The sequence below is a fragment of the Nothobranchius furzeri genome, chromosome 9 (assembly GCF_043380555.1).
Source record: "Nothobranchius furzeri strain GRZ-AD chromosome 9, NfurGRZ-RIMD1, whole genome shotgun sequence".
Lineage (NCBI taxonomy): Eukaryota > Metazoa > Chordata > Actinopteri > Cyprinodontiformes > Nothobranchiidae > Nothobranchius > Nothobranchius furzeri.
This window is the reverse complement of record NC_091749.1, coordinates 1,157,683-1,221,793: the sequence shown is the minus strand read 5'-3', so window position 1 is coordinate 1,221,793 and position 64,111 is coordinate 1,157,683. Positions and strand designations below refer to the sequence as shown.

General features: G+C 44.5%; 2 protein-coding genes and 1 pseudogene across 4 annotated transcripts in view; all 3 read left to right on the top strand.

Moving 5' to 3' along the window:
• Nucleotides 1-6,952: 6,952 nt before the first annotated feature.
• On the top strand, nucleotides 6,953-7,071 carry LOC129157345 (5S ribosomal RNA; annotated as a pseudogene).
• Nucleotides 7,072-8,651: 1,580 nt separating this feature from the next.
• On the top strand, nucleotides 8,652-48,474 carry ubap1lb (ubiquitin associated protein 1-like b). 2 transcript variants are annotated; one of them, XM_070554588.1, is made up of 6 exons: nucleotides 8,652-9,041; nucleotides 31,557-31,693; nucleotides 33,528-34,052; nucleotides 34,313-34,519; nucleotides 46,448-46,549; nucleotides 46,648-48,474. In XM_070554588.1, exons 2-6 carry the CDS (start codon nucleotides 31,598-31,600, stop codon nucleotides 46,780-46,782), a joined length of 1,065 nt encoding a protein of 354 aa, XP_070410689.1. In that variant the 5' UTR covers nucleotides 8,652-9,041; nucleotides 31,557-31,597; the 3' UTR covers nucleotides 46,783-48,474. The 2 variants fall into 2 exon arrangements, with proteins under 2 accessions (XP_070410689.1, XP_070410688.1); XM_070554587.1 differs by having other exon boundaries at nucleotides 46,445-46,549.
• Nucleotides 48,475-56,489: 8,015 nt separating this feature from the next.
• efl1 (elongation factor like GTPase 1) overlaps nucleotides 56,490-64,111 on the top strand; it is a 98,982-nt gene continuing 91,360 nt past the window's right edge. Inside the window, exons 1-4 of one of the 2 annotated variants that reach the window (XM_070554584.1) lie at nucleotides 56,490-56,621; nucleotides 56,786-56,883; nucleotides 60,253-60,320; nucleotides 60,838-60,922. In XM_070554584.1, coding sequence (XP_070410685.1) covers nucleotides 56,566-56,621; nucleotides 56,786-56,883; nucleotides 60,253-60,320; nucleotides 60,838-60,922 — 307 coding nt within the window. In that variant the 5' untranslated portion in view covers nucleotides 56,490-56,565. Of the gene's footprint in view, nucleotides 56,884-60,252; nucleotides 60,321-60,837; nucleotides 60,923-64,111 lie in introns of both variants that reach the window. The other variant, XM_070554585.1, reaches the window with a different exon arrangement.

Sequence of the window (64,111 nt, the reverse complement as noted above, 5' to 3'; positions counted from 1 at the left end):
CCAGTCTGCTGATGAGCACAGCTGAACTGAATACATCTGGTGATCCACGCCTGGGATAAGAAGGCTGTGCCGTCAGCAGTCTGGCGCTTCTGCTGTTCTCCAGGTCTCACGGTCCGTTTTTGTGTGTTTGAGGACCTTGGTGATCTTTGTGGTTTAGGTTTTTGGTTTTAACGTTGTAGTTTATAGACTTGGGGTGTTGTAGTATGTCGGTTTTTATTATCAGCTTTGTGATTTTTAAAAACACCTTCTAGCTTGGTAAAACCTTTTAACAGTGGTGTGCCAATGAAGCCTCATGAAGCCTTCTCTTCTGTGATACATGATTCAAGGCTTTGAACACATTGGCTGTGGCGCCATCTAGCGGTACTTGGTAACATTACAACGCATTCAAATGCCCACAAATCCCCACTGTGGGATCACGTCCATTATTCTAATTGGCCATGTTGCATTAATCAGCCTCCAACGTCGCTGACCGGCGGAGGGGAGTGTGGTGTGTTGATGTTCGTGAGGAGAAGCGCTGACAGAGAAATTCCAAGTCCTGGACATCCCGTCTAGTTTTGGATCTAGAAGTAGTGGAAGGTGCTGCTGGAGCGAAGGGGGGTCCCGTGAATGAACTTGATACCAGACACTTTCTGTGAAGAATAATAATAATTTGGGAATAAGCAGTAAATATAGTTTATGGTTATTAAAACTTTCAAGCCCAAAACGAGACTTGACAGAAGTGATCCTGATATTGTGGATGAGCTCTGTCACTAAGATCTTTTCACATCACAACTTCCGACTGAAACAACCCACGAATCACCGTGAGGTCTGGCAGCTTTTAAATGAGTTTTGTGCTTAGACGCGCGGTTTCTGCGTATAGAGCTCCGGGAGTTGACGTCACTTCTCCCGGCATGCAACAGTTCAAATCGAAACGGCGCCATATTGGCAGGCAGAAGCCGGCAGCTGGACTATTTGTTATTGTCAGAAAACTCAATCAGACAGGAAATATGGTAGATTCCTGTTGTGCCCCAGGATGCAGAACAGACGCGGACGACATAAGGAATGAGCCATCTACAGGATTCCCCAAGATCCGGAGCGCCGCAAACGTTGGATCATTGTAATAAAACACGCTAGTGACCGGGCTAAAATGAAGCTGTGGGATCCCGAGAGTAAAGGTTTTCGCTTATGCAGCGACCGCTTCATATCAGGTACTTAAACCAACGTTTCCTCAACTGTGTATGGTATTTATTTTAAATGCTTTTATTACGATTCTTAGTGGCCTTCCTAAACTTATTTTGGCGTGGCTTTTTCTGTCTTATTACTCATAGCAGCAAGTAAACATCACGTAAAACGTTGCCTCGTGAGTTCTGCGTGCTGCCGTTTCCGTGTTTTATGATCACAGCAATTAACCGGCTAAGCTGTATTTCATTTTTAAGCAATGGTTGATCAATTGTCAGATCACACATAAGAAGCACTTTGGATTGCTATTATCTGTCTCACCAAGACAGATCTCAGACAGATCCTGAGACGCTCCTGCCTGACATATTTATTTTATTCACGGAAACAAATCAGACTAGTGATTTCTCTTGGTGTTCAGTTTATACATTCAAACAGCACAGCACTCTATTTAAACTACTTACATGTAAATCTGTTATTTGTCCATCCATCCATCCATTTTCATCCGCTTATCCGGAGTTGGGTTGCGGGGGCAGTAGCGTTGAGAGGCCCAGACTTCCCTCTCTCCAGCCACTTGGGCCAGCTCCTCTGGGGGAATCCCAAGGGGTTCCCCGGCCAGGTCCGGTAAGAAGTCCGCTCCGACAGCTTCTGGCGTTTTTAAAAAGTATCCCAGGGGCACGGTAAGTAGGGCTGGGCGATATGACGATTTTAGACCGTTTTACGATCTACACATCTGACGGTCTGTCATTTTTGAGAGACCTTTTTATCACGATTCACAGCTCTGCTGTTGAATTTCTGCCTCTGAATGAAAAGGGAACTTACCCCAGGAGAATGACACGCCTTTGTTTGACCCTTAACCAATCAGAGTGAGTCATAGTAATATATTAGTGCCCCGCTTGTTTTCACCTGTGTGTGAACAAACATGGCTTTGGCCGCGGCTGAGAGCGACAACGAGGTTTTCGTTCCGAAGAGGAACGCCTCGTCTGTTATATGGAGCTGGTTTGGTTTTTCACCAGATGACAAAGAGCAGCGAAACGTCATTTACAAAGTTTACAAGGAGAGCATCAAGGCAAGTGATGGCAACACCACAAACTTGTTTAATCACTTGAAAAGAAGGCATCCCAAACAATACAACGAGAGCCAGCTGGCAGCTAAAGCTAAAAAGCCTGCGGCTGCAGCGGCTAGTGCTTCTTCCAGGCAGCAAACGCTAACAGAAACACACAAAACTCACTCCCTACAACAGAGACAGCAGACGATGGAACAGCGTGACAGATGCAGTGACGTACCACTTGGTTAAAGATTTGTGTCCCGTGCGAACAGTAGGAGCGGGATTTAAGAACATGATAAAAACATTGGATCCGCGCTACGAGTTTTCCAGCCGCAAGTATTTTTTGAACTCCGCCATTCCACGCATGTACGCTGAATGCAAAGTGAGAGTTGCAGAAAATATTCAGAATGCGCAGTTTTTTGCTACCACAAGCGATCTCTGGTCCAGCCGCACATCAGAGCCGTATTTGAGCTTAACTATCCACTACATGAGCAACTGGGAGCTACATAGTATTTTGAACAAGTTAATGTTTGCACAATACGTTTGCAATTGACATGTTTGCACTTTAAATATGTTTACGATTTTAATTTATGTTAAGTTACTTGAAAAACGAGAAAAACTGATTTTTGTAATTGTTTCTCTCAGGGCTTTTATCATCTCTGGTGTGAGTTTAAAATATAAGTGTGTTAGCACTGTGCTGATTATCCCTAATATGAATAAATGTTTATTTATTCAGTGTTTCTCTTCTTTAATACGCAATTGAAGTTATGCTATTCATGGATAAAAAATCGTGATAAAATCGAAATCGTGATAAAATATTGGAAAAATCGTGATATTCTATTTTTGCCATATCGCCCAGCCCTAACGGTAAGGGTCGGAGATGTTTAGTCTATCTAATTTCTGACTATATAAAATGATTTCTTCTGTTTTAAAGTGTGAAGTAAACTCCGACGAACTAAAATCCAAGCCGATCCCTTTCATTTTGTTTACATTTGTTGCCTGCCAACATGGCGTCTACTCTCCGACAGTCCAGAGCTCTATATTTGTATATTGGTGTGTAAGTGTAAATAAGGGCTTGTGTAATGTCCAGAAATGGTCAATTTCCACCTACTTATTGACCTAGATGCCACTGGTCATCTGCAGACTTAATTCTGTGTCCTAAAGTGGATTTTACACTCATCTTCCTGAAGCCAGAAAGATCCTGCATTCCATCAGCTGGAGTTCAGAGCCTCTCGGCAGCTCTGAACACATGATAACGTATTGTCAACATCGTGTTCCTTCCTCGAGGCCTCAAGCTACAGGAGTCCTCATGCCTCTGAATAAAGTGAACACTCTCAGCTCGCATGAGTTGCTTAATCAAAGAATGAACTCTTAAATATAATGTGAACATTTAAAACTTATAAGTCATAATCATTAAATAATATGGTTGATGAACAAATATTAAATGAACACTAAATGAAATTTTTTGATTAATCTGTGAAATGAAGTATTACATTGATTTATATACATGGTAATCAGTAATGTTTGATATGACGAGGCAATCGTCACCTGCACCAGACACGAGGACTAATTCAAGTTAAGTTAAACTCATGACACATAGATATTTCTTTACCCCAGATCAGAGCACCCGTATCTCAAGAAGGCGTGTTTTCTGAGGTTGTCTTGGTAACATACCATAACATGGCACGTTCTGATTGGACAAGAATTCATAATATGAGAATATTAAAGCAGAATCAGTGATTGAGCAGTCGGAGTCGCATTCCAGCTTCTCATCATCCAGCAGTTCTGGAGAGCGCTTCGGAACGGCCGTCCGGAGCGACGCCTCTTTAACCCTGAGCAATCTTTGCCAGCTGCTAAAACCCTGCTAAAAGCTGCCTACTGCTGACGCAGCAAACGGTTCCTGCGGAACAAAGCTGATACTGTTCCAACTCATTAAGAGTCCTCCTAGACGCAAACGGTGCCATCCATCTGCTGCGACCCGGGACATCTCTGGACTGGAGAGTCGGTGCTACAGTATTCTACAACCTCGGTGCCAGAGGTCATCCGACCTCTCTGACCTTCGGATCCATGAAGAGGGTCTCCAAGAACGGGTGAGGTAGACACACAGATGGCGTCTGATGCCTTTTGATAATAATCAACTTCATAGCTTAACGCAGACCAAATTCTTCCCTTTTGCACCCAGAACTCAGCTCTTCTAGATACAAAAGTTCTGATAACGTCACATTCACACATAGTCACCATACATCACATTTCATCCACCCAGATCCATCCATCACAGTAATATTAGTGAACTTGTCGTGTTTTAATTGTTTGAAAAATAACTTCTTACTTTTATAAACCTGACTCTTTCCTGAATCAAGACGAAGTGTTCTACAATCCCTGAATAAACAAAGAATCCTAGAATATTCTGATTAAACATCATGTGCCACCAGAGCGGCCGCTTTAAAAAGAACAGGTTTACCACGTGTAAAATAGAGACCATCTTGAGACAAAGTTGCATTTTTAATCTTAATCCAGTAGCAAAAGGTGTCCTTGGACGCAGACTTAGCTACCTCAACAGCTAATCTGTTCCCCCAGGAAACCGAGTCTGGTAAAACCAGAGTTGTGCTAGAATGAATATATCCTATTTTTAATGTACACAGGCTGTTTCAGTTAAAGGGGTAAAGAGTTTTAAAATGGCAGCAAGGCACTTCCTTTACAGCTCAATCTTATTGAGCAAAAGCTGTTCATGAGGCTATTTACAACAGGCTATATATATATACCAGAGAACATAAAAATTATAATTTTATAATAATTTTCTTATAATTCTGTAGCTCGGGGTCAAATCCAGCAGAAAAGTGAAATGGGTAAAGGGGCTGGGTCATTTCTGCATTACGGGGAATGTACTGTCTGCACTAAGTAGAAAGTCTATAAACTGCATCATCTGCTCCTTAGTCAGGGGTGTTGGGGTATTCAACATAGTTTCCTAAGGAAGCCATTTATGTCCACTGTGAGCAACCATCTTTGAACAGAGGCGGTGGTCTACGACACCAACTGTCTGCCATCTATAATCCAGTTTTGAGATCCCTTCCCAGATGCCTCAACGCCCACGCATATCCTGGGCCACCTGACCTCAGGAATTCACATGATAGGGTGGGGCCAGGTTTCACAATGAGCTCACTCGAAACTCTGGCTGAATAGGACCCACACCCACCCTCACACCTGGGCTCATGTGTTTATGTAGAAGATCATCAGGGGGTCTTTTGTTCCCTCTTCGGGGGGAAACTCCCACTGGGTTTAAATCTGGGACTCTCCACCATTTGACCTTAGCACTGAAGAAGCCTCTCGGATGAGCGGTGAAACGTCTTCAAGCAACTCAAAGAAGTCCAGACGCTTTTCTTTCAAAGCTCATTAGACTACATCTCACGTACATATCCGATAAATTCAAAATGCATTGGCGATGCGCGGGGTCAACACACCTTGTAATAAATCTCAATGCATTTCAATGCAGACAGCGTTAAAAAGAATCTGTCCAACCCATCCCATCGGCAGCTGCAAAGGGAGTACGTGCCTATGCCAAACTGCGGTTGGCCACTTTAACGCAGCGCTGGTTTATTTAATCTTTTAGTCACCAGTTGTCTGCAGTTCCGATCACCTTTCAGCCTTCCCCAGTAGCGCTGGACCTCCTGTATAGCCTATTTCAACGCTTTATACAGGTCGGGTTCCAACAGCCGGGTCTAGGCGCGACTCAGTGGCTACGTCCCTTCTTTTTCACCTCTTTTCACCAGGACAGTCCAGAGCCCCCTGCTGAAACACGGAACATCTCCTGTGTCCGGAAGGCAGATACAAACGTAAAACACACTGTCAAGTCAACCAGCTTTATAAATGCAAAAAAGAGGTACTCACACACTCATCCAATCCAACGCACTCATCCAATCCCAATCCCCCCCTGCGCGGCGGAGTCACCCCGAAGTCCGACGGGCGCAAGACAGCAGCAGAGAGGACGCCCCGGGAGCCATCCAGCCGGCCGGGAAGCAATTCCAGCCCCCCTGGACCGAAGCAGGAAGCGGCTCCCGGAGAACACCCCCCAGCAGCCGAAGTGCACGACGGGTGTCACGGCACCAAAATGTTAGGTAATTTTATTTTCCCATCCAGGGTTACCTTAGGGAAAGTTCTACACGCAGGGGTTATATTAATAAGCCAATCGATTAACCCATACCAAGCTTTACCAATAAACAATTTAGACTTTGCAAAGTGGAGAGAGATAAAATATACACACGAGTCGGTAGTCCATTCGCTCTCTCAGACAGAACCCTCAGAAAGCATTTATAAAGGACACACAAAATGGTGAAACGCACACACATTTACACACTAAAACATTGACGCGCACACTTTGACATTCCTTTGGACTCTCAGCGAGCAGGGAGACAACAGGCGCGGGCACAGGGCGTTCTTACTGATAAGCCAGGACTGGAAAGAGGCAAGGTCAAACGCCTCTCTGTTGCTGGAGTAAAATAAACCGGATGAAGCTTTCGTTTAAAAAATAATAAAATAATGTATCCATAATTCATCCAACAGTCACCTTGCTGGCATTTTAGAGACAAGAAATGGGGTGGGAGCTGATTGTCAGAGTGTAAAGAAGAGCTACAACCGTGAAGACAACTGTTTCACTTAGCCTTTTACCTCCATATGCAAGAGTCTAGTCTTTGCAGTGGGTGACACAATCATACTTTGACAAATATACAAGGGATTTTTCAAGGATTTTCCTTCGCTTACGGCCATACCACCCTGAACAAACCCGATCTCGTCTGATCTCTGAAGCAATCCAGGGTTGGGCCTGGTCAGTACCTGTCTGGGAGACCGCCTGGGAATACCAGGTACTGTAAGCTTTTTCACTGCTTTGTTATAAAATGCAGTGTTTTCACTTCAGCACATCTTTGAACAGCTTTGTTATTGAATCAATGTAAAGTCAGGCGCTTCACTCGAACTGCCCACACTTGTTTGTAATAAACCTCCATTGATTTGTCCCTAGCAATAATGTCACCGTGCTGGTGAAATTCACAGTATAAGATAACGTTCTAATAATGCCATTATACCTCTAAAAAAGGTTCTTCTTCAATATCTTGTTTTTCTTTGCACAATAGTTTCAAAAACATGGCCAACCTACAACAATAATAAACGCTTGAGAAGTGCACTGGTCTCTGAGACTGTTCATTACTGCATCATTGTCCACAGACATGAGAATTTCTTTCTCAGTGCACATGAGCATGAAGGCCTCAAGTTTCTTCTGGGTCAAAGCGCTCCTTAGTCTGTTTTTTATGAACTTCATGATCGAAACACTTCGTTCACAGGACACCTGTGTGATGGACGGTGTTAATAACAACTTGTAGGCCAGTCCAATCACATGGTAGGCATCAGTTGGCAGATTAAACTGAGACAGGATGAGATGAACACAAATGACAGTTTTTACAGGAGGAACAAAGTTTGCTCTCTAGTTCAGCATCCTGCTGTATGAGGTGCCATTTGTAAAGTCAAACAGTCATAATCTAACAGCAATATTTTTGGTTATTTAGCATATCATAAGAGAAAAAATTGAGAGTTCACTTTTTCGAAGTAATATTTTCACCATGTTATTCATACATTTATAAATGTTAAAGTTTCCAAATAAATATTTAGTTAGCAAGATAAATATTTAATTTATAGTTAAATATTTATGTTGCAAACTAAATATTTAGGTCTGATCTAAATACTTAGTTTGTAAAATAAATATTTAATTCACTAACTAAATATTTAATTTACTAATTAAATATTTAATTTGGAACTAAATATTTAAATTTATATTTAATATTTTTGGGTCAGACTTAAATATTTATTTCCCAAATACTGATTTTGCAAACTAAATGTTTACCTCCTAGCTGGGATCTAAATATTTATTTTGGAAAATAAATATTTAATTTACAAATTTACAAAATAAATGTTTAATTAGTAAATTAAATGGGGCAGATGCTGGGAGAACAGCCAGTCTGGTGCGTGTCTAAACACAGAACAGCAGATAATCACGTCTCCAAGCTGCAGCAGATGAAAAGTGTCAGAAAAAATCCCACTGATGGCCTTAAAGGCGATGGAGAACAGCACACTGGATGAAACTGTGTTTTTGTTGCAGGTCGCTGACAACAACATGCCCAAAGATCCAGACTTACACCGCTGCAATATTAAGTTGATGTTTATGGTCAAGTGCTTTATTTAGATGATGCAACGTTGAGTCCAGTGCTTGAAAGGCCTCTCTCTAAAAACGACCAGAGACCGTCTCAAACAGAAACAGTCCTGAGGAACCTTTGTGGAAACACATTTGAGCACAGTGTGTGTTAGATCTGCAGGAGCGCTGATCCCCCACTCATTCCCTCCTAATGTTATTAGGAACGATGAGCTTAAGGTGCACCTGTGGTCCGTGCTGCTGGAAGTCCTGGACCATCTGTCTGATCTGTGTTTTAGTCTGATGGACAGATGGGGACAGACTCTGATGTCACTCACGCTCTGACACACGGGCTCTAGCAGAACCAGAATCTGAGGACTCATCCCTTTCAGTGGAAACAAGAGAGCCTCGTCTGCAGGCTCTCAGCATCGTGTTGATCAAGTCTGGGCTTCTTCAGCATCGTGTCACTCTCGGAGGCAGAGCTGTGAGGTAGACCACGCTGCTGATCCAAGTCTCAGCAGCTGACCTGCGCTGGAGGAGCAGAAGTCATCGAACTGGAAACGTTTGCTTCCTCACTTCCTGAAGGTAGAACGCTTTTCCTCTGAGCTGGAGTTTCTGTTTCCTCCTCAGGAGTCTCCGGGACACACGAACCTGAGAAACATTCACGTAAGTAATTCAACTAAAGAAATGAACTAATAAATGAGACGTGTTTCCGCCTTTCTTTGATTATAATAATAACACTAATGATGAGGGACAGGCTTTTAACCACTGCTCAAAGGCACTTTTCAGATTACGGCTTACAGCTGATGAAAAAGCCCACATTCAACATCTCAAGGGTCAAGGTTCCTGAGACTTTACATGGTCTCTCAGTCTGAGCTGGGTGACTGCCATAGGTGCACCAGATTCTCATTTTTCCTGTTCACCTGTATGAGACGTTTAACTAATTCATGTCTCCGAAACGCCACATAAATTCTTGAGCCTTCTAACGTTTTCCTCAAACACTAAACAGCTGTGTCTTTAAACGCGTGACAGCCAACATGAAAGTGGTGTGATCAGTGCAAACACCAGCCGTGACGGGACGATAACGGCTGCAGCATTAGCCATAACCTTAGCTATCCTGCGTTAGCTGAAACGGCTGTAGTCTAGCAACACATTCAGGATTCAGAGGTTTGTCTCTTCTGAGTAAATTTAAAAATACTAGCATGTATTAAAATGTGCAGGATTATGTCAGCGCCAGTATGACCTCATCTGGTGCTAAAAGGGCCACACCTGGGTTTGTCCTGGCCGTCGGCCCGTTTCCGAACCCACACGTGTGGGTGCTGGTCCCAAACTTGCATATTAGATCCATCCATTACACACAGATTGGTGTATTTCAAATGTTTCCTTCTTTAATGTTGATGATCACTGACGACTAATGAAAATCTCAGGATATTAGAGTACCGCGAAGAGGCGGCCTGGTGCCACAACCTCATCAGCTAATGGACTAAAACGCCTGCAAAAGAAAGCAGAGACCATCTTTTATAGTTTTAGTTCGCAAGAGCAAAAATGTAATAAAAGTAATAAAAATAGAGAAAAAACAAAGATGTGATTAAAGAATGTGAGGAAAGGGAGAGAGAAATGAAACCAGCAGTGGACAAAGGCGGCCTGAACGGGTGAGTTTCCAAAAGCCAGGCTCAGGTAGGCCTGGACGAGTACAAAAGCCAGGCTCAGGTAGGCCTGGACGAGTACAAAAGACAGCAAATCATAAAAAATGATCATATTGGTCAATATCGATAAATATTGAACACTGTTTTTAAAAAATGTAGAAAATAAATGTCAAGTGCATCTCTGGGCATTTTCAAGCTATTGCTTTCAATAACCACCGGACAACAACTCAACGTCCATCTTTTATTTAAACGTGTTTCTAATTCTGAACGAGTTCAGGAAAAGACTCAGCTTTGTTCATTTTTCTAGCAGAAGCTGAGATTTCAGTTCAATTCATGATTTTCTCAAATCGAGGTTCAGCGGCAGCACGTTATTCCCAACATTTAGCTGTATTAAACTGTGACAGGAAATGACTTGTACCCTCCTGGTTTTACTCATTTAATCACTTCCTGTTGTGCTGTTTATTTCTGTCCCCTTTTTTCAGACTTGTCCCCACCTCCCCTAAAGAAGGGCGGACACTGTGCGACTTTTTCACTCGCAGCGTTCTCACGAGCCAGGCGCTCACGCTGTACGTCTGGTATCAACACGTCGGCCCTAAAAATATGCTAAAAATAGCAGTTTTTACTCAACACGTCAGACTTTTTTGTCTCGTTTTGCCTGTTGTCCTTCGGGAGTGCTGCAGGAGGACACACAGGGATTTATGGGGGTTGGATGAGGAAAACAAAATAAAAAAAGTAAATCTGTGTTTTGTGATCAGTTTAATTTGACATGAACACGACAAACACGCTTTCTTGACAATCGTTGTGAGTAAAAACGTGTAGAAACAAAAACGAACAGCGTGTGTTATTAGGGAAATAGCGGGGAGCGGTGTTGATGCAGGATTGCGCATGCGCCGTGAGCGGTTCTGATACTTTTTGGGTCGCAGCTGCTCGCAGCGCCGCTTCAACAGTGCGATACCCTCACGAGGGACGAGCAAAATATTAAACACGCCAGAAGTCCGTGCGACCTCACGATTGCTGATCGGTAGCTGGTCACGTGGTGTTAATCGCCTCTCGTAACCCCCTGTACACTACACGACCGCTCGGCGCAAAACTCGCCCCGATCTCATGGATTCTCGCACGAGTGGAAAATCGGCTCAAAAAAGCCGCACAGTGTACGCCCGGCTTTACAGGCGTCTTCACATTAACGCCCGGCAACCATACGTCCTCCTTTACCGAACATGTCCACACGCCCTCTCAGAGACCGAAAGTTCTGGGTTGTCATGTGACAAAAGGTCATGTGAGTGCAAGGTTACCATTTAACATGAAGACTATGTGTGAGGATGCAAATAATACACTTGTCATGATTAAACATGACTGATTATCATAAATAATTATTAAATCAATTTCCCTCTGGGATTAATAAAGTATTTTTGAATTGAATTGAATTGAATTAACCATAGAATAATAATTCATTTCAGTAATTAAATACATTTATATTGAACCTTTGGTGATTTAACAGTAAAAGAGTTTATTATAAATGATCCTTCTGGAATGTGATAAAATCCTTGTCTTGCTGTGGAGGCAAAGGAAGTCAAGATATGGTGAGGCAGTCAGATGAAAGATGGTTTACAGCAGACTTTGCGTCTCCTGTGATGGATAATCTGTAGATAGAAGTACAGCCAGGACAGCTTGACCCAGCTGAGGAAGTGGGACCTTTGGGTCACAAATATGGCCATTCATGTCGCTACACTTGCCTGCGCTCTAGTTTTAGTGCACATCCGGTGCCATTTTTGGGGTAAGTGCCAAAGAAGCTGTAGACAATGTAGTATTTGGTATTTGAGCAGGTGACAGGCCAGCATCCTCTAATGGTGTGTTACGGTGGTTCAGAAGAGCCAGGTATGGATCACCAGCATTGTTTTGAAACATTTTCAGCATCTTCTTGATGGTTTGCACTAGGGATGGATACGGATAAAGCATTTTTCACAAATACAAGCATGAGACGAGTAAAACTCGTAAATATCTGTAATCGTGCTGAAGGAAAATCCTCATTGGGTAACTGACTGTCTTCACGCTCTGTGATTGGCCAGTCACATCGAGCGCCCGCCCCTCCCTACACACAAAACTCTCTAGCCAGCCGGGAGCTCAGTCAGTCCGGCCCATCCACACACACACAGACAGTAACGGATCTCGCTGTGCTTGCTTCACGGTTGCTCACGTTTCGTCAGTACTCCCTAGGTTTTCTTCAGCTCACCTCTTTTTCGGCTGAATATTTAAAGTTTCTTTTTTCGTAACATACATGGTGCATTTGACAAGACAGAGCTCTCTCTCTCTCACACACACACCATTGTTTTGTTTAACTTTGTGTGGGGAAAATGCCAAAAATGTTAAGAAAAAAATCAGTTTAATCAAATTAAAATAAAAAACACATAAAGCTGTGTCTGGTTCTAGCATTTCATATTTCCTAGTTCCTACTGCATGAGTTCAGATGTATTAATTCATGCACTTAAATATTAATGTTCTGATTTGATTGAAAAACTTGTTCTGTAATAGTTCCTTTACTATTGTGTTCAAAAATATTTAATCTCAATTCTGAGGCTGCTCCGTAAATAGTTTTCAAATAAACTATACACATATCAACTTCTGATCAGTCCATATCTGAGTTCTCGAGACGTCGTCGTCGTCGTCTTCCTCCGCTTATCCGGGTCCGGGTCGCGGGGGCAGCATCCCAATTAGGGAGCTCCAGGCCGTCCTCTCCCCGGCCTTGTCCACCAGCTCCTCCGGCAGGACCCCAAGGCGTTCCCGGACCAGATTGGAGATGTAACCTCTCCAACGTGTCCTGGGTCGACCCGGGGGCCTTCTGCCGGCAGGACATGCCCGAAACACCTCCCCGGGGAGGCGTCCAGGAGGCATCCTGACCAGATGCCCAAACCACCTCAACTGGCTCCTTTCGATCCGGAGGAGCAGCGGTTCTACTCCGAGTCCCTCCCAAATGTCCGAGCTCCTCACCCTATCTCTAAGGCTGAGCCCGGCCACCCTACGGAGGAAACTCATTTCGGCCGCTTGTATCCGCGATCTCGTTCTTTCGGTCATTACCCAAAGCTCATGACCATAGGTGAGGATTGGGACGTAGATCGACCGGTAAATCGAGAGCCTGGCTTTCTGGCTCAGCTCCCTCTTCCCCACGACAGATCGGCTCAGCGTCCGCATCACTGCAGACGCCGAACCAATCCGCCTGTCGATCTCCCGATCCCTCCTACCCTCACTCGTGAACAAGACCCCGAGATACTTAAACTCCTCCACTTGAGGTAGGACCTCTCCCCCGACCCGGAGGTGGCAAGCCACCCTTTTCCGGTCGAGAACCATGGTCTCAGATTTGGAGGTGCTGATCCTCATCCCAGCCGCTTCACATTCGGCCGCAAACCTACCCAGCAAGAGCTGAAGGTCAGAGCTGGATGAAGCTAGGAGAACCACATCATCCGCAAAAAGCAGAGACGAGATTCTCCTGCCACCAAACTCGACACACTCCACACCACGGCTGCGTCTAGAAATTCTGTCCATAAAAGTGATGAACAGAACCGGTGACAAAGGGCAGCCCTGGCGGAGTCCAACCCTCACTGGGAACAGGTCCGACTTACTACCGGCTATGCGGACCAAACTCACGCTCCTCTGGTAAAGGGACTGAATGGCCCTTAACAGAAAGCCACCCACCCCATACTCCTGGAGCGTCCCCCACAGGGTGCCCCTGAGGACACGGTCATAAGCCTTCTCCAAATCCACAAAGCACATGTGGATTGGTTGGGCAAACTCCCATGCCCCCTCCATCACCCTTACAAGGGTATAGAGCTGGTCCACAGTTCCACGGCCAGGACGAAAACCACATTGCTCCTCCTCTATCTGAGATTCAACTATCGATCGGACCCTCCTCTCCAGTACCTTGGAGTAGACCTTTCCAGGGAGGCTGAGGAGTGTGATCCCCCTATAGTTGGAACACACCCTCAGGTCACCCTTCTTAAAGATGGGGACCACCACCCCGGTCTGCCACTCCCTAGGAACTGCCCCCGATGACCACGCAATGTTGTAGAGACGTGTCAACCATGACAGCCCTACAACATCCATAGCCTTGAGATACCCAGGACGAACCTCATCCGCCCCCGGGGCTCCGCCGCTGTGTAGTTGTTTGACTACCTCAGCAACTTCTGCCCCCGAGATCGGACAGTCCATCCCCAGGCCTCCCAGCTCTGGTTCCTCCTCGGAATGCGCATTGGTGGGATTGAGGAGCTCCTCAAAGTATTCCTTCCACCGTCCGACTATAGCCTCAGTTGACGTCAGCAGCTCCCCATCCCCACTGTAAACAGTGTGAGCGAGTTGCTGCCTTCCTCTCCTGAGGCGCCGGACAGTTTGCCAGAACCTCTTTGGAGCCGATCGATAGTCTTTCTCCATGGCCTCACCAAACTCCTCCCACGCCCGAGATTTTGCCTCGGCAACTGCCACTGCTGCACCCCGCTTGGCTATCCGGTACCTGTCTGCTGCCTCCGGAGACCCACAGACCAGCCACGCCCTGTAGGCCTCCTTCTTCAGCCTGACGGCTCCCCGAACCTCTGGTGTCCACCAGCGGGTACGGGGGTTGCCACCACGACTGGCACCGGCCACCTTACGACCACAGCTAGCAACAGCCGCCTCGACAATCGCAGAGTGGAACAAGGCCCACTCGGACTCAATGTCCCCCACTGCTTTCGGGACGTGGTCAAAGCTCTGCCGGAGGTGGGAGTTGAAGACCGTCTTGACAGGTTCTTCTGCCAGGCGTTCCCAGCAGACCCTCACTATGCGTTTGGGTCTGCCAGGTCTACGCGGCATGTTCCCTTGCCATCTGATCCAACTCACCACCAGGTGGTGATCAGTTGACAGCTCCGCCCCTCTCTTCACTCGGGTGTCCAAAACATACGGCCGCAGGTCAGATGATATGACTACAAAATCTATCATCGACCTGTGACCTAGGCTGCCCTGGTACCAAGTGTACCGGTGGGCATCCTTATGTTCGAACATGGTGTTCGTTATGGCCAAACTGCGGCTTGCACAGAAGTCCAATAACAAAACACCGCTCGAGTTCTGATCAGGTGGGCCGTTCCTCCCAATCACACCCCTCCAGGTCAAGCTGTCATTGCCCACGTGAGCATTGAAGTCCCCCAGCAGGACAATGGAGTCCCCTGATGGAGCACTATCTAGCACTCGTCCCAGGGACTCCAAAAAGGGTGGGTACTCTGAACTGATATTTGGCCCATAAGCACAAACAACAGTCAGGACCCGTTCCCCGACCCGAAGGTGCAAGGAAGCTACCCTTTTGTCCCCCGGGGTAAACCCCAACACACAGGCAGAGAGTCTCGGGGCTAACAAAAAGCCAACCCCAGCCCTCCGCCTCTCACCCGGAGCAACTCCAGCAAAGTAGAGTGTCCAACCCCTCTCCAGGTCTCGGGTTCCAGAGCCAATGCTATGTGTCGAGGTGAGTCCGACTATATCTAGCCGGTACCGCTCAACCTCTGCCACAAGCTCCGGCTCCTTCCCCGCCAGCGAGGTGACGTTCCATGTCCCAAAAACTAGTTTTCTTGTCCGGGGATTGGACCGCCAAGGCTCCCGCCTTGGTCTGCCACCCGATTCACATTGCACCGGACCCTTTATGTTCCTCCTGCGGGTGGTGGGTCCACAGTTGGACGAGCCCATGTATCCGGTTCGGGCTGGGCCCGGCCGGGCCCCATGGGCGAAAGCCCGGCCACCAGGCGCTCGCTCACGGGCCCCAACCCCAGGCCTGGCTCCAGGGTGGGACCCCGGTAACCCTCCGGGCCGGGTACTCCGACTCTTCGTTTTAACCGCCATGAAAGATCCTTCGAACCGTTCTTTGTCTCACCCTTCACCTAAGACCAATTTGTCATGGGAGACCCTACCAGGGGCACTAAGTGCCCCAGACAACATAGCTCCTAGGATCATTAGGGCACTCAAACTCCTCCACCACGATAAGGTGACGGTTCAAGGAGGAGGAGTTCTCGAGACATGAAAGTAAATTTCACTATAGTCGGTCTCTATCTGACAACGCAGTTGCATCTTTTAAATCAACTGTTCCATCTTCACTGTCCTCAGCATCTCAGAGGAACGTAGCAGAGGGCAATATTTTCAGTTCTAGCCCCTCACAAATTGATGCCTTAGTTCATCATGTTAATTCCTCTTTACGTGTGGCATTAGATGATGTTGCCCCTTTAGAAAAGAAGGTAATTAGAGACAGGAAGTTAGCTCCCTGGTTTAACTCTCATCTACGAGCCTTAAAACAAAACTCTAGGAAATTGGAGAGAACATGGCGCTCTACGCACCATGAGGAGGCCTACCTATCCTGGAAAAATAGTCTTGTGCTTTATAAAAATAAGCTTCGACAAACTAGAACTGCTTATTTCTCAGCATTAATTGAGGAGAATAAGCATAATCCCACATTTCTTTTCAGTACAGTTGCTAAACTTACACAGAATCATAGCTCTGAGCCATCTATTCCCTTAGCCCTCAGCAGCAATGACTTCATGGGATTTTTTTACAAGTAAAATTAATTCTATTAGAAACAAAATCTTTAGCATCCTCCCTAATGCGATTTCTTCTTCCTCAGTAAGTGAGGCAGCTTCAGAGGTGACTGTAGAACCTCATCTGTGCTTGAACCCTTTTGATCCAGTTGAGCTTTCAGAGTTATCAAAAATATTAGATTCATCTAAACCTTCAACTTGCATTTTGGATCCAATCCTAACCAAATTATTTAAAGATGCATTTCCTTTGGTTACTGCCCCCATTCTAGATATAATCAATCTATCCTTAGTAAATGGGTATGTACCACAGGATTTTAAGGTTGCTGTAATCAAACCTTCACTTAAGAAGCCTTCTCTGGATCCAGATGACCCAATGAATTATAGACCAATATCTAACCTTCCATTTTTATCCAAAGTCCTGGAGAAAATAGTGGCCATCCAAGTATGTCAGCATTTAAACACTAATGCTCTGTTTGAGGAATTTCAGTCTGGTTTTAGAGAGTATCACAGCACTGAAACTGCATTAGTGAGAGTTACAAATGATATTCTCATGGCCTCAGATAAGAATCTTGTGTCTGTTCTAGTCTTGTTAGATCTCAGTGCTGCCTTTGACACAGTTGATCACAATGTTCTTTTAGAAAGACTTGAACATGTTGTAGGGATCAAAGGAACAGCGTTCGGCTGGTTTAAATCCTACCTGTCTGACAGATTTCATTTTGTAAATGTACATGACAAATCGTCTTCATACTCCAGGGTTACTCACATCTGCTCCACATACCCAAAACCACATTGAGCACCATGGGGGACAGAGCTTTCTGTGCCGCTGCACCCCGTCTCTGGAATGCCCTGCCTGAGAGTTTAATGGCACCTCGACCTACAGACAGTTTTAACAAAGGATTAAAAACATTTTTTTTCAGTAAAGCTTTTAATTCTTCATAATTTTTGTAAGCACTTTCAAATGTAAAGCGCAGTACAAATGAAATGTAATATTCTTATTATTACTATCAACACATACTATTAAAAACCACATCAGGTCACAGTAGTGTTTGTGTTATCATCAGAACTCTAGCTGCAATATTTTGGACAAGCTGAAGACTTTTAACTACATTCTGTGGACTTCCTGAGAGTAATGAATTACAGTAATCCAGTCTTGATGTAATAAATGCATGAACTAGTTTTTCAGCATCACTCCTGGAAAGGATGCTTCTAATCTTAGCAATATTGCGAAGGTGGAAAAAGAAAATCCTACAAACCTGATTAACCTGGGATTTGAATGACATGTCCTGGTCAAAGATAACACCAAGGTTCCTTACTTTGTTCTCGGAGATTAATGTAATGTCATTCAGGTCAGGTGACTGACTAAGTAGTCTCCTTTTCTGAATTTCAGGTTCAAAGATGAGAACTTCAGTCTTGTCTTGATTTAAAAGCAAAAAGTTTAGTCATTAGTTTTATGTCCTCAAGACAAGCCTGTAATCTACCCAACCGATTAGGTTCATCAGGGTTAACCTGTTTAACCCTAACACCCCCCAATTGGGGGCCTCTACAGTTTCATGTCCCAAACATCTACAACTGTCCACATTAATAAATTCAGATACAATGATATTTGAACTTTATTTTAGACGAGCATCTGACCTTCACTGGTGTCTGCTGGAGAAAAAAAAATGAACAAATTTAGTTGAGGACCCCTGGAATAAAAAAAAAACAATAGACAAAATTTCCTAAATGGAATTTTAACTGACAACCTCCATCCTGTCAGCACTTTCACACAGGGCAGCTCTTCTAAAATAAAGTTCAAGTATTATTTTATCTTAATGTATCAAAAACCAAAAATTGTTTTGTTTCCAGTCTTAACTGTTTTGATTGTAGCTGTAGCTGTGCTCGGGGAATGCAAACAATCACTGACACTTGGGACATGAAACTCCAAAGAACCCCAATTGGGAGGCGCCAGGGCCCAAAGAAAAAAAGGCCTAGGGCCTAAAGGGTTAAAGAGCAGGTCAAGCGTGCCTCAGAGTCCTTCTCCACCCACCTATCAATTTTAAAAAATGCAACATTAGTAGGCGTTGCCTGGAGGACCGAGAGGGCGGAGCCGCGGCAGTGATGAAGACGATGGGTAACGAGACGATGCTATCTCCCTTCACTTTGAGCAGTCATTAGAAGTGGAGGACGTTTCTCCCCCTCCTTACCCAGACACTCGAGAAGAAAGGGACCAACTCTATTTGGAGGAGACAAGCGGACCTGAGCCTTATTGTTTTGAGCTTGTGAGTTGCCTGAAACTAGCGGAACCGACCCAACAGAACCAGCTCTGAATGGTAAGTAGCCGTTAGCCATAGCATTGGATTAGCTGCAGAGTTTGGCTCCACGGCCCTAGAGAGCTAGTATTCAGCATGTTTTAGAGATGTATCTGCTTCAACACACCTGGTTGTAATCAGCAACAAATAGCTGAGCTGCTTAACAGCTAATCTAACCTGTTAAAGCAGGAAAACCACTGAAACACACTGGATAGCAGCTCTCCAGGAGCCCTGGGCTTAAGTTACAGTCTGCTGCAGAGAAAGTTATGAAAATACCCCATGAGAAAATTATTCTGTAATGTGTTCATTTATGTTACACAATCCCAAACAGCCCACTAAAACTGCCCTGATTTCATTATTTATTTACTGATACAAGCTGCTCTCTTGGGTGTAGGTGATCTTCTGGTGTCTGCAGGTGGTCTCCTCTGGTGGTGTGGTCAGGATCAGGAGCTTCCAGAAGAATGTGTCTTTGAATGACTCTTTCCTCCTCTAAACAGTTATTTGTTATATTAATTAGGGATGAGTGAGTACACCACTATCTGTATCTGTTCAACCATCTAAATGATCTGTATCTGTACTTGGAGTGGGCGTGGCCTAACCCGGAAGTGGGTGTAGTTTAACCAGAAGTGGGTGTGGTTTAAGTCTGATCAGAAGTTGCTATGTGTATTGTTTAAATAAAATCAGAACATTAATATTTAAGTGCAGGAATTAAGAGAGAGAGAGAAGAAAAGATCTTTTCTAAAGCGCCTCTCAAGATAAAAATCACGGGGCGCTTCACAAAAACAAAACATGTAAAATAGAAAAAAGAATTTACAAAATGTTTAAAATATATTCAAAATGAGCAAAAAATAGACAATTGTGATTAAAAATGTAAAGAAAGAGAGAGAGTGAATAGGAAAGAGGGAGTGGATCCTGAGGAAGAGGAGAGAGAGAGAGGGGAAAAAACCTGACCGGAGCGGAGGCAGTGACTGACGCAGCACGAGCAGTTTTCAGCTCTGCCTTGTCAAATGCACCATGTACGTTATGAAAAAAGTAACTTTAAATAACTTTAAAGTAACATTAAAAAGAAGCAAACTGAAGAAAACATAGGGAGTACTGAAGAAACGTGAACAGCGAAGCAAACACAGAGAGATCCATTACTGTCTGTGTGTGTGCGTGGATGGACCGGACGCGGACTGAGCAGAGCTCCCGGCTGCAGTTTTGTGTGTAGGGAGGGGCGGCCAGTCAGTTACCCAATGAGGATTTCCCTTCAGCATGATTACAGATATTTACGAGCTTTACTCGTTTCATGCTCGTACTCGTCAAAAATGCTTTATCCGTACCGGATACTCGTCTGAAACGAGTCCCTACCATTTATCCTCAACACTTTCATTTTTAAATAGTCATTCAATACCATTATATTTCTATTCATTTTCATTCATATTTAGTCCAAACAAGCTGATCAGAGTGCCCCAGTAACATAAACAATGTAATTAAACTCCCTAATATTAATTAAATCTCAATTTATATATTTCCTATTTTTGTTCATGTCCATAAATACTTAAACATGCTTGAAATTAAAGCAAGCTTTTAACAGTGAGGTGCTAGTTTAATTCATCACAATAGAGCTAGTTAAACATGCAACAAAAATGTGATAATCAATGTAATTTATAAATATCCATTAAAATATAAAAACTGGAATCAAAATGAGATATTTGGCAGCACAAAAAAACTTGTCAAACACAATATTTATTATAATAATTGTAGGCAGACAGGAGACAGAGCTGATGGAGGTTCTCAGTCATCGAAGGATGGCTGAAGGCTTTCCAGGAACAGGAGATGTGGTGTTGTCTCTTCTCTCTCTATTCTGCCAGATGAGCTGATAGGTTACAGGTGTGTGAGGACATCCTCATGCTGTCACAACCAGATGACAGAGTTATCAGGTGATCAGCCAGGCTAATGATGAGATGCAGAAAGAAAACAAATCCAGGACAGTGTACAATAATATGTGGTGTTGCTCACCTTATGTGCTCTTATAGAATATTAACGTGTGCCTGCCTCATGGTGTAGAGTCCATATTTTGCTGAGTGTCCTGCAATAATGCAGGTTATTAGTTATTCTAACTTTTGACAGCAAAGAACAAAATATTTAATGTAAAAGTTGTTTTCCAGGTGAATCAGCTCACACGTCACCACCAAGTGTCACAGGGCCAGAATCAGTAGCCTCCTTCATGATGTCATGATGTAATCACATACTTATTTAATTGTTAATATCTTAAAAATTCTGAAATGTTTTAATTTTTTTACCTTGAACAGTTCACTGAGCTTGCACTGTCACTGAGGTGGATGTCATGATCTGCCCCTGCCCTTGATTAGTCCCTATTGGTTTCACCTGCCCCTTGTTAACCTGCCCATGTGTTCCTGATTTTCCCCAGTGTATTTATACCTCCCGTCTCATGTGTCCTGTGTCAGATCATTGTGGTTTGTTTGTCATCGTTGTCTCGTGCTGTTCGTTCCCGCTCTACCATTAAATCATTTTTTACTTTATCCATGCCTGCCTTTTTTGCCTCCTGGTCAGCTCCACCACACATGGTCCACCTCCAACTACTCCTCAGCGTGACAGTGGAAGTTGGAATCAACAGCAGAAACCTCACATCTTGGTCTTTTCAGGGGTGTGGACGCTGCTCTGGGACCTTCTGGAAGATGAATTTCCATCATGGTCCCCGTGTCACAAGACACACTGAGGCTGTGAGCTCTATTCTGGCTGGCTATGTAAAAACAAAGAAGCAGCACATTTATAAATGTTTAAAAGAGCATAAAATCACGTGTAACAATAATCTGTAAAACAAATTAAAACTAGAAGGTGATAATAAAATGTTTACATAGAAGATTATTAAAAATAATTCACCTTTGCTACGGGTAAAGCTTCACGTCAGGCTGGACAAGTGCATTCTTGCAGATTACTAAATCAGTCTGACAGCCAGTGTCTTGGGTAGATTTAGCCTGAAAAAAGAAATAGAAGCACATTGTTGTTGGAGTTTATAAAGTCAGATAATATACAAAAGAAACTGTCCTATATAGGCGCTTTATAACATTCCTAGTGTGTGATCGTTGTTATAACATAAAAGTCAGTCACATATGATGTGGAGATCCTGAAATGCGACCTCCTGAACAGAATTCCTCACGGAACCGGGTCACAAGCTGGATTTCACGCTGTAATGCTGTGTGTCAACTAGTGCTGCGTCAGTTAGAGTCACTGTTGCAGAATTACCGACTGACACAAAAACAACCCGAATTTTCTCTGAGCCTGACAGTCATGTGGACCGTTTTGTCAGCCAGGGCTTCGAGATATGTTCCGATTCGCCGCTGACTCTAACCTTGCATCCCGTTCCACATTTTGTGAACTTGACAAATTAGCCCGAAGGCAATGCAGGCTGATATTAGCTAAATGGAGTGAACCACGTCCCTCAAACTTTGCATTTAGGTAGGGAATTGTCTTTAGAAGATGTTAAAACTTTTATTTAGCTTACTCACCTCAGACTGGAGCCCGCCGTGGTGGGGGAGCAGAGTCGGTGGGCTGCAACTAAATCGTGGAAGAGCCACGGTGGGCACGGCCTCCCTCTTCAAACGGAGACGTGCGGAATGACCCAGTTCAAACTCCATCATGTTGGCGAAGGAATCGCGGGTAAAATGCTGGTTGCAAACTACAGCACCAGGCGGGAGCTGACTGTTTTCCAGTACAGCAATTGCACGCAATCACTGGCGCCTAATTTTTAAGTCCAGTGGAAAGGAGTGCAACCCCACAGAGCCACCGCAACCAACTACACTACACCTTTTAACCATACTAACACGATATGGAGCACTAAACCCGAACTACTTTCCTAATAACTCTAACAGCCAAACACTAACTAAACTACAATATCTAACAGCCAAACTAACACTAAATAAGTATGTATAACACTAAAAGCTATGCTAAAGATTAGGATATGCTAATGTTATATGCATGCTGTCTAATGATTTTACCAGTTGGAAGCATATATATAGTAAAAAGAATTGGTCCAAGCACTGAACCCTGTGGTACTCCACAAGTAATCCTGGAGTAGAGCTGCAGTACACCTGAACACAGTGTAAAATGAGGTAAACAGTGCAAAATAGTGCTTACTAACAATTGTGCATTTCACATTTTTATGACTAAACCTGGACACAAACACAGTGTAACAGTGCAAACTTAGGTTAAGTGCAAATGTTGTTCAAAACAACTCGGTTAAAGTGCAATTTTTAATTCCCCTTATCCACGGTCTACTTCAGTGTGAAGCTTTTAAACAAAATACATTTGCAATAGAGAAACTACTAGGGATGAACAGGCAAAAAAAAAACATCTAGTAGAAAGAATAATGCAGGTTCATGCTTATTCAAGAAAGAACTTGGCATTACAGTGCAAAAATGTCAACATGTCAAGATGCTCAGGGCTTAGGCTTGCTCTTTTTTTAGTGCATATGTTGCCTGCTGCAGAAAACAGTCGCTCAGATGGTGTTGAAGTGCTTGGAATTCATAGATATGATTTAGCTAATCTTGACAAAGAGGGAAATCTTGGCTCATTTTTCTTCCACCACTGTAAAGGATTTTCTTTTTTGGGGATGAACTTCTCTCCAAAGTAAGCAAGTATTTCCTTCCTGATTTTCACACCAGGTTCCTCTGCATCCCTGTCCTCATCTTCACTGCTGGTGTCAGAGTCTATAAGGGAGTGAACGCGAAGTTGTGAAGCACCAGGTTTGTCGCTAGGAGAAGGACTTTCAGTTGTCTCACGCTCAGCAACAAGAGGCTTCAGCTGTAGTGTTTCAACTGCTTTTATCCTCAACTTTACTTGCACTTTAAAGCTGTCCTCAGCAGACAGAAACTTGAGCTTTTTGAAACGCGGATCCAGGGATGAACTAACTAAGACAGTGTTTTGTGAAGTCTCAGAAAAACTGGTCGCATTGCTCCACCGCTGTTCGAGTTGCTCTTTAGCTGTTTTTTGGAAGACTTGTGCACCAACTGTTTCAAAAGCCATATTTTCGACTGACTTAACTAACCCTTTAATTAAAGGTGGCACTGAGGAAATGTTGGCGTATTTCTCACCGCTCGTGTATTCAGTTGCAGCATCAAAGGGCTCTAGAGCTGTGGAAAGCTCTCCTAACAAGCTCCATTGTTCTGGTTTAAGGTCCAAGTACTGTTTGGAGGATTTTGTCACATGTGGATCTGACAGCGTTGCTGTTACAGGCCACCGTTGTTCCAGCAGACGACTGATCATGTGATATGTACTGTTCCATCTAGTACTTACGTCCTGGATAAGTGTGTGTGCAGGTGTCCCCATTTGTTGTTGTTTTTCTTTCAGTTTGGTTGATGCAAGTTCACTTTTTTAAAATGTTCTACAAGGCATCTTGCAGCTCCAACTGCTTTGGCAATGACTGGATGACTGAGAGCTGGGATGAGAACTAGCTGCAGCGTGTGGCCTGTGCATCTAATGGAGGCCCAGCCGAATTGCGCCTCCAGTAGTTTTGCAGCAGCTACAATGTTTGCACCATTATCATGAACAATTGCAGACACTTTTTCTGGATTAATTTCAAATTTTTCTAGTGTTTCTTGCAGCCACATTGCTATGTTTTGTGCTGTATGTCTGTCCTCCAGCGGCATTGTAGAAAGGCAGATGGATTCCATTTGCCACTCAGTTCCAATATAGTGACACGTGATGCCCAGGTATGCCTCATTGGCCACACTTGACAAGATATCTGCTGTTATGGCAATTTGGCTGTCCAAGGCTGATAGAGTATCTTTAACCTGATTCATGGTGTCTTGGTATTTCTTTTCCAGCAATTTAGCAAAGTGTGTTCTGGAGGGGATGGAGTAACCTGGGTTAAACTGCTTTAGCATTAGTTGGAAGCCTGCTCCTTCCACCATGGATAGTGGCCTCATGTCTTTTACCAGCATGTTTAGAATAGAGTTTGTAAGTGGTATGCATTGCTGGGGGGTGAGTGTCTTGTTCCCCATGTAGTTGTCCATCGTTGCTTGTTTTTTTCTGCATAAGAAACACAAATAGACTGAAATAAGTACACATATAAAATAATGCAGCACACACACTACAACACTAAATCAATATTACATTATTTGAATTAATTAACAATATACAGTGATCATTTATTTTGATAACAATTTGTTGTGAGGCGTTTTACAGCTCGTCTGTATATTTTTCTCCGGGGAGTTGTCCTTTTTGAATGAGGAACATTCAATGTTTAACATCCACTATAACGAACTCAGCTAAAACACTAACCCCCAAATTCCACTACCTCCGCTCCGGTCCGCTCCCGCCTTCCACAGCCGCTCGCTTCCGAACTCAATTTTTACTGGTACCCGCTCTACAACGGCTCCGCTCCGGTGCGGAGACCTGAGGGGGGCAAACAAGCATGCGCGGGATTTTCGAGATCTTGCGATACAGTCCGAGCAATAAACGCGGAAGTTAGATCCAAACACCCGTTGTGTGGGAGAAGCATCGAAATGAACTGTTTAATCTGCCCATCATTTGTGTTGAGAGATCAGCAGTGTTTGGATCAACAAAGTGTGACTACTTTGATAGTAGAAACTGTATTTATGGCTTATTTTTGTGCATTTAACCTTCAGCCGCCATTGATAGTTGTTAAAAGTTGTTAAACCTGTGCATATGAAACAAAAAACGCTTTTTGTTTATCGATTTATTGTGAAAAATGGAAATTGTGCTTGCTCCTTTTCCCGTTGGGCGGTTGTGATTTCTGTCCATTTACTGCGGAGGTGCTTTGGCGTCCGGCGAAAATAGGATCAATTCTATTTTTGCCGGACGCCAGAACAGAGGGCGGCGCACGGCGCCGCACTGCCGGAGCACGGCCGCAGTAGTGGAATTGCTCTGATTGACTACAAAGGGGCCAATTTTGCTCCGGCGTTCGTGTCGGAGCAGAGCGGAGGTAGTGGAATTTGGGGGTAAGTCCCAAATTTGACCTGCGTGTAGTGATGGACCACTTAGCTTGTTTATTTTCTGTTACTTACCGGGCTGGCTCTTCCTCTGCTGCATCAGCCCCCACATGTTTCAGTCTCAAATGTTCACTTAGGGACGTCATGCTTCCGTGCCATGCTAGGTGGTTTTGGCATATTCTGCTGGTCGCCCGTTTTTTCATGGCATCTAAAGTGAAGTGCTCCCATACTCGTGAGGTTTTTGTCCGGGGTTTCTCTTCAGATTTGCCGCTTTTCTTCTGTCTTAGTTCATGTTCTGCCATCTTTCACAGCCATGCGCGTCAGTAACGTGTTATGTCGTGAAAACCGAGGGCACTTATTGGCTCGTTTCTTCTTCTACGGCTCCACTGGTAGATCAGTGGCTCATTACTGCCACACACTGGCGGCAAATTTAACAGATTATTTACAAAATAGACTTTATGCAGTAAAATGAGATTATTAAACAACTAATCGATGACTAAAAAAGTTGTTGACTATTTTAATAATTGATTATAATCGATTAAATCGATTAGTTGTTTCAGCTCTATCCTGGAGTATAAAGAAGATTTGTCAGGTAGCATTTAAACCAGCCTAGCGCTGTTCCTTTTATCCCTACAACATGTTCAAGTCTTCCTAAAAGAACATTGTGATCAACTGTGTCAAAGGCAGCACTGAGATCTAACAAGACTAGAACAGACACAAGATTCTTATCTGAGGTTTCAGTGCTGTGATTCTCTCTAAAACCAGACTGAAATTCCTGAAAAAGATCATTAGTGTTTAAATGCTCACATACTTGGATGGCCACTTTTCTCAAGGATTTTGGTGTAATGCGATGAAGGTGCTATTCCACCGAAGGTTGTTTACCCTCTCTCCTCCTATGTCTCTGACACAGAACTAATCTGCATGAGACTGCCTCAAGGTCATGCATTTGCTTCTAAACTGCTTCCTTTCCAGCCCAAGAGAAGAATGAAGACAAAGGACTCTTTCCTTTTAATAAATCAAATAACTCTATTTTTAATAAAGCTAATCAAACAAAGTGTTAGTCAATAATAAGATGTTGACCAATCTGTGAAATGACAATGTTATGATTAATATGCTTTAATAAGTAATATGACTTAAATCTAGCTGCACGAGACATTCTGATCACACGTAATGTAAACGCATGACACATTGTTTACTCATCCAATCAGAACCTTCCTTTCTGAAGCGTGGCATAGTCTCTGTGGTGTTTATAAATCTGCCAGCTTTGATTCGACCGTAAATCAAAACATCCAGATTAATAAAACCAGTTCCCACACCATCTTAAGTTCAGTTATTTGCAGTTCACTGCATTCTAAGAGAAGTATCGGATCGGCCATCCGGACTTCCTTTTTAAGCAAAGAACCAACAAGCTGGATGAAATCTGTTGCATTTTACCAACCAAGCAATGGTTCCTTTCAGAATAAAAGCTGAACTCACTGACCCAAAGGGGGTCCGTCTGACGCTGTGAACCAACTGTCGCTTTTTACCTGGAGACAATCCAAAGACTAGTTTGTTGTACTGCTGATGCTGTTTCATCGGCTCCGGTACTGAAGGGGGGTTCGAGGACCTGGCAGTCTGGATCTGTATGGAGGTCTCATCTGAAGGGGATGTGTGGAGCGACAACATGGCGTCTCATTTGTTTATGAAACTACGATCATAGCTTAAGAGCAAAACATCACTTCATCACTCAGACTTGCTTCTCCAGATATGAGAGTTCTGATTACAACATCACTCACACATACACCATTAATCAGTTAGAGTTTAGAGTTAGTCTTGTTTAAAATTGTTTAGAAATAAATCTTCTTAAACATTTTAAAGGTGACTCTCTCTTCTCTTGTCTCTCACTTAATGCCAGTGTTACATAATCCCTGCAATAAAAAGTTTCAATCTTCTGGTTAAAAGTACCCAAAGATCCGTAAGATTGATTTCATATTCACTATGGAATCTTACGTCTTGTGGTTCGTTAATTAGATGTAAATTAAATCCTTACATAATGGTGAGCCATTTTGTCAGATATTTGTACATTTTTGACACTTTGTGCTAATTCTGAGACATATTAAAACAGTTAAAACACTTAAAAATTATAAAACTTGATGTTTCTGGTTGAAAACGGGACAATCTCGTAATCCACCACTAGAGTGCAGAATCTCCATTTAAAGTCAAAAGGGGGTGTGACACTGGTCAACCTCCAACAGGAGGCGCTGGTTCATGTCAAATCATCCAAGGCTGACGTGTCATTTCTCAGCCATTTTAGTTTCATATCTGAAAGGGTATTTCCTGCTTCTTCAAGGTGAATATTGTTTCATGTCTCTTCTGAGTGTTTCGTGACACTGTGTACTATTTTTGTGTAACAGAGATAAAATAATTTCTCCACGGGAAGTTCGATTCCCCGATTAGGTGAAGCGGAGCGAACACACGGGTGACGTCAGTATCCCCACCCGTACCCACCATTGGCGCGCTGCCGCCACCTAGTGAGCATTTCTGTTCATCACATTCCCTTTGGTGAAAAGCCTAATTTCTGATTAAAAACATGTCAGAAGGGGAAAAATTGAGTCTTCCCTCAGTGGGTAGACAGGTCATTGACGCTGTAGAATCTTGTGTAGGTCTTACCAGTATGACTGTTCAGGGTTTTGATGACGGTTTGCAGAACTGTTCAGCTACTGAGCTGATGAAAATGTTACTGACACGTGGGAAGTCTGCCCAGAGGAGGTGAGCATGTCAATCCAGCAGCCCGCACAGATAACCTGGTGGAGTTTGCAGTCTTACTCTCTCATCTCTGGGAAAAAGAGGTTATTGCACACATGGAGACACAAGATAGAATGCGCACACTTTCTGACCAACAGCAAAGAGGAGGAGGCTGTGGTTCTGACTCTGACGAGGAACGGTACAGCGAGGAGCTGATGGAAGCTCGGAAACAGCTGAGTGAAGCTCAGACAGAAATTGCAAATTTGTTGCATAACAAGATTCAGTTGGAGGGTAAAATTACCATCTTGGAGAATGAGAAGTGTGCATTAAAGGTTGATGTCATTACCTCTGCATCTCGGGTACGTAACCGAGAAGATGAAATTGAGGATTTAAAATCACAGATTTCTGCATTCACAGGAGAAAGGGGGACCCCTTTACTCCACCGACCTCCACCTCCAGTTCCATCACCACCTCCACCTTTAGCCATTGCTACAGTTGCTGCTCCACCGGCTGCTATTGCAGCTAGTGGGGTTGCACCTGCTGCAGCTGGGGTGGGACCAGCACCTCAGTTACCTCTGGCTTCTCAGCCAGGCCAGTTTGCTCCACCTCCAGTGCCTCAGGCTACCTGGTTCCTCAGCCAGGCCACTTTTATCCACCTCCAGCTCATCAATTCCCACCTGCAGCTCATACATATGTGCCTGAAGCTCTTACACACCTTCTGGTTGCACAGCAACAATTTCCTCCAGCTGCACCGGCTGGTGCTGCTGCAATGGGTGTGCCAGCTTCCCAGCCAGTCCAACCGAACGCACCTGTGCCCATATCTGACATCTACAGGATGTCTCGGAGCATCCAGAAATTCAACCCCAAACCAGGTAATTCATACTCGGTTGACACATAACTGAGTGACTTTCACTTTCACTTTCAGCGATGTCCGAGAATGACCTTGGAGGACAAGATCTTCGTGATAAGGTTAACCTCCGATGCCGTGGCTTCGCTTATTGATCGCAAGTGTAATTTGATCGCAAATGATTACGACAAGCTGGAAGCTGCGATTCGGAAAGAGTACACTTATGGTGCTAAGGAGGCTGGTACACAGTTAGCTTTCTCGGTCAAACAGGGTTGTACTGAAGACCCACAAGTCTTCTATCTACGCCTCTTCGACGCATACTTTGGTACGGAATGTAAGGATGGGATGGAAGAGGAAAAAGGTTTCAAGGAAATCCTCCTTGAGAATATACATGCCCAGTATAGCCCATACATGGGTACAGTAGACCTTAAAACCACACCCATGGATGAGCTCAGAAGAATAAATTAACCCCTTACATTGGATATAAATGGAAGGTTAGATATTGGTCTATAATTCATTGGGTCATCTGGATCCAGAGAAGGTTTCTTAAGTAATGGTTTGATTACAGCAACCTTAAAATCTTGTGGTACATACCCATTTACTAAGGATAGATTGATTATATCTAGAATGGGGGCAGTAACCAAAGGAAATGCATCTTTAAATAATTTGGTTGGGATTGGATCCAAAATGCAAGTTGAAGGTTTAGATGAAGCTAATATTTTTGATAACTCTGAAAGCTCAACTGGATCAAAACGGTTCAAGCACAGATGAGGTTCTACAGTCACCTCTGATGCTGCCTCACTTACTGAGGAAGAAGAAATCGCATTAGGGAGGATGCTAAAGATTTTGTTTCTAATAGAATTAATTTTACTTGTAAAACATCCCATGAAGTCATTGCTGCTGAGGGCTAAGGGAATAGATGGCTCAGAGCTATGATTCTGTGTAAGTTTAGCAACTGCACTGAAAATAAATTTAGGATTATTCTTATTGTCCTCAATTACCAATGAAAAATAAGCAGTTCTAGTTTGCCGAAGCTTATTTTTATAAAGCACAATAGCTGTTTCAGCAGACCTTCTTGTGAAACGTCACCAGCTTCCCAGTGCTTAAACTGGAAGAATCTCTGTTTAGTCAAACACATCAGATTTTCTTAAAAGTCCAGTCGGGAAAATCCAAAAACCTTTTCCATCTGAGGTTTTATTACTTCTTTACATATGAAAGGAATTTTGCCTCTGACCAATATCTTTACAATATCAAACTTTTATTGGACTGATGTCATTTTAGCTGTCATCAAGCATCCAAATGTTTTCTGGGTTATATCATTATTTCTGGTGATGGAAATATTTTCATTTAACTGTGTCAAAATGATAGCTTAACTAGTAAGACACCTGACTTACTCTTAGGGGACCTGGGATCTAATCCAGATTAAATTATCGATCAGTTTTTATTTTTTACAGTAATAAGGATGCCCAAATTTTAATTTTAAACATCCAAATGAGATACGCCGAAAGACATTGAATTCACGGCCAGAAAAGACAGTGGTTCAAATTTCATTTTGGAACAAATTTTCAACCACACGTAATTTGGAATCGTAGTATGTCCAAGGAAAGTCCCGGTTTTCTCGCCTCATAGCGCTAAGCCCACATTTTCTTTACAAAACTAACCAAAACAGCTTTCTGTTGGTGGCGGTGGCAACTTATCTAATCTTATCAAGCTTATCAAGGGAAGATGGTTTGCTGTTTATTGAAATAACCAGTTGTAGTAGAGCCATTCTAGCCAATCAGAGCCGAGAAAGACTGGATCTTCTTTGGACATCCTTCAATGTCAGCCGAAATATCGCGTGTGCTCTCGCGAAAAAACATGTCTTCAAAAAAGGGTCAGAAAGGCACTTTTTAATTCATTTTCCAATACAAATGGTTTTAATGGCCCAATGGTAGTAACAGGTGATGACACCTTTAAAAGAAACCTAACTAAAGAGCCCAACGCTTCCCTATGGGCTAAATAATGAAAAATCCTTGTCTCATTGCTGCTGGTGAGTGGGGGACAACCTCCTAAAAACGTTTCTGTATCTACTGGTTTTGGGTTGTGAGGCTCTAACCATTGTTCACTACAGAAAATATTGAGATGTTTATTAACAATCTGCTTTGGCATTCCTAAGACATGCTTTTAAAGAACTAATCTGATTTTCAGTGGCATAGAGGCATTGCAGCAGCCCACCTAAACGGAGCAGAATGGATGGTGTATGTCTGAAGATGCCCCAGGCTGTTGCCTTGCTGGAAGTCAAAGTGACCATGGCTGATTACCTCTCTATATTGGAGGAGACAGAGGTAGGAGACTACTGTTGCTGTGTGTACTGTTTCTAGTCCAGTTTTGATGCTTCCAAGTACATGCAGGTCCACTGTGATAATCACATTGCTGTTGGATTTGTTAATTATGTCAAAAGCTGGTCCACAGCTAATGATCTTCACTTTTAGCCAACTGGGGTTCCCGTCAAACCCTAACCCAAAAATAAACAAAGGATGTACAAGGGCCAACTCAACTCTCAGACACCAGAGATGAATGTACATTGGCAGGTGGAGGATAGGCCAAAGATGTTGAAGTACCACAAGATGTTCCAGTAGAGGGGGGAAGTCCAAGACTGCCTGACAAATGGTTACACACTCCCACCCTCATGCTCTCACATAAACACATTCAACCTAAAGATACACAAGAATGCACGTCAGTGAGAAAAATGCAGTTGAGCGACTCAAAAGTGAAGAAGCATCAACCCAAAGAGCTGCAGTCTTTCTGTGGTCTCCATCAGAGATCCACAGGTGACCATGTCTGCAGCCTGGCACGTGAGCTGGTCCGGCTGCCCCAGGCACAGCTAGCCGTCTGCTCTAGCAACTGTTCCCCGGAAGGAGACACGAGAAGCTGGGCTTTGCTCAAGGTTCTCACGCAGAGCATGCAAGGTTCGAACCTGCAGCCTTTCGATTACCGGACTACCTGCTCTGTCTACTGAGCTACTGCTGCCCTCATAGTGACAGGGCTTTTGTATGTACTTTACAGTCCACATTCAGTAAACTAATCAGATGATAAGATTCCCATTAGGCTTTTTATCTTTCTTTAAAGTCACGCATTTAATAGATTTAGATAGAATTACCACAAGTATACAGTAGCATGGGCTTCCAAATAAGCATAGCACAGAAGGGGCACCAGCTGGTAGAAAAAGCCAAAGTAATAATATAATCACTGCAATACTAATATGTCAACCTGTAATAACAGCAAACCATGAACAACTTTGGTAGAAGTGAAGAGTCCTTTTGTTATAAAGATTGCAAGACCCCTGGCTCTGGAACCACAGCCTGAGTGGTACACCTGACAGAGCCAGCTCACCTTTACTTCATCACATTCACTAGAGAGGAGATGTCGCAATAGGAGTTTACAGGTCTGGAGGTGACTGGATACCATTTTACTGCTACAACCTTTAACACTTCAAGTAATGAAATTAGTGGACTTAGTGGTATAAGCTAAAGTACCGGAAGTGGCCATAACACCAGTAAAGGAGGACACATATGAGATGTAGTAAAAAATACACAAATGCAGCTGGAAAAGCAAAAAGAAACACATAAACACCCAACAGGCAATGGCCATCCCCAACGAGCGATATGGAACACACACTTGCTATGCTCTAACAGGAATTTTAACGGCCACCTCCACCCCCAATAGTCAGATGGCTTCTGGGTAAAAAGTTACCTTGTGAATATGAAATGTTCAGCCATCGCCCTGATGGGCTCACTGGGTTTTAGTCTGTTAGCAGTAGCTGGGTCCTCACCCAGGGAGGACATTTTCTTCAGCTTGGTCGGTTGTAGACCCTGAATTTGTCATTGCTTCGGCACCAAAGGGGGTTCTTTACACCTTGTCGCTTTGCTTCTGTTGAGGGCAGGCCTGGGAAGATCAGAACAGTATCACCATTGCAGATGAGTGGGGTCTTTTTGCTGCCATCCAGAGCACTTGTCCTGGTAGTAGTGGACGTTCACACTGAGCGTGATGCAGGCCTGGATCGATAGTCGTGCTGCAAACCCTGATGAGCCCGGTCGGCCCAGAATCTCCTGTAGTGGCTGTTTACAGAGGACCTCTGTGAGAGACTGTTGAAATGTTTTATCCTTTTTTATGTTGCAGTATGAATTCAGCTTGGAGAACTGGGTGCTCACTGGGCTTCAGAATGACTTCACCAACCATCACACAGCTCAGCTCTCCTCCTCCCCTCCACGAGGACTTCTGCCTTCCTGTCCGCCATACTGGATGCTGTTCAGCAGCCCACAGCAGAGCCGCCTGGCCAGCCGTCACGTCTCTGATTTGTGGGAGCCCAACCCTCGGCAGCGCTCCCTCAGCCTCAATGCTGTCATGCGCACCGCATTTACCGACTCAGACTCTGACGATGAAGGAGATAACACCACACCAGTCAATGCGGACCTAGGGAACGCACACATCACTATTTCACCCCAGCATCACCAGAGAAAAGCACAGAGAGCCTTTGTCCCCAACTTTTTGAATCCTCCATCGTGTCTGAGCAGCTTGCCACACCAGAACAGGAGGAACCTGCGTCAGTGTTCCTTCTCCGTGATGGAAGGAACCACACAATCCTGCTTCCCCAGAGACACAACAGTCAAGCCCGCAACCAGCAACCAGAACACACAGTCTAGGGTAAGCTGTTGGGTTCCATCTGATGCTCAGATATAATGTTTATTGTGAGAAGCTAGACTTACGACATGTTAGGAGTTGTGTTTCGTACAGCCCCTGTTTAATAGGGAAAGGACCCTGAAACCCTTGTCTCTGTGCAGCCGGGTTAGTGAAGGCTCGTGTGAGGTTAGGGCTCACGAGTCATGTGGACCGCCACAGTCTCATCCACTAAAGTTACATTAAGGTTCCTGACTTCTCCCTTTTCTCACCGCTCTGTCTCTTAGACCCATCACACACCAGAGGCCTGTACGAAGCCTCCGAGCTCCTCACCCCCCATGGGTCATGCTTCTGCTCTAGACTCGTCCACAGAACTCCTGTCAGCTCTGAGCCCAAAAGAGAGGGAGATTTTGGAAGCCATTACTGCTCAAGGCTATAGCCTTCGTACCGCTATCACCGCCCTGCAGAGGACTGGGCAGCAGACCCCAGATCAGGTCAGTAGCACGTCCAGCAAGCCTCCTGTTGCAGCAAGGCCTCTGTAACGGGGTCCATATGCAACCTAAGCCTCCCCCCTTTGGGTCAGCTCATGGGTTCATGAACAAAAAAAAGTTTGGGGCTATGAAAGTTATTTTCTTGTCTGCTTTGCCTCATGCACCGAATCACACATATGTTGGACTTCAGTTTTAGGGGCAGCAGCAGTTCAGCAGTTAGAGCTGTTGTCCAGTAATAAGAAGGTTGCTAGTTCGATCTCGGCTCCTACCAGAGAATGCTGCTGTAGTGTCCTTGAGCAAGACACTTAACCCACCTCACCTGATGGTGGTGGTCGGAGGGAGTGGTGGCGCCTCTGTCAGTGCGCCCCAGGGCAGCTGTGGCTACATCGTAGCTCATCCCCACCAGCGTGTGAATGGATGAATGACTGATTGTGTTGTGAAGAGAGGTGGGAAAAATGATCGATTCTAAGATGCATCGCGATTCAGCCGTGCATGATTCCGCATCGACGCAGCAATGTGACATAATGAGATTCTCTCCCTATGTCTATGTCGGGGTCGGCATCCGCGGCTCTGGAGCCGCATGCGGCTCTTCCATCCATCTGATGCGGCTCTCTGTGCTTGTAAAATAATGAATGGATATTTAAATAAAAAGCTTTATATTTTACTGCATTAATTTTACATCTGTATGCCAATTCTAAATGTAAAGATTGTCTGCGTAAACCTGAACAGGTCCAACCCGGTCTTACTGTGAGACCGGGTTGACGCGTCATGCTTGTGCGTAATCATAGGCGCTTCCTGAGCTGAAGAGGATGTGAGATTCTGGGATTCGCCTCAGATCCTGGATGTGTCGCCACATTGGAGACAGGAACAAGCACTATTCAGCCAAAGTTTCATAATCAGGGAACATTTTCTAAGTGACAAGTCTCGCTTCAGTCGGAGGAATCTTCCTGCATGCGCTCTGGTTCTGCGACGCGCTCCAAGCCCCTCTCCACATCTTCAGCTCGCTGTGCACCGTACGTACGCGCTGACAGCGAGCTGCGCTGAGCAGTGTCCAGCTCAGAAGGGAATCATTTCTTGAGTGATTTAGCTACATCTGCGATGTGTGAAACGAATAAAGTGTCAGTTCGTCTGCATGCGTCGGGGTAATTCTTTCGATTCTTTCTCCGTCAAAATAAACGGTCAAATACGGGAACTATCCGGTCAACACAAGCCCTGCTTTTAACTGTTCTGTTTTCTTGTGAAAATTGTTGCAAAGAGATTAAATTAAACTTGATTACCACCAGAGCCAGGCGCACTGCGCCGTTATCTCCGTCGCTGTAAATGAGGGAAAAACAAAATGATCGGATCCTTTTCTGACCTTCCCCACCTACAAAGTTTAATTACAACAATCAAACGTGACAGAGCCTGGATTTGTATTCTGAACAGTCTAAACATGTTTTAAAAAGAAACGTATGACAAAAGTGGCACCTGCTCAGTAAAACCACCAACAGGGTGAAAAATATCTAAATATTGTCGGCAGAGACGGGCTACAACTTCTGGATCCACTTTAAATAAATCGTTTTATTGATTATCGTCTTATGAAAGATAACTTTGACGTACACGAGCGACCGGTACCGGCTGCTGTCACCTGTTGTGAGCAGCGCTCTGCTGTCTGAGGGTAGGCCCCGCCCACAAAGCCGCGGCTGCTACAGTGTTTTCTTTACTGTGGGAAACGGGTAATAATGGCTCTTTGATGGGAACAGGTTGCCCACCCCTGGTCGATGTCTATGCAGGACAATAAAGTTTTGAGGTTTTATAATTACTTCTGGGGGCAGAGTTGCAATGACATGCGCACGGCGTTGTCCTAGCGCCAATTTAAAACAGAAAAGGTGGACAGGGATACAGGGTCAACATAACCAGTAATCAAAGATGTACCCGTTACATTTAAATCGGATGTCTGGGCTAATTTCGGTTTTGGGATCCTGGATGTGCAAGAATAACTTAACACAGTATTTGTTTACTATGTTTAAGTTCAGTAATATTCTATCTTAAAGCTGCTCTACCGAAAACATTATTTCTTATATTATTTAAGTAATTATAGGCAGCATACTTTAAACATTATTGCTCACTATAGTGAATAGATGAATGTTCTGTTTTTCAGGGATTTCGAAATCAAAAAGAAATTGAAAACTATTCTTCTGCTTTTATTAAGTAATGAACATTTTTGTGTGAGGAATCGTGATGCATTTCAGACTCAAATCGAATCGTTAGGCAGATAATCGGAATCGGATCGAATCGTGAGGCAGGTAGAGATGCACACCACTAGTTGTGCAGCGCATTGGGGGTTGTAGAACACTAAGAAGGCAATTTAAATAAAAACATATGTAAGTGCTTTGACTGTTTGTCACATTATTTCAGATTTATTAGCTTGTAAAAATTGGTACTTAAAAGATTATGACATCACAGCAGAAGCTCTTCTCCTCAGCATAGCTGCTGACCGCATGACCTGATTTATAGTGGTTTTCTCCACATTTAATATTCTTTGACCCTAACCCAACACACACACACACACACACACACACACACACACATGCACACATGCACACACACACACACACACACTTACACACACACACACACACACACACACACACACACACACACACACACACACACACACACACACACACACACAGCAAGGGCACGGGGGTGCGGTGGGAGGGTTTGACCATGTCCTTCGGGGGGCCCTGTGGGGGGTACTCCGGGAGTATGGGGTACGAGGCCCTCTGATACGGGCTGTGAGGTTCCTGTATGACCGGTGTCAGAGCTTGGTCCGCATTGTCAGCAGTAAGTCGGGCTCGTTCCCAGTGAGAGTTGGACTCCGCCAAGGCTGCCCTTTGTCACCGATTCTGTTCATAACCTTTTTGGACAGATTTCTAGGCACAGCCAACATGTTGAGGGGATCTGTTTTGGTGGCCTGAAGATCAGCTCTCTGCTTTTTGCAGATGATGTGATCTTTGTCTGGGCCTCATGACTGCCCCCGCCACCCGACTCTGGATAAGCAGGAGGAAATGGATGGATGGGGTAATCGTCTCCTGTGTGACTTGAGAGTTGCAGCCCTGATAAGTCAGGAAATATTTCATTATCACATTCTCCTGGTCACCGGTGTCATTGGTGGCACACTGATGAAGTTGTCTACGTTAGAACATAGAACAAAACTCTGGCTAGAATGCCAGTTTTCAATATAATTAGTGCCAATACACTAGAGGACATAGTTAAGAGCTTAAACTCATCTACGTGTTGTCTTGATATACTACCAGCTAACTCCTTTAACCACGCCCCCTGCCCCACAGAGCTCCTTGCAATAGAAAACTGAAGGCCGACCAGAACTAACCAATAGCGTTAGACTACTGCTTACTTGCTTCAAATTTAAAGAGCAAGTCACCCCTTACCAGAGTATTACTCAACTCCCACTTCCTGTTTGAAAAATGCAACAAATGCTATTACCTAGCAGACCGAGAGGGCGGAGCCACTAACAAATATACACACACACAGGCTCACAATGACATTGTGACATCATATGGTACCAGCTAACGTTCTAGGGTACCTCTTAGCCAATAGCAATGGCAAATTTAGATTCAAATGCAGTGCAGAGTTTTTACCTGACAACGGCACAACACTGAAAGTTTTAGGCAGAAATTTTAAATTTTAACAAAAATGCACTAAAGTGCAAAACAAGACTACACGTCTCTGCAGCACGATTAGACACGCATTTACATAGTTTATCAGGGGAAAAAAGTTAATTTGGGGGTGACTTGCTCTTTAAGGAATACTTCGGCTGATGCAGAGTTGATAAACTTTTCACGGACAAGTAAGTCTCTAAAATATAAATATATGAGAACACAACATGACACTTTAAGCTTCTTCTGAAGATAAGTAAACTAGATCCTTTAGTGATTAATACTTACAAGACCGATTTCAAATCTGCCCTTCATTTAGGAAAGTTATTGAAAAAGCTGTTATGATCCAGCTGAACTACTTCTTGGAGACAAGCAACCTCCTGGATGGTTTCCAGTAGGGATGAGCCTGAAATGAGTATCCGATACGGATAAAGCATTTTTGACGAGTACGAGCATAGAACGAGTAAAACCCGTAAATATCTGTATCTGTGCTAAAGGAAGATTCTCACTGGGTAACCGACTATCTTCACGCTCTGTGATTGGCCAGTCACACAAAGCGCCCGCCACTCTCTACACACAAAACCATCAGCCGGCCTGCAGCTGCTGTCAACACGTTAATTATGATTAATTAATTAATTAATTAGAAAAAAATGATGCGTTAAAAAATTCACTCATTTAATCACTGCTTGCATTTGAAGCAAGGCAGAACCTTCGTCTTGTAGACCAAATATCACTGACGCACACAACAATGCACAGTGCTAATGGCATCTAAAGCAGGATAAGAATGGAAATAAATGGCCTTGCTAGGACTGATGCAGGATTTAGGAAACACGTCCACCTATTCTCTTGACTTGTAAAAAAAATTAAAAAATGAAAAAAACTTGTCCGTGTGGCGGGCATTTTTCAGAGATGGTCTCTGCTGCTGCTGCCCAGTGGCACCAGAAACTTTACTAAAGTGGAGGTAAGCTATATTTGTTACATCCATGTAACACGTGTGCAGCGCTGAAAGTAGCAGATAGAATAATCTATGCTCTAACAGTAGTTTATGAAAGTAGTCAGACAAACGAGAGACACCGGCTGCAGCTGGGAAGATGCTCCATGTCCTCACTACTCTGTAACAGAAACACTGTAAAATCGTTCTGATCACTTTCTGAACCTATCTGTTGGTTTATTATACGTTTTTGAGACGAGTGACTGTCTAAACATCACATGTGTTACTATCATTAAGCAGCAAGGTGTGTTGAAGCGGTCATAGAAATTAAAAAGCTTTAGTTTACAGTAATAATAAACATGTCTAATATTTGATTCTCAAAATTTAAATAAAAAAATCTGATTTTTCATTCATTTTTCTGAGCGATTAAATGCGATTAATTTTGATTAATTAATTACAAAGCCTCTAATTAATTACAAAGCCTCTAATTAATTAGATAAATTATTTTAATCGAGTTTCACCCCTAATTTTTTTATTTTAATATTGGTTTTATTTCATTTTTAAGATTTGGATGTCTGTGAATATTACAGAATGGTGTAAGGAATATGTGATAATATTAATAACAGGTCATGATCTAAAGTGGATCGGTCTGAGGTATAAAACTGTCCTGGGCCTAAAGCCCTGCAGATAGATTTTATTTCTAACTAAACACCTACAACAAATAAACTCTGGGTACAGATGCAGATGGTGTACTCACTATCCCTAGTTTTCAGTCAGGCTTTAGACAACACCACAACACAGAGACTGCAGTGATTAAAGTTTTAAATGATAAATGTATTAATACAGATTCAGGCAAAACATCTGTTTTAGTGATGCTCCATCTCAGTGCAGCTTTTGATACGGTGGACTAGGGTTAGGCGATGGGACGAACGAATCGACCATTGGCAATGGGCGATTGTGTTTATTACGCACAGAGAACATCGCAGAGGTAACAATCAAGAAAAGATCTTCTTCAGTGCATCTGAGCCTTTTCTCACCTCCCCCGCCTCACGCTGCTGAAAATGGCGTGCTGAGGAGGAGCTAGGAGAGCGTCTGACGCACTCAACATCATGCACAACACCGTGGTGTGTAAAGCCTTCTATCTTCCAGAGAGTCTGGAAGACTTCTGGTTATTTCATTTGGAGAAATGTTTCCTCCTCGTTCCTCCTCGGGAGGAGGAACCAGAGCTGGGAGGCCTGGGGATGGACTGTCCGATCTCGGGGGCAGAAGTTGCTGAGGTAGTCAAACAACTACACAGCGGCGGAGCCCCGGGGGCGGATGAGGTTCGTCCTGGGTATCTCAAGGCTATGGGTGTTGTAGGGCTGTCATGGTTGACACGTCTCTACAACATTGCGTGGTCATCGGGGGCAGTTCCTAGGGAGTGGCAGACCGGGGTGGTGGTCCCCATCTTTAAGAAGGGTGACCTGAGGGTGTGTTCCAACTATAGGGGATCACACTCCTCAGCCTCCCTGGAAAGGTCTACGCCAAGGTACTGGAGAGGAGGGTCCGATCGATAGTTGAATCTCAGATAGAAGAGGAGCAATGTGGTTTTCGTCCTGGCCGTGGAACTGTGGACCAGCTCTATACCCTTGCAAGGGTGATGGAGGGGGCATGGGAGTTTGCCCAACCAATCCACATGTGCTTTGTGGATTTGGAGAAGGCTTATGACCGTGTCCCCAGGGGCACCCTGTGGGGGACGCTCCAGGAGTATGGGGTGGGTGGCTTTCTGTTAAGGGCCATTCAGTCCCTTTACCAGAGGAGCGTGAGTTTGGTCCGCATAGCCGGTAGTAAGTCGGACCTGTTCCCAGTGAGGGTTGGACTCCGCCAGGGCTGCCCTTTGTCACCGGTTCTGTTCATCACTTTTATGGACAGAATTTCTAGACGCAGCCGTGGTGTGGAGTGTGTCGAGTTTGGTGGCAGGAGAATCTCGTCTCTGCTTTTTGCGGATGATGTGGTCCTCCTAGCTTCATCCAGCTCTGACCTTCAGCTCTTGCTGGGTAGGTTCGCGGCCGAATGTGAAGCGGCTGGGATGAGGATCAGCACCTCCAAATCTGAGACCATGGTTCTCGACCGGAAAAGGGTGGCTTGCCACCTCCGGGTCGGGGGAGAGGTCCTACCTCAAGTGGAGGAGTTTAAGTATCTCGGGGTCTTGTTCACGAGTGAGGGTAGGAGGGATCGGGAGATCGACAGGCGGATTGGTTCGGCGTCTGCAGTGATGCGGACGCTGAGCCGATCTGTCGTGGGGAAGAGGGAGCTGAGCCAGAAAGCCAGGCTCTCGATTTACCGGTCGATCTACGTCCCAATCCTCACCTATGGTCATGAGCTTTGGGTAATGACCGAAAGAACGAGATCGCGGATACAAGCGGCCGAAATGAGTTTCCTCCGTAGGGTGGCCGGGCTCAGCCTTAGAGATAGGGTGAGGAGCTCGGACATTCGGGAGGGACTCGGAGTAGAACCGCTGCTCCTCCGGATCGAAAGGAGCCAGTTGAGGTGGTTTGGGCATCTGGTCAGGATGCCTCCTGGACGCCTCCCCGGGGAGGTGTTTCGGGCATGTCCTGCCGGCAGAAGGCCCCCGGGTCGACCCAGGACACGTTGGAGAAGTTACATCTCCAATCTGGTCCGGGAACGCCTTGGGGTCCTGCCGGAGGAGCTGGTGGACAAGGCCGGGGAGAGGACGGCCTGGAGCTCCCTAGTTGGGATGCTGCCCCCGCGACCCGGACCCGGATAAGCGGAGGAAGACGACGACGACGACGACGACGACGACGACGAAATGTTTCCTGTTTTAACCCTCTCAGGCTCAAAAAGAGTTTTGATAAAAGGACAAACAATTAAGTCCTTCAGGGATACTTCGGAGTTAAAAAAATGCTCATGAAATACGGATGTGGAGTAACCGGTTTGTTCTATGTTTAACCGGGTAGGTAGGTTTTAATGTTGCAAATCTGCAACGCCTGCCTCCAGAGGGTTAAACTTTGACTGAAATAGTGCTCGTTGTCATTCAGCTCCTGCTTCGAATGTGTCAGTGGAGCGTGGATCCATCCAGAACAACATTTAAACAACCATGAGTCAGTCTGAGGCAAAGATCCAGAACCTCATAACCTCTCCAGCAAGCTCCCTAGAGACATTTGATTACACACAAGCTGCAGGTGACCAGTTCAGGTTTACGGGGAGCAGAGGGAATGTCCGTTCGGGCCGCAGCAGGTGAAACCTTCCTACTTTCATGTAAGTGAAAACATGAACTCAGCCAATATTAGTCTCTTGTTAAAACCAGGCAAAGAGCCTGCATTTCCTACCAGCTATCGCCCAATTTCCCTTATTAATGTTGCTCTCAAAATAATTTGTAAAGCCCTGGCAAAAAGATTAGAGAAGGTATTAGGGATGAGCGAGTACACCACTATCTGTATCTGTATCTGTATCTGTTCAACCAACTAAATTATCTGTATCTGTACTCTGAATGGGCGTGGCATAACCCGGAAGTGGGTGTGGTTTACATCAATATATTATTTTAAGTCTGAAATTGATATGGATTGATCAGAAGTTGCTATGTGTATTGTTTATTTGAAAACTATTTACAGAGCAGCCTCAGAATTGAGATTAAATATTTTTGATCACAATAGTAAAGAAACTATTACAGAACAAGTTTTTCAATAAAATCAGAACATTAATATTTGAGTGCATGGATTAATACATCTGAACTCATGCAGTAGGAACTAGGAAATATGAAATGCTAGAACCAGACACAACTTTATATATATTTTTTTATTTTAATTTGATTAAACTGATTTTTTTCTTAACGTTCTTGGCATTTTCCCACACAAAGTTAAACAAAACAATGGTGATTAATGTGTGTGTGCGTGTGTGTGAGAGAGAGAGAGAGAGAGAGAGAGAGAGAGAGAGAGAGAGAGAGAGAGAGAGAGAGAGAGAGAGAGAGAGAGAGAGAGAGAGAGAGAGAGAGAGAGAGAGAGAGAGAGAGAGAGAGAGAGAGAGAGAGAGAGAGAGAGAGAGAGAGAGAGAGAGAGAGAGAGAGAGAGAGAGAGAGAGAGAGAGAGAGAGAGATCAAAAAAATAAAAAACCCGACCGGAGCGGAGGCAGTGACTAACACAGCACGTCAGCTCTGTCTTGTCAAATGCACCATGTAAGTTACAAAAAAAGGAACTTTAAATATTCAACCGAAAAAGAGGCGAGCTGAAGAAAACCTAGGGAAAACTGAAGAAACGTGAGAAAGTGAAGCAACCACAGCGAGATCCGTTACTGTCTGTGTGTGTGCGTGGATGATAGTGATGTGTCGGTCGTGAACGAGCCGGCTCTAAAAGCCGGCTCTTTGAAGTGAACGACGGGAGCCGGCTCGTCATTGGGAGCCGTCCCCTCCCTCCCCTCCCCTTTTGCTTTGGTGAAAGCTACAGGCGATTGGTCAACATGTGTAACTGTGTGTCCAGACTGTCCACACACAGAGCAGTAGGGGCGGGGAAGAGGGAGGATAAGACTCAGACACACAGCAGAGCACATGCGGGCGGAGGGAGACGAGAGGGAATGAGGAGGAGGAAAAAGGTGAGCGAGAGAGAGGAGAGTGTGACGAAGACGGTGAGAAAATGAGCGCCAGCAGTCGGAAAGTGGAGATTTCTGAAAGTGTTCAGTTATTAAATCCATAGAAATGATAAATATTTTATATATAGCTTTTTTTACAATAGTAAATCATTTTACATATAGTTTTGCATTATTTTGGTTATAAATGTGCAATACGCAACAGAAAATCTGAGGAGCCACTTGGGAGCCGAAAGAGCCGGCTCTTTTTGGTGAGCTGAGCCAAAAGAACCGGCTCTCTAAAAAGAGCCGGAATTCCCATCACTAGTGGATGAGCCGGACTGCGCTCCCGGCCGGCTGCAGTTTTGTGTGTAGGGAGGGGCGGGCGCTCTTTGTGACTGGCCAATCACAGAGCGTGAAGACAGTCAGTTACCCAATGAGGATTTTCCTTCAGCACGATTACAGATATTGACTCGTTTTACTCGTTTCATGCTCGTATTCGTCAAAAATGCTTTATCCGTACCGGATACTCGTCTGAAACGAGTATCCGGCTCATCCCTAGAAGGTATCCCCCTTCATAATACACCCTGACCAAACTGGTTTCATTAAGGTTAGACAATCATCCACAAACTCACAGATTACTTAATTTGATAGATTTCTCTTACAGTAGAAATATAGAACAAAACACAAAACTCTGTAGCTGGGAGCTCACGGCTCAGTCCGCGTCCGGTCCATCCACGCACACACACAGACGGTAACGGATCTCTCTGTGCTTGCTTCGCTGTTCACTTTTCTTCAGTTTTCCCTAGGTTTTCTTCAGCTCACCTCTTTTTCAGTTGAATATTTAAAGTTACTTTTTTCGTAACTTACGTGGTGCATTTGACAAGACAGAGCTGATGTGCTGCATCAGTCTCTACCTCTGCTCCGGTGTTTTTTTTTTTTTTAACTCCCTCTCTCTCACACACACACACCTTTGTCAACATTGTTTTGTTTAACTTTGTGTGGGAAAATGCCAAGAACATTAAGAAAAAAATCAGTTTAATCAAATTAAAATAAAAAAATTATATAAAGTTGTTTCTGGTTCTAGTATTTCATATTTCCTAGTTCCTACTGCATGAGTTCAGATGTATTAATCCATGCACCTAAATATTAATGTTCTGATTTTATTGAAACACTTGTTCTGTAATAGTTCCTTTACTATTGTGATCAAAAATATTTAATCTCAATTCTGAGGCTGATCTGTAAATAGTTTTCAAATAAACAATACACATAGCAACTTCTGATCAATCCATATCAATTTCAGACTTAAAATAATGTATTGATGTAAACCACACCCACTTCCGATTAAACCATGCCCACTTCCAGGTTATGCCACGCCATTTCCGAGTACAGACACAGATACAGATAATTTAGTTGGTTGAACAGATACAGATAGTGGTGTATTCGCCCATCCCTACCTCGCAGACAGGAGTAATGCTGTTTCCATTGGTGATCACAAATCAAAGCTAATTGCCCTGACGTGGGGTCCCCAAAGGTTCGATATTTGGACCACTGCTTTTGAATCTCTACATGCACCCCCTGGGCCAGGCCATAAACAATAACATCGCCTACCACAGTTATGCAGATGACACCCAGATCTACCTAGCTCTATCACCTAGTGACTGTGGTCCCCTAGACTCACTCTGTCAGTGTTTGGAGCAAGTTAATGACTGGATACAGTCAAACTTCCTCTAGTTAAACAAAGACAAGACTGATGTTATTGTCCTTGGAAATCAGAAGGATACAATGGAGGTTATTGCTCAGCTTGGTTCCGGAGGAATAAAGACAAAGACCAAGTTTAGAAATCTTGGTATTACCGTTGATTCAGATTAGAGTTTAACTGGTTACATTAAGGCTATAACTAGATCAGCGTTTTATCATATTCATCAATTAGCAAGACTCAGAGGTCTGATGTCAAAACAAGACCTAGAGAAATTAAATCATGCCTTCATCTTCAGTAGGCTGGACTATTACAGGGGTCTAACTGGTCTTCCCAAAACAGCTGTAAAACATCTGCAACCAATTCAGAATGCTGCTGCTAGTCTTAAAAAGAACCAAAAGCACTGAGCACATCACTCCTGTTCTTAGATCTCTACACTGGTTACCAGTAAACTACAGAATAGACTTCAAAGTGCTTTTACTAGTCTACATGTCTACAAAGTACATGATTTATTGTGTTTGCTGTTCTTGCTTCTGTAAACATCTTTGAACTGCCTTTGTGTTTGAACTGTGGTGTACAAAAAAGAACTGCCTTGTCTAATAACAAGAGTAATAGTTAGATAGACTTCTAAGACTAATGTCCAGTTCATCAAGGTGGTGATCACAGAGTGTGCACGAGTTATATGCAGATATAGCCTTCAACCAGTGATGAGGCCAGGTGATGATTTTCTTTTTCTTTCATTAATTTGCAAAGATGGGGTAAAGGTGTGTGTGTGTGTGTGTGTGTGTGTGTGTGTGTGTGTGTGTGTGTGTGTGTGTGTGTGTGTGTGTGTGTGTGTGTGTGTGTGTGTGTGTGTGTGTGTGTGTGTGCGTGTGTGTGTGAAACTAGTGCTACGAACAAATTAGTTTGATATAAACAGATACCAAGTGCGATAGCAAACATTAATCTCTGAATTACAACGATTGGTTGTTGTGTTCACTTTGCTGTGATTCCCCATCCCAACTCGGCAGACTGGGGAACAGGAAGTAACTCAGGTGCTGCTGTGATCACCCTGTTTGAACGCATGTTTGTGTTTCTGTTAGCAGATTCTAAGTTACCTGGTGGCGTGTGACCACTTATGTGAGCAGGGTTATGACATGGATCAGGTGGAGGAAGCTCTGGAGATGTTTCAAAACTGTGAAACAAAGGTAAGGCGTTCAAGACTTGGCACACAACTAGTTTTTAGATGTTGGCCCTTTTCTTCCGACAAGTTAGTTTTGTTTGAAAAATATTTTTCTCTGATCAGGCAGAGGAGTTCCTGCACCTCGTCAATCAATTCAATGAGATGGGCTTTCAGCTTAATGCCATCAAAGAAGTGCTCCTTGTCCATGAGAACCACAGAGAGCGAGCTCTGGAGGAGCTGATGATGCATGTTGCCTGACAACCAGTCAGAACCACTAAAGTGACTGAATGAAAGATGGCACTGTGACCCCTTTAGCTTGAAATGTAACTGTTAGTGTTAGTTGAATAGAGTTAGCACAGTGGCCCTGGTGGGAAACATTCTTGGTGGGGTTTATGTTTCAGAAGATATAATTGGAAATCATCCGATAAGTGACCTGCAGTTGCACTGCATCTTTTTGATGCCAGAGGACTCCAAATTGCTTTACATCACAGTGACTGATTCATCCATTCATCCCCTGGTGGTGATGAGCTACAATGTAGCCATAGCTGCACAGAGGCAAAGATGACGAGCACAGGCTCCACCAGTCCCTCTTACCACCACCAGCAGGCAAGGAAAGTGAGGCATCTTGCCCAAGGACACAGCGACTGACACTGACAGTACCTGGATATGAACTGGCAACCCACTGATTACAGGGCGAACCCTTAACCCCTGAGCCACTGTAGACCTATAGCTTTGTATGCTAACCAGTGCTACTTGAGTGTCCGCTGATGTGGGCTCCTGAAGAGTAATTACATCAGTGTGTTTGGGAAATTCACTGTTAAATGTGTTACTTGGTAGGAATGTGTAAACAATTCAGATGGCATGTAGGCACACACTACTGCGTAAAACTAACTCGTAAAAAAGAACATTTGTAAAATATCATTTATAGCACATCTCAATTGTCACTAAAGAGAGAAGATAGGAGGTGGTAAATGTAATTAAAAAGTTACTATGTGTGTGAAAGATGGAGGAAATAATGGTCACAATGGTTAACGTATAAGCCCCGCCCAACAGTGATAAATGCGTTTTTAAAGCTCTGTTTGCAATTATGATTCTAGAAATGGAATGGATATTAATATGCGGAGGGGACTTTAATTTAGTTATGGACAATATATTAGACACAACAAATAAGAACAAAAGTTATAATCACACTATCAAAACAATCGAAACATTATTTAAGGAATATGGGATAGTAGATGTTTGGAGAGATTTACACCCCTCTCAGAGAGACAATACTCATTATTCTGCTCCGAACAATAGCTACGCAAGAATTGAATACTTTTTTATAAACAAAAAAGACCTGTACAGGGTTAAAGCATGTGAAATATTAGAATCAGACCAATCAGATCATTGTGCAATTCATCTTGATATCAAATTAAAAGACCAACGTAAAAACACGATTACTTTCACATTGGATAACTTAATAGTAAATCCAATATTGAAGAGCTAAAGAAAGAAATTTTACGTAACCAAGATGAAAAACAATGGAAAGGGTTCTCCTACTATCTTGTGGGATGCTCTTAAAGCTGTTATGAGGGGTAAGTTGATCGCCTAAACAGCAGCATATAAGTAAAACAAGGAAAAAACTTATAAACAACAAATGGGTAAACTTTTAAAGTTACAACAACAACACAAAAAGGAACAAGACTCATCACTTGTCTCAAAAATTAAGGAAACAAAAGATAACTTGGATCAATTATTAACTACAGAAATTGAGAAATTACTAGGTTTTTAAAACAGTCCTACTATGAATTAGGGCCGCGAGCATCGAAACTACCAGCTAGAAGAATGAAAAAACAAGAAGTGGACAGGACAATCTATAAGATTAGAGACATTGATACAAATTTAATTATTACGGAACCGAAAGAGATCAAAACCAAACTTAGACACTATTATACAGATGTAGTGGAATATAGTTGTATATTCTTACACTTTTTATTAGGTCCAGATATTATAATCAGAAGAGGTTGTTTTTACTTCAGGGAGTTTTATTTAAACACTTTGTATTGACTTAGAGACAAGAAAAGAGAGTTGGGATCGTTTAAGAATCTTTAATTTCTATAATTATAAATTCAAACAATCATCCAGGACTAACTCTCTATGATGGATGCATATGGATTTGAATGTTGAAGTGTTGGTGTGTGTGTGTGTGTGTGTGTGTGTGTGTGTGTGTGTGTGTGTGTGTGTGTGTGTGTGTGTGTGTGTGTGTGTGTGTGTGTGTGTGTGTGTGTGTGTGTGTGTGTGTGTTCAGAATCTCCAGGTTGAGGCAGGCGGATCTGGGTGTCAGATGTTTTGACTAGGAACCACGAGGGCTTCAGAAGCTCATGACATGAAACGCCATCTTGCTGAGTCTACGTACCGTGTAGGAACTCCCGTGGTCAGATCGGGAATGTCAGGTCTCCGGACCTCCGTGGTACTGGACTGATGAAACAGTGTGGCAGCACGACAAAAACCCGTCTACGGATAGCTCCAGGTAGTAGTGGCAGGTCTCAGCGCGTTCAGCTTTTATTTTGAAGGAACCTTCGTCTTGTTGTTCAAACGACAGAATTTCCAGCTTGACAGTTCTCAGCTTAAGTAGAAAAATACAGCTGGCCGGTCTGTAATTCCCTTAGAGATGATGATTTGAGAGCTGGTCGAAACTACGTTGAGTCTATGATGTAACTCCGTTGGAGCTGAGATGGAACTCTGATGAAACAGAGTTACATCATAGACTCAATTCACAGATTTATACCATCAATATTACCAGGTAAGCCCCAAACTCATGAAAGACTTCCTGGAAAAACTTCACTTACCAAAGATTGGGAGATACCAAAATAATATTTTGACCTCACCAATTAATAAAACAGCAATAGACAAAGTAATAAACAACTTGAAATCAAGCAAATCTCCTGGTACAGACGGTCTGCCTTCTGAGTAGTATAAAACCTTTAAGGAGGAACTTATACCACTTCTCGAGAGATCAAGGGTGTGTCCGAATCCACAGGAAGGATGCTTGTAAGAGTGTAATGACGTCACAGCGCAGCGACGAGTACTGTCCGAATTCCAAGAATACTCATTCTCACGTCCTCAAACGCGTCCTCGCTCCGCCCACATTTCGAGGACGGGTCTGTTGTCTCCTTACAGAACAAGGCTATCCCAGCATGCTTTGCGCGCCGGCTGTGGATTTTCAACAGGAAGAGAAAATGGGGAGAGCTACAAAGTTTTAAACGTAAGTTTGTTAAAAACTAGCCGTAGAAATCTAAAAAGCTTAAAGCAGTTCAGTTTATAGACATTTTTTGTTCGTATATTTGTTTGTTAAATTACATTTTAGGCAGAAATCAGCCAGAACGAGTTTGTATCGCAGGTCCCAGTTATTCCCGTGTGTGTGTGTGTGTGTGTGTGTGTGTGTGTGTGTGTGTGTGTGTGTAGCGAATCAAACTTGTCATTTGTTTTAAGGACAACGGAGCAAAGAAGCGTTTTTATTAAGCTTAGAGGTGAAGAGTGAAGCTGCACACAACCACAGAAGTTCTTCTGTGAAAAGTAGTTTTACATTCAGGGATTTACACAGCTGACACGTGTTAATGAAGTAAAAAGTTTGTGTGAAGAATAAAAGTTTTATCTTCTCATGTGGATAAATGTAAAAATGTGTTTATTGCCTTTTGTCACCTGTGGTCTGATTTTCTCTGTAGGACTGCAGGTGTCCAGGGTCAGGAGAGGCTTTACCTGGTGGTCCTCCTGGGAGAGAGAGGCCTTCTACTGTCACCATGTTAATGTTATTTAGCTGTTTGATGTTTGAACACATTTATTAAAACAAATACTGACTGATAACTCTTTCTGGTCATGGATTTTATCACCAGTTTTATTATTACAGATGGTTTTGAACATGTTACATGAACAGAAAATGAAAAGATGGTAAGGAGACAAGATTGTTTATAATAGGTTACACTTATTTACAGATCAGAACCAGTATGGACCAGTTATGTACGGTTAAAGCAGGATTAACCTGAGTGACTCTTCCTGGATCATTTATTTAAACTGAGTGAGCAGGAAGTCTTTAACAGTGCAGCTGGATCTGCTGCAGGAGGATCCAGACGTGGATGGAGGGCTGGAGCAGACCCGTGGACGGTTCTGGCCAGAGGAACATCATACAGGACGGTCTGCAGAGAGAGCTTTGGGACGCTTCCTCTCACTGTCCACTCCATCGTCCATCTACAGGGCCTGCTGGGCTGGCTCAGACGACGGCTGTTACATCTCTGTGGATGACTTGCCTGTTAACAGTAGTGGTGGTCTGCTGGTATCTCCTCCAGGACAGAGCACCACTGACCTCCTCCACACACATCTTCCTCACGCTCATCCTCCAGACCCACAACTTCACCAGCACAGAGGCAGATGTGCAGCACAGTACATGCTGACCTGTAATAGATTAAATAAGAGTTTTTTTATAGAAAAATGTAAAACAAACCTATAACCTGCAGTACACTGGTTCTGTTCAGTTTAAAGAAAGGCAGCAGGGAATAGTTCAATAAAAACTACAGAGAATTTACATTTTTAAGACAGATCTGATCATTATTAGGCTTAAGTTGAATAAACAAATGCACATTGAAAACACTTCAATGCTATTTTATTAAAAAGCCTGTTTTTTTAAACGTTTTACCCTCATTTGATGCAAAAGAAGTTCTACGGTCCAATTTACATTAGAAAACATCCTGCTGCATTCAACATTTATAATGCATTTGGTTTATATTAATTACCAACATGATAGTACTCTGTAGTAATGTGTTGTGTTTGTTTAACAAGTTCATTCTGTAGCTTAAAACATACATGAAACCATCTAAAGTTCACATGTAAGTCCTGAAAGCTTCTAGAATAAACAAAGTTACTTTACCTGAAAACGGTTGTGAACAAACGCTGCTGATGGACGTGAAGCTGCTCTAGCTCCTTAATATTCCTGCTCCATTTTCGCTAGCTTTAACACTTTTCCTTTGCGTGTAGCTGCCGCCACGGCTGTGACGGGACCTACGGGCCACCGTAGAGGTGAAGGCTAGACTGTCCGAATTCAGAGCCGCTGGGTTCCGGTTTTAGCAGTCTTCAAGGACCTGGCCTTGCTAGACCCGCGAGGACCCGTACTCATAAGCACCCTTCCTGTGGATTCGGACACACCCCATTTAATCATACTTTAGAACATGGCGAAATACCTCCATCTTGGAGAGAAGCTTTGATAACAGTGTAACGTGATGAAGGTTCTCTAATTTGTGGCAAAGGGCACATCTACCCAGCTGGGTCAAGCTGGGTCAAACAGTACTTTTAAATCCACAGATTAAACAAGGAGCCACGATGTCTGCTCAAGATCATATCCATATCTGCTGCTGTTCCAGCCCAAGAGGAGGACGCTTCAAGTCACGATGATAATAATTAGATAATAATAATTAAAAAAACTCAATGATTTTATTACTGTTTAATATAATCCTCATAAATGATCACTTGGTTCAATATAAAGGTATTTTAATTACATGAAATGAATTATTATGCTTTGGGATAATAATGATTAATTATAATAATGATTATGATAACAGTAAAAGATGTGTTCAGCAAAGAAGGTCAGTTCACCTTATCCATCTAACACAGAGTCCAGATAAATGATAACTGCAACACATGTTTTTGATGCATGATCAAGGCTTTCTTCCTGAGAGAGTGGGAGTGTCCTGAGAGCTTGGTAAAACCATCACCAGCTTCAGTCCAGGTCTTCAACCAACACCACAGAGGAAGGGAACGGCCGTCCCTGAACCTCCACTTGCTATTCCAGTCACGCTGACAAGAAATAGCTAAGAATAAACTAAACTGTAACCAGCTAACGAAAACTCTACCCAGATTTGTTGATTTCTGAAGTTAAGTTAAGACGAGAACGTCCATCTTCCAAACGCTTGACAACTGTGTACCCGGGACATCTCTGGGCCAGATGATCGGACAGTCGTGTCTCCCCTGCCGGACCGAGTGTCATCTTGGATGAACACATCCTCCTGATCTCCGGATCCACAAGAGGGTCCTGTTTGGGTGAGGTAGAACACGGGAATGCGTTTGATGCTGTTTTCTCTCTAATTAACTCAGTTAGCCGCAAAACATCAATTCCAGAAGTCGATACCTCCTGTCTCGAAGTCGACACCTCCTGTCTCGAAGTCGACACCTCCTGTCTCGAAGTCGACGCCTCCTGTCTCAAGGTCGATGCCTCCTGTCTCGAAGTCGACAGAAGTACACGTCTCCAGCTCCAGCTCTGAAGTAGACGTCTCCAGCTCCAGCTCTGACGGCCACATCACAAGTGTTCCAGTCTCCCGAGTCCCAGGCTCAAGTCTCCCCACAAGTGTCCCAGTCTCCACAAGTGTTCCAGTCCCCACAAGTGTCTACGTCCCCAATGATCCTGTCTCCAGCGTCCCCACAAGTGTCTACATCCCCAGTGTTCTAGTCTCAAGTGTTCCAGTCTCAAGTGTTCCAGTCTCAAGTATCCCAGTCTGAATTGTCCTAGTCTCAAGTGTTCCAGTCTCAAGAGTCCCCTGTGTTCCAGTCTCAAGTGTCCCAGTCTCAAGTGTTCCAGTCTCAAGAGTCCCCTGTGTTCCAGTCTCAAGTGTTCCAGTCTCAAGAGTCCCCTGTGTTCCAGCCCCCTGTGTTCCAGTCTCTCGAGTCCCAAATGTTCCAGTATCTCGAGTCCCAAGTGTTCCAGTCTCTCGAGTCCCAAGTGTTCCAGTCTCTCGAGTCCCAAGTGTTCCAGTCTCAGTCCCTGTCTCCAGAGTTCCAGTCTCAGTCCCTGTCTCCAGAGACCCTTACTCGTCCTCTGAAGCATTACGCAGGGCGCTTTTTCAGACATGTTACAAATTAATTAATTAATTACGATTTTATTTTTATTTAAAGCTCAAGTATAAATAATTAGATGCCAGTTGCGACATTTAAAAAATCTGCTGGGAGCAGATGTAGATATACGATCTGAGCTGGTAAAAAAAAAAAAAAACCTCAGCAGCAGGCTTTTATGAAAGTGTGTGTGTGTGTGTGTGTGTGTGTGTGTGTGTGTGTGGGTGGGTGGGGGGGGGGGGACACAGCTGCCAATAACAAATTTTGCTGGGGACATGTCCGCGGCGTCCCCGGTTAAAATGACGCCTATGCGCTCCAGACATCTGCGTCCTGAGCACGGCCACAGTACCGTTATCAAATCAGGTGTCGCCACCTCAAAAACTGAATTAACACGCGATCGTTCATGTCGGCTCATTTCCTTTTATGTTTTCTGTCTTTTATTATTTTATTTGTGCCTGATGCTTTTCACTGCTCTGGAGCGGGGCGCATCACCTGTTTTGTCCTCCGGTGACGCACCTCACTGATGCGGCCGGCGAGCAGCGAGCACTCCGCTGTTTTTGCGGTCGGTTGATCTTTTAGAACTGCAGTTCAAAGGTAACTCATGAGGTGAATATATATGAACCCAGGTAGCAGTTTCTCTTTAGGATTGAGAGGAGATGCAGGAAGATAATAAACAGACAGGACAGAAAAATAGTCAAATAAAAACAAGTTAGTTTTTGTGCCTGGTGGTTGCAACAAACAGACACCATTGAAGGTAATCAGAAGTGAGGAACAGAAAATGAAATAATTATTTTAATGTTTAGAGCAGCAGGAACTCCGAGAGGCTGCAGGTGCATCAGTGAGTTTGCGGCTGCTGCGCAGGGGGGGGGGGGGGGGGGGGGGAGCAGAAACCACCGTTGTTAAAAGAAATGTGTTTACTTTGAAAATGTGAGCGCAATTTTAATTGTCAAAAACTCCAGCGAACCAACCGACAACCCCCCCCCCACCCCCCCCCCCCCCACCCCCACCCCGCGCCGCTTCAGGTGTATGACGTCATCAACGACTGGTCAAAGTCGACTCGATTTTCATTACTTGACAGTCGACTTTAAACAAAATTAAGTCATGCAGTCCCTACAACCTATAACAATTAGCTAAATAATAAAGTTACAGTTCACAAATAATAATATAAAACTAGAAACATGGAAGTTAGCGAAGGATCCACCCCCCACCCCAAACACCACTTTAAACACAGTCAGGGGAAGTCTTTGCCATTTCCACTGCACACCAATGTTACTGGTTTCCACCTTTGATCAGTTGTAATCAATGTGATTAGTGGAGCATAGAAGCAGCTGTTCCTTGAGAATCATCTTGATTGGTAGAGCAACTGACAACAAACAACTGACTATGAGTGGCAGACCACTCTCCAAAGGTCTCAGGGACACAGTTGTGGATGGGGCCGTGTGATGTGACCATATAGCATCGTTAAGGATTATAAAAGGATGATGATCTACCAAAGTTCAGCGATCGTAGTATTTGCATTCTATAACCTGTGCCATTACTTCTGGATGCGTAGACAATTTCTTCTCATCCAAGTCACGCTATTTGCTAGGCTGCTTCTGTCAGCTCGACCGATGATCCAATCAGAGCAACTTTAAGGCAGCATGTTTAGCTGCGGTGCTCGGTGGAGCTGAGGAAAACACCATACCATACCATACTATAGTTTATTTATACAGCACGTTTAAAACGCAGCATGGGAGCTGCCCAAAGTGCTGCACAGGCTAAAACAAAACGCGACCATTCTAAAGAACTAAAATAGAAGATAAAAATACCAGTCAAAAGCAGATAAAACATGATGAATACTAAGAACACATTAAAACAATGACACAATAAAACACTAAAACGAGTCACTGTCTAAAAGCCAAATCGTAAAAGTGGGTCTTTAAACCAGATTTAAAAACCGCCAGTGATGGAGCCTGCCGAACTCCAATAGGCAACGAGGTCCACAGCTTTGGGGCAGCATGCACAAATGCTCGTTCACCCCACGATTTGTATCACATCCGCGGCGTACACAGCAGCAAAAGGTCAGCCGACTTCAACATGCACGTGGGTACATATGGAGTGAGCAGGTCAGAGAGATAGGAAGGTGCCATGTCATTGAGTGATTTAAATACAAAAGTCAATAACTTAAACTGTACTCTGAAAATGACAGGGAGCCAGTGAAGATGTACCAGGACAGGGGTAATTTGGCTACGACGGTGTGTATTCGTCAAGAACCTGGCAGCAGCGTTCTGGACGACCTGCAGCCGATTCAGGGCAGAGACCGGAACACCAACAAGGAGGGCATTTGCGTAGTTCAAGCGAGAGGTAATGAAGGCATGGATGACTGACTCCAAATGCCTCTGTTTCAGGATTTGTCTGAGGCGAGTCAGGCGGCGAAGCTGATAAACTCCGTAGTGAGGTCTTGCTTTTATCTGTGGGGCCATTGTGAGTTAAGCATCCAGCTTTACACCGAGACTTGACACGCACTGTTTGGGGGCCACAGCAGCAGATGATCCGTCACCTTTGACCTTTAGCCTGGTGCTGCACAACCAGTAGGCTTTGGTCACTGGACCTCAGGGACCTGCTGGGGGTGTAGGGACTAAGAAGATCACCAATGTAAGATGGTGCTTGTCCATGTAAGGCCCTATAGACCAGAACCAGGATCTTGAAATGAACCCTGAAGTTGACTGGCAGCCAGTGAAGCTGGAGGAGAAGCGGGGTGATGTGGGTGTGTTTGGAGGACTTGGTCAGAAGCCGAGCACAGGCGTTCTGAACCACCTGTAGACGGTTCAGGGAGGTTCTGCTCAGACACGTGAAAAGAGAGTTACAGTAGTCTAAGAGTCACACATGTACCCACAGCAAACTCACTATTATTAAAAATGCTAAAACATGTGTCCTGTATCAGAGCTACATGTGTGACGTTTGCAGGAAAAAACGCATCAAAATCTGTTGAGATTTTAAGCAGTTATGTTTGATTTAACCTGCTGACACGTCAATGTTCTACCAGAGGGAGCTCGACCCATCCAAGATGGCGGCCCCACCGCTCATCAGCGGCAGCAGCGGTCATGCGGGGTCTATGTGAACAATGTCTATGCTTGCTACAAGCTGCAGCCACGTGCACTCGCTACAGTCCAGCCCAGCAGGCGGCGGTAGGGCACAGGAGAGACGATGAGCACACGCGGAAGCGCAGAAGAAGAAACAGACCGGAGTATCAGGACAACAACGTGAGTTGTTGCGGTAGAGGAAGGCGCGTGGACAAACCTAGCATAACGTTAGCACGGCTCAGGTTTAACATCACGTGCCTGCTGCTGTTCCGGGACAACTACCTGAAACCCGTTAATGGGGATGTACCTGTGTGTGTGACCCGTGCGGTTTATTGTGTTGTCAGAGTCACTATGGGACCCACCAGCCTGGACAAGATCCGAACCCTGCAGCGGAACCCAGCCAACATCAGAAACCTGTGCATCCTGGCCCACGTGGATCACGGTGAGTTCACCTGGCTGCTCAGATCACCTGACCTTTGGGCTTCAGTTGACTTGGTGAAGAAAGTGGACATTAAAGCAAAGTGTGTGTGTGTGTGTGTGTGTGTGTGTGTGTGTGTGTGTGTGTGTGTGTGTGTGTGTGTGTGTGTGTGTGTGTGTGTGTGTGTGTGTGTGTGTGTGACTAGAGCTGTGTCAGAGGCAGGTTACTTATGGTAACTGTCAGCAGGTGTGTGTGTGTGTGTGTGTGTGTGTGTGTGTGTGTGTGTGTGTGTGTGGTTTAACTCTGAGCATCAGTAGAGACAGCAGAACTTTCCCTGTGGGGAATCCTAGGATGTCTGAGGAAGGTCTCTGCTCAGCCTGGTTTATGCTCTGCTGTGGAGACGCACTCGCGTGTCTGAAAGGTTTTGACATTCAAACTTCTGTTAAGGCAGCGGAGCGTTGCAAAGCATTTCCTCGCCATGACAACAGAGGGCGTGGCGCTGCTCCGTGGCACCTACCACCATAACAATCGTGCATCCGATACCCGATCGTGTGTTTTAGAGGTGAGCAATCTTCGGTACCTCTCGATTCGATTCAGGGTCCTACGATTGGATTATTACACGATTTACACTAATTATGATGTATTTCTATTCCAGCATTCAGGGTTTTCCTCTCACTTAGCTGTTTCATACTTCACAATGAATTCAGTACACATTAGTTCAAGTTAGCAGCTTTTAGTTCACTATTCTTGCACAACTGAACACACACCGGACAAGCATGTCCAGCTAAAGTGTGAGCTGGCTGCAGCAGCATTTCTACACTCAAGAAAATGTTCCGTTTTTATAAATAAAATCTTGCTGCTTCAAAACACTCCAAATAATCAAAAAGCCTGTTTGACAAAATAAAACTGTTTTTGGCGTCTTAAAGCTGACTGTCTTATGAAAACAAGAACAAAGTCTTTAACCAACACACAGAGCAGCTGGCACCATGTTCTGAACCAGCTGCTCTATAAACGGCTCATTCAACTGGTTTAGCTATGAACTACAAAGCTAGCTTCTTCTTCCGGCTCTTCCTACAAATGCTCGGAAAAAAATAAATAGGCTACTTTGTGAAGGAATTGGGACATAATATATGACATACTATATAATATTATTCAATAATTACCAAATATCGCCAGGGGAAATGTGACTATATTCAATTTTTGTGATTTGTCCCACCATACGCTGTTCAAACTAACTTACAGCGCTGGGATGTTGCAAAACTTGGTACAAGTTACATTGAATATTGTCCCAATCCTAGCTCCATGCAGCTAGAGTTCTGATGAGAATTAAAAAGAGAGATCATATCTCTCCTGTCTTAGCTTCCCTACATTGGCTACCTGTTAAATTCAGAATAGATTTTAAGATCCTTCTTCTCACATATAAAGCTCTTAATAATCAAGCTCCATCATACATCAGTGATCTGATTGTTCCATATGTTCCTAACCGAGCACTTCGCTCTCAGACTGCAGGTCTACTGGTGGTTCCCAGAATATCTAAAATTAGGATGGGAGGCAGATCTTTTAGTTATCAGGCTCCTCTCCTGTGGAACCAGCTCCCAGCTTTAGTCTGTGAGGCAGACACCTTGTCTACTTTTAAGAATAGGCTTAAAACATTTGTATTTGATAGGGTCTATGGTTAAAATCTGATGTTAGTAAAGCACACATTACTCTAGCCTGGCCTGCCAGACTCCTCCTCTGTTTAATTCTGCACAGAGAAAGAGTCTGGGAACTCTCCTGTTCAAATAACCCCACCCCGTGAGAATTTTAACCGAGCCAATCAGAGCTGAGTATCGTACGTCACACACCACAACACTGAGTTTGTCGAACATGACGACTGAAGCGGAGTTCGCTGCGGCTCTGTCCTCTGTTCTAAATGACTTGGACACAAGTAGAAGCGTTAAAAGCATTTCTTCTAAAGAAAGATGTTTGCGCTGCCGCCAGACTCCATTTTTACTACAGCTAAAAAAACTACAGCGTCGCGGACGTCACACACATCGACGCTCAGTTTCTCTTAAACAACAAAGACAGCGGCGGAGTTCGCTGCGGCTCTTTCCTCTGTTCTAAATGACTCAAATGTCTTTAAAACCACAAGTAGAAGCGCTAAAAGCCTTTCTTTAAAAAAAAGATAAAAGATGTTTTTGCCGTTGCCAGATGCCTTTTTTGTTTTTTACTACAACTAGAAATCGGGATTTCCGTCTTTTTTCTGATTGGTTATTCTTGAGCTGGCTAGTCCCACCTCTCATGGTGCTTTTTGCTGAGAGTTACCAGACTCAGGCCTAGTCCACACGTAGCCGGGTTTTTAAAAAACAAATATCCGCCCCTCCAAAAACTTGCGTCCACACCACCTCGTTTAAAAAACAACTCTGTCCACACGTACCCGGATAAATACGTTGTTATGGACATGCCAGACCTGTAGGTGGCAGTACTTCCCCCGTTCTTAACCTCGTCCTTCGTCTGTGGTCTTCCTCAAGGAGCAGTAATTCCTCTTACAAAAACAAACAAGCAAAAAGCGCTTGGACAGTTGATAAAGCGAGCGCAGCTCTGAGGGCATCCATGCTGCCGGCTAGTGTAAACACAGGTCGCACACGTGATGTCAGCATTTTTCTGTCACGGAAAGTGACGTTGCGGACCTTAAAACTCCGGTTTTGTCCGTCCACACGCAGACACCCAAAACGGAGAAAACGCAGATCTTCACTTTGGCCGGAGTTTTTAAAAAGATCCGTTTTCGTGTGAAAAAACTCCGTTTTCGTGTGGATGACAGGCCAAAACGCAGAAAAATATCTACGTTTTGGCAGATCCCCGGCTACGTGTGGACAGGGCCTCAGTCTCTGTGCAGAATTAGAGGACGAGTCTGGCAGGCCAGGCTAACATTACTCTGCTCTCATAAGATGACATTGAGTGCCAAGAAATAAAAGTCCAACTGTGTCATTTCTTTTAACATAAGAGAAACCTTAAAAACTAGTTTTCAGAACAGGACAGAATGAACTAGACCTAATTCTTGCTTTGCAATTTGTTTATTCTTATATAAATAATATATTTATTTATTCTGGCATGCCAGGCTACTGCAGAACTTCCCCAAACAGCTGTTCTGGGTATGGCAGGAGAACAGTCTGCTAGCGAGGAGAGACAGTTTGCTGCTAAACAGTAGAGTCCTTCTAGCCAATCAGAGGAGAAAAATGCAGGACCTTCCTTGAACATCCTAAGATACCAAATGACGCCTAGGGCAGCTGTGGCTACTGTGTAGCTCATCACTATCGGAGTGAAAGGGTTAGTTTCAGTACATGTCTCTAACAGTTATTTCTACAGTGAGTTTGAGTTGTTAAGTACTACTAAAGAGGATTTGGATCTTTTTAGGTAAAACCACTCTGGCTGACTGCCTCGTGGCAAGTAATGGAATCATATCAAGTCGCCTGGCAGGGAAGGTGAGTGTGTGTGACACATAGACATGAATACGTAGACGCTTCTTTGGGCGTTGGAGAGTATAACAGTGGTGCTGCCATGTTGGTTGGGCCTCTCACTCTCCAAACCCAACTGGGGTCAACGCAGAGTGATCAACTATGCCCGGTTTTGTGCAACCTATGGTTGTGACAACTGGTGCACTACTGAAACCAGATCACGTGGGATTACTGTTGACTTTTCTAGCCTACCTGTTAGGAGTTTAGTTGTTCAGTTATATTTATATTTTAATTATCATGCCATGTCATGTGTCTGATTTTGTGGTAAGCACCTTCCTCAGTAGAAATGAATGCACTGGAGATGAATGGCGGCGCATGCAGGCTGGCGGCCTGCTGCTACGCCAGCTCCAATAAGCAGCACCAGTCCACGCTGCATCTATGTAAATGGTGTCTGTGGTGTGTGACTCCACACACAAGGATGATTCCTACTCATCCTTGTGTGTGGGAGTCTTCTTCCCTGTTTACATCCCTGTTGATCTTCCAGCTGAGGTATTTGGACAGCAGAGAGGATGAGCAGGTCAGAGGGATCACCATGAAGTCCAGCGCCATCTCCCTGCACTACAACAACGGTAACATAACTTGGACGTGTGATTGTGACGGCACAAACTCCTGTTGTTTTTCAGTTGACTTCATTTTCACTTTAAAGTTTCTGCCGTTTTAGTTCTTCAGTGGACACTCATCACATGGTGCTGAGTACAGGGTTCTACACAACAGAGGGGGAGGTGGTGATGGGGGGTGTACTCTCACGGTGCTGGGGGGTTCTGGACTGTTTCGCTGCAGGGGGAGGGGTAATAGCGCTCAGAATGTTTCGGTGGGATGCGGTTGCTTTCATAGCCGTTGTTTGTGAGGGTGCAACGACAGTGCTGTTGACGATAGCAACGTCTTGACCAATCACAAGCTTGCATACTTCATTGGACAGATGGTTAGAAAGTGGGCTTGACTCCATCCATCCTTGCCTGCCTGCTGGAGATCCCTCTCAAGAATGGATAATGCTGTTGCGTATCTCCGTACCAACACAGAAGCATAAACTAGGCTTTAGTGAGGACCACCTAGAAACCTAATTGACCCCGTCTCCTGCTGCGGTCTAGGGGATCAGGACCACTTAGAAACCTAACTGACCCCGTCTCCTGCTGTGTCCTAGGAGATCAGGACCACTTAGAAACCTAACTGACCCCGTCTCCTGCTGTGTCCTAGGAGATCAGGACCACCTAGAAACCTAATTGACCCCGTCTCCTGCTGTGTCCTAGGAGATCAGGACCACTTAGAAACCTAATTGACCCCGTCTCCTGCTGTGTCCTAGGGGATCAGGACCACCTAGAAACCTAATTGACCCCGTCTCCTGCTGTGTCCTAGGAGATCAGGACCACTTAGAAACCTAACTGACCCCGTCTCCTGCTGTGTCCTAGGGGATCAGGACCACTTAGAAACCTAACTGACCCCGTCTCCTGCTGTGTCCTAGGAGATCAGGACCACCTAGAAACCTAATTGACCCCGTCTCCTGCTGTGTCCTAGGAGATCAGGACCACTTAGAAACCTAATTGACCCCGTCTCCTGCTGTGTCCTAGGGGATCAGGACCACCTAGAAACCTAATTGACCCCGTCTCCTGCTGTGTCCTAGGAGATCAGGACCACTTAGAAACCTAATTGACCCCGTCTCCTGCTGTGTCCTAGGGGATCAGGACCACCTAGAAACCTAATTGACCCCGTCTCCTGCTGTGTCCTAGGAGATCAGGACCACTTAGAAACCTAATTGACCCCGTCTCCTGCTGTGTCCTAGGAGATCAGGACCACTTAGAAACCTAATTGACCCCGTCTCCTGCTGTGTCCTAGGGGATCAGGACCACCTAGAAACCTAATTGACCCCGTCTCCTGCTGTGTCCTAGGAGATCAGGACCACTTAGAAACCTAATTGACCCCGTCTCCTGCTGTGTCCTAGGAGATCAGGACCACTTAGAAACCTAATTGACCCCGTCTCCTGCTGTGTCCTAGGGGATCAGGACCACCTAGAAACCTAATTGACCCCGTCTCCTGCTGTGTCCTAGGAGATCAGGACCACTTAGAAACCTAATTGACCCCGTCTCCTGCTGTGTCCTAGGGGATCAGGACCACCTAGAAACCTAATTGACCCCGTCTCCTGCTGTGTCCTAGGGGATCAGGACCACCTAGAAACCTAATTGACCCCGTCTCCTGCTGTGTCCTAGGGGATCAGGACCACCTAGAAACCTAATTGACCCCGTCTCCTGCTGTGTCCTAGGGGATCAGGACCACCTAGAAACCTAATTGACCCCGTCTCCTGCTGTGTCCTAGGGGATCAGGACCACCTAGAAACCTAATTGACCCCGTCTCCTGCTGTGTCCTAGGGGATCAGGACCACCTAGAAACCTAATTGACCCCGTCTCCTGCTGTGTCCTAGGGGATCAGGACCACCTAGAAACCTAATTGACCCCGTCTCCTGCTGTGTCCTAGGGGATCAGGACCACTTAGAAACCTAATTGACCCCGTCTCCTGCTGTGTCCTAGGGGATCAGGACCACCTAGAAACCTAATTGACCCCGTCTCCTGCTGTGTCCTAGGGGATCAGGACCACCTAGAAACCTAATTGACCCCGTCTCCTGCTGTGTCCTAGGGGATCAGGACCACCTAGAAACCTAATTGACCCCGTCTCCTGCTGTGTCCTAGGGGATCAGGACCACCTAGAAACCTAATTGACCCCGTCTCCTGCTGTGTCCTAGGGGATCAGGACCACTTAGAAACCTAATTGACCCCGTCTCCTGCTGTGTCCTAGGGGATCAGGACCACTTAGAAACCTAATTGACCCCGTCTCCTGCTGTGTCCTAGGGGATCAGGACCACCTAGAAACCTAATTGACCCCGTCTCCTGCTGTGTCCTAGGGGATCAGGACCACTTAGAAACCTAATTGACCCCGTCTCCTGCTGTGTCCTAGGGGATCAGGACCACCTAGAAACCTAACTGACCCCGTCTCCTGCTGTGTCCTAGGGGATCAGGACCACCTAGAAACCTAATTGACCCCGTCTCCTGCTGTGTCCTAGGGGATCAGGACCACTTAGAAACCTAATTGACCCCGTCTCCTGCTGTGTCCTAGGGGATCAGGACCACCTAGAAACCTAATTGACCCCGTCTCCTGCTGTGTCCTAGGGGATCAGGACCACCTAGAAACCTAATTGACCCCGTCTCCTGCTGTGTCCTAGGGGATCAGGACCACCTAGAAACCTAATTGACCCCGTCTCCTGCTGTGTCCTAGGGGATCAGGACCACCTAGAAACCTAATTGACCCCGTCTCCTGCTGTGTCCTAGGGGATCAGGACTATCTTATAAACCTCATTGACCCCATCTCGTGCTGTCTCCTAGGGGATCAGGACCACCTAGAAACCTAATTGACCCCGTCTCCTGCTGTGTCCTAGGGGATCAGGACCACCTAGAAACCTAATTGACCCCGTCTCCTGCTGTGTCCTAGGGGATCAGGACCACCTAGAAACCTAATTGACCCCGTCTCCTGCTGTGTCCTAGGGGATCAGGACCACCTAGAAACCTAATTGACCCCGTCTCCTGCTGTGTCCTAGGGGATCAGGACCACCTAGAAACCTAATTGACCCCGTCTCCTGCTGTGTCCTAGAGGATCAGGACCACTTAGAAACCTAATTGACCCCGTCTCCTGCTGTGTCCTAGGGGATCAGGACCACCTAGAAACCTAATTGACCCCGTCTCCTGCTGTGTCCTAGGGGATCAGGACCACCTAGA

What these genes read in the sequence shown, in the direction of transcription:
- ubap1lb (XM_070554587.1), top strand. Translation starts at nt 31,598, where the DNA reads ATGGATGGTGTATGTCTGAAGATGCCCCAGGCTGTTGCCTTGCTGGAA. An exon ending in CTATATTGGAGGAGACAGAG is followed by an intron (nt 31,694 to 33,527) that starts GTAGGAGACTAC and finishes TTTATGTTGCAG; the next exon opens with TATGAATTCAGCTTGGAGAA. An exon ending in TTCAAAACTGTGAAACAAAG is followed by an intron (nt 46,550 to 46,647) that starts GTAAGGCGTTCA and finishes TTCTCTGATCAG; the next exon opens with GCAGAGGAGTTCCTGCACCT.